This window comes from Lygodium microphyllum, chromosome 9, assembly GCF_053477565.2.
Source record: "Lygodium microphyllum isolate KBCC chromosome 9, Lygodium_microphyllum_v1.1.10, whole genome shotgun sequence".
NCBI lineage: Eukaryota > Viridiplantae > Streptophyta > Polypodiopsida > Schizaeales > Lygodiaceae > Lygodium > Lygodium microphyllum.
In genome coordinates this window covers 157470532-157542620 of record NC_141143.1, presented here as the reverse complement: position 1 = coordinate 157542620, position 72089 = coordinate 157470532, and the positions used below count along the sequence as shown (strand labels likewise).

Below are 72089 nucleotides of genomic sequence, written 5' to 3'. Positions count from 1 at the left end.
AAAGCAACTAACCAAAGCCCAAGTGCATTAAAAAATGTAGCTAAAATCCAAGTGCCAAACCATGTCATAACCATATGTGAGCTCATTAGTCAATGCTAGATATAACTGTAGACATGTAGCATACCCAAAATACCATGTAGGTATAATAGGCATTCAAAGCATGAAGTTCACCATTATATGCTTGCTGTCCAAACTATTATTATAGAAATGAATACTTCAATGACTAAGATAATCAAGCTCTAATTAGTCCAAAAGCCCTTCCAGAGCATCAATGCATCATTCGAGCATTGCAAATATTCCCCATAAGCATTACTAGAGCATAAACTAATCAACTACTTGTTGTCCAAACTAGAATTATCCAATTTTATATAAAATAGAATCAACTCTATGAGTACTTATATTTGTAGCTCTTGTCACATTCTTCATTTCTAGCTATAGAACACATGAACTGGATATCATATCCAAAATTTATAGCCAAAATATAAAAGTTTTGTCAAGCTATCATAGTTGTCCCCCATGACTTCTACAACAGGCTCTGTATCCACTCAAAAATGGATATAATGACTGTTTCTCAACTCAATAAGCACTCAAAAAGGCTTGTCTAAGCCTTGGGAAGCTCGTTGACAAGCCAAGAGCAAGTTGGAACAAGCTAGGAGAAGGAAAGACTCGATGCATACTTTGGGATGAAGAAACAATGGTGGCTACCTTCTTGAGCTAAAGCTTTGAATCCGGGTTAAAGCAAAGGATGAAGAAGATCCTCAGATGCCCACTCTGATACTGGTAGAAAGGTAGAGCCCAAGTGGAAGCACACAAGCAGGAGCAAGAGCAAAGCAAGAGCTATGGTAGATGGAGCAAGGAAGAGAAACACTATACATGAAAACTCTAACAATCACAATTTGTGATCGACCTTCCCTTATTCAATAGTAGTCACTAAAAGAATAATAAGGTGATAGTGATGGGCACCTACCACCTATAGTGTATAGGTGTGTGGTCACAATGTGTGAAGTAAATACAAGGTGATGCATGCACATGCACCTTTACCCCCAACAACCCACACTAAAGGTTCACATATGCCATTTTTCAATGTGCATCACTTGTAGAGATAGGTTGCTTGTTTGAATCTCTACCCATTTGATTGCACAAAGATAAAATATTTTCATTTCTGCTGTGCTGCAAGGCAATAATAAAGCTCATGCATTGAAAAGACATGTGGAATGTGTATTCCAAAAATGCCTATCCTCTTCCCACCTCTAGCAAGGCTGCCAATAGTTTTGTCTATCAATAGCTATTTGTAGACTACATTCTGCAAGTTTTCGTGAAATCAATGTCATTGGCAAAACTACACCTCTAATGTTGCACTTATATCGAGGAGATTGCTCTTATTTTTGTAACATGGATTGGCCAACATACATTATTTGTGCAGTGGAAGGATATTGTTGATTGTAGTGTACAAATAATGTAATCAAGCTTTAGAAAGATTGAGACAATGGCCTGTTTGAAGATGCATACAACTTGCAGTGTGTTCCAAGCATATCAACCCTATCATGTATTGTAGTGTTGTTTTAGATTTTGCTCTCAGGGGGTGCATACTAGTCTCTCTTGCTCGTAAATTATGCATGTGATTTCATACAACAATGATGTAGGTAGTGCATTTTAGTCCCAATGCAAATTAATGTTATGGAAATGCAAAGTGTAGTTGATATTGATTGCTAAACTTACATTGATGACATTGCTCATATTTGTGTAACACAATTCCACCTACATACATTATGAGTGTAGTGGAAAGATGTCAAGATTGAAGTGTACAAATATTGCAATCATAAATTTAGAGAGATTGAGAAAATTTTATGTTTGAAGATGCAATGATACTACTTGTAGTGTGATCCAAACACATCAGTCCTCTCATGTATTGCAATGTTGTTTCAATTTTTGGTGACTAGTTGCATGTTGGTCTGTGCTGCTCAAAAATCATGTGATCTCATATAGTAATGATGGTATGTTCTCTCCTTAGAAATTATGTGATCTCATATAGCATTGATGCAAGCAGTGCATTTTAGCTAGAATACAAATTAATGTTATGGAAATGCTATCATTTGTGCTAACATGTTTGATAGAGATATATCATTTGAGTATATGCTTGCATTTGCTCCTTTGATGTGCTTTTCCTATAGTGATGCAAAGATGCCCACCTACTGCTATTGAAATTAGTTGCTTTTGCAAATGATGTATTTGTCACACCTCGCTTCCATGGTACGATAGGCTCATGCCCATTTTGATTCAACCATTTTCGTGCATTCATGCCCAAGCATGCATGATCACCTAAAAAATCACTATGTTGGGAAGATGCAGATGGTTTCAAGCACAAACGAGCATTTCCTACAAATCATGATGAATACATATTGAACATGCCAATGCCTATACTAAACAGAAAGTGCCAAATGAAAAATTCCTATAGATGTAATAGCCCCATTGCTCTCATGTGTGTGTGTCCCCTCGCATCTCCCCCATATATTCGTCTCTTGGAACAAATAAGAGCACCCCCCGCCATGTGCAATCCCCCTCCCCCCTCTTTTTTTTTTGGAACTAAACAAAAAGTGTAAAAAGAAGAGATTGTGACAGTCACATCCCCCTCTCCCCACTTGACAATTCTACCCCCTAGATTTTTGGGGAAAAAATGTGAGAATAAACGTGATCTCTTCTCCTCTTTAACAAAACAAATATCCTAGAAATATCTTAGTTCTTTATACTCTCCCCCTCCCCTTTGACTGACATGTCAATCCCTTTCCCCAAATTTTTATTAATTAAAAAATTGGACATTCAAATGACTCTTTCCTCTCTCCCACGGATGTAAAATCCAGCAATTTCCCTTGTGCAAACACACTCTCATCCCCTTAAAAATATCAATATATTTGTCTACACATGGAATTTTTTGGTAAACACAAAAATTAGAAAATTTCTAATAAGATGACACATGAATCCCCCCCCCCCCCCTTTGCTCTTTCAACTATAGATAAGTTATAAATTGTGTCAAGGCTTCAATAGACTGTCTTTTCAATACCATATTAGATGTAATTAGCAAATTTTCACAATCATCTGTAATGCCCACTCCATCCCCTATTCCTTGAATCCAACCACTAAATGCATGATCCTTTAAACCACCATTTGCAAATATACACATATTCTCAAAAGAGTATTAACACCTTAATATAATACCATAAATGAGAGTAGCATAGAGTTGCATTAACAATATCCTCACGAGAGCCCTTAATCACAACTTGCAAAATCTGTCTAAAATTTCCTCCAAACAAAGCAACATTTCCACCAAATTGTTTATCACACCTTATAATATCCCTCAAATTCCTATCTATTACCTCAAATGCATATCAAAGCATCATAGGAGTATCATCCCACACAATTTGGCTTGATTGTCTCAATAAATGAGTGAGGTCGCTCTGAACAAGAATATTATAGGTGAATTGATTGTCTACTTCCAATGGGATTTTGAACCTAGTGGATTGATATGCAACTAAGCATTTCGATTATGAGGAGTTGGTAACTAGGAAAGCCAAACAATCTTCACCCATTTGATGTAGAAGGTCTTAGAGGTGTAATTAAGCCTTATTAGATGCCTCTTATTATAAAGCATAATGGGATACAATGGTAAAACCTACCCTTAAAGGCATTAGTTAGTTGTGTTGATTGATTATCCATTGCTCCAACCATATCTGCCAAGCCTCTAAAAACTATTGAATGTAGAAGTGATTAATTTTGATAGCACCAAGCCAATCTACATTGGTCTATGCTACAAGAAGCATCAATAATATATTGTTGCAATAGTCACCCACCACTGCAACATGCATGGTTCAATGTCTTCTTGCACTTGGAGATGAAAGACATAATATTGCATTTGAGTGATGCGATCCTTATTGAGTTATTCATGTTCATTGATTGGAACATTGACATTACTATAAGGAACTTTTGTATGCTAGCCATCTTGACCTTTGGGAAAAAGAAAGACATATAACATCAACATATAAGCTTTGTACAAGTTTGAAATAGCAATACAATGACCATTTCGAGTATAAACATAGATATCTTGATGATCATGAGTATTCTAATCACCTTGACTTGGCACGATAGTTGCCACCTGAGTTCCCATTTGGAGCCGAGTATTGTATGTTACTCTATTTAACACTAAAAATAGTCCTTCTCAATTCCATTTGAGGAGTGTGTTGCAATTGCCTACCCATAGTTCTAAAGCTTGTGCATAAACATTGTGGTGATGCATCATAGATTGAAGCTCTTGAATTGAGTTTGGTAAGAGATCAAGCAAATGTAAGTATTTCTTGACATTCAATATTAGGTAGTAGAGAACTAATACAATGATAAATCAAGCCATGTACTCTAAAAGTATAAGCATTATTAGCACCACATAAAGTTCATCAACATTTGCACCAAGTGACACAAATGCAATATCACTATCATAAGCTCGTATATTAATTCTAAACTATCTACTTTGAGGGTGCACACCATGCAATGATTAATGTGGATGTTGCAATGGTACTAACGTCACTTTCATGATTTGACAACAATATTTTCCAAGTAAAATTCAATGCTACATTTGCATTTCACATCTCCATTTCTTGGCCAAAAATCATCTACGAATCTCAAAAAGACTCCCAATGGAATGCATATCTAGATCTTGAAATAGCAATATTGTAGGTGCATGATGAATATCCATTGTGGGTAGACTATGTAGGATGGAGCAATATCCTCCATGTTGGGGATTAAAAATGGGAGAAAAATCCTCCTTCATTGGATTTTCTAGACTTCAATCATTTCGAGTATTGCCACCATCCCTTGACACTAAAGGTTCATGTAAAAGATCGATTGGCTAAATATTCTCACCATATGAGAAGATATATTTTGAATAGAAAAAGGCATCATATCAATCAACACATTATGTCTCATTTAGCGAGGCTTCTCTTCTTTGTCGAAAGTTAGATGATCAACTTCCAAGAGAGAATGCATATTTTTAATAACCAAAGGCATCATATTTAACAATTTGTTGTGTCTCATCAAAGAGATTTGTCTACTCTATGGTATATTGAGAAAATCATGCTTCAACCACTCGAGCCCAAAGTCTAGTAATTTGTCTTTGTTCATACCTAGTAGAGTTGAGGAGATGCCTATGAACACACAACACATTGTCTCTTCCAATTGTTTGATATGGTAATCCCATAATTATTGCAACATAAGAGAGCCTAGTATTAAGAGATAATTATGTGATTGAGAAAATTTTCATTAATGAGTTCAAGCAATCATAAATTTATGATTTTCCTTAAAGAGATAAGTAAATATAATCATCTTTGTAGACTATCTACAACTGTCATCTAGTGACTTCCATTGTGTGTGTGTGTGTGTGTGTGTGTGTGTGTGTGTGTGTGTGTGTGGAGAGAGAGAGACATTAGTCTTTATGAAGTGACACAAGGAAGATGGAAGTTTTTTTCCTAGGTATGCTCTAAAAAGTTAAAATGTTCTATGTGTGTTTGCATCTTTATTATTCCTAGGATTTTCTATTTGTGGAAAAATAAAAAGTATAACCTAATTTTCAAAAAATATGAGCTACCATGAATGTTCTAAAAAGCAAAAAAAAAGGATTATAAACATTGAAGACCAAGGGTAAAACATCACATTATGAGACATAGAAAAAAAGTTTAAATTACAATGCTTTTTGTCATATCAAAAGTGTTTTTTGTCAAAACAAAAGACATTGCTTGTTAGATGAAAGGAGATTAGTATAACACATTCAAATAGATTAGTCCAAATGCTCCAAGCTATAGCATATGGAAATCAACCATAGGTTTTGTCATTTTTTCTTTTTTGGGATCAATTGTGATCATTGAGACATTGATTCATTTCTTGCAATAAAGCATGAAATCTATCGACACTCCTTTTTAATGAGTGCATTCTTGTTGTAATACATAAACTTGCTCTTACATCTGCATGAATGGTAATCTACAACTTGTATTGCAAATCACAAGTTGTTGGCCATCTGCATGGCTTCAAAACACAATCCACATATCATTTACAAGCACATTGGTTAGCCTACTTATATTGCAAACCACTCTCAAAAGAGTCTTTACTTCAGCCCTCAATTCCATCGAGACTTGTTGAAGTACATTTTGTGTATGCTTTATTTCACGCACAACTTCATGCAATCCTTTGGTTTGTTCATTCAATTCTATTGAAAACATCCCAAGTGTACCATCAACTGTATCTTAGAAAACTCTTTCATCTTGCTTTCAAGGGATTTAAAATCTATGGAGCTTGGAGTTAGATTTGCTTTTCTTCTAGTTTTTATAATTCTTGCATGTTTTCAAATGAAGATTTCTTATATTGGTGCTTCTTTCATTTTTTGGACATTCACTTTCTTGGAGCCTATGTTTGAGCTGGCATAAAACGTAGAAAATTTTCAACTTAAACATATGCGGTGAACTATGATAGGAACATGGAGAGGAAGAGAAAATGATGCATTTCATACCCACATGACTAACACCAGTGCATTTGAAGTACCTGCTTTACGTCACTCCATTAATATATAAGCTTCTTTATTAAAAGAGAAATCTTCATTATTTACATAAAACAAAGAAGTGACAAATCTTTATCGAAGTTTAGTATAGGCCCTAATAATAGGTAATCTTCAAAAGGAGATTAGAAAATCCTTGAGTTATGTAACATGAAGGGCATAAGGTAATTGTAAGGTTATATAGGCTAAGACAATCCTATGATATACAGACCCAAAGGAGACTAGAAAATCAACTTCACATCTTGTCAATTCTAATGAACGATATAGAGTCCTACAAACCACTTGAGAAATAGCTACCTTGAATAACCTCTTAAACTACAATTGAAATAGCTACTCTAACAATTTGAACAAGTCTAAAAGGGAGTAAAACCCCAATGCAACAATTGAGTACTCCTCTTATGTGTTTTCCTTTCAATGAGGTGAAAAAGAATGGTTACAATTATAGGAATCTAGGGTGTAAGAGCCCAATGTTAAATTTATAGGAGCAAGAAAGATAGGGTTTTAGGCCAAAGTAGTCTTCTATCAAGCCTAATCTCTCTCTCTCTCTCTCTCTCTCTCTCTCTCTCTCTCTCTCTCTCTCTCTCTCTCTCTCTTCTCTCTCTCTCTCTCCTCTTCTCTCAATTACTAAATTATTGAAGTGTTATGGTTTGGGAGGTAAGCATTTAGGTATTTCAAGCAAAGTCCTATGTCTTTATGGGTGAGGGATTAGGGTTTAGGTAGTAAGAAGGGTTAACATTTTTAGATGGAGCCCTAGATATGAGCTGAGGGCTTAATATGGAAGAGAGCTCAAAACATATATGTGGTCCCTATCTTGTCCCTTGCAAGCATTATGCAGCCAAAATGAGCCTAGGGAGACACATTTGAATATGCTTACACTCATAGCAAATAATTCCCTAAAGCCCAATAGCAAGTAAGACCCTAAAAACCACTCAAAAATTATTATTTATGTAAAAAACATCCATGTGCCCACACATTCTCTCTCTCTCTCTCTCATGTGCCACTTTACATTTGATTATCTTTGTGCATTTTCAGCTTTATGGCATATGCACAAACCTTATATGAGTAATCATCAATGAATGTAACAAAGTACTTCGCACCTCCTAATTGACTAACAAGGTATAGGTCCACAAACATTAGAATAAACAAGAGCCAAATGCTCATCCATGCATAGGGTACCAAACTTCATATGTGTATTATGTATCTACCTACCATACAAACAATGATCACATGACACTTGTAGGCAAGGGATGGAAGATACTGTAAACAAGTAAGTATTTTCATTCCCTTTAAGGACATGTGCCTAAGGTGATGATGTCAAAGAGATACATGTGGAATTGCAGTCACAGACAAAACATGATCTATAGATCTATATACAACCAAGGGATATAAAGTGTAGACTTGGCACCATGTGCCAAAACAAGGTTCTCACTAGTGACCTTACAATAAGAATCCCCAAAGGAAACAAGCCTCATCATCCAACCAGTGTGCCAACAGAGATAAGACTCTTTGTGAGAGCCGTTGATACATGTCGAACATTATGTAAAGTAAACATACTACCTGAACCAAACTGCAATCGAATATCACCAATACCAACTATCTACAATGCCAAGTCATTACCCAAATGGACAAATCCAGTCATACTATGTGTTAATCCCAACACGAAGAAAGCAATGAAGAAAGCAAAAGGAAATAAAAAAGACATAAGGCAAAGGCAGAAAAAAGGTAGCCCGACTGAAGAAAGAATAGGAGAAAAGGCCAAAAGCGCAAGGGCAACCTTAAAAGTCCAAGGCAAATGCAAAAGGGAAAATATGCATTTTAAAATAAAAAGGCGCACCCTGAAATCTTGTAAAAGAGCGCCGGGCTCTCACCTGTGCAATTTGTAAATGTAGACGGCGATGGAAAGGAAGCTAGGAAGATAGAAGGACAATGGGAAAAAGGGCCTAGGCTATGGCCGGCCATGCAAAAAAGGGAAAAAGGGGATGACCGCCCAAAAGGGATTTAGGGTTTTGTATATAAAGTTGAAAAGTGAATGAGAAGTTCATTCTTGTGTGTGGCCAAAAGTAGCTCTCCTCTTCTTCTTCTTCTTCTTGTTCTTACTTGCTTGAGCTTGTGCTTGAGAGGGAGTGTGAGAGTGTGAGGGTGAGGGACCGGGGAGGAGAAGCTCTCCATCTTCTCCTCTCTTCTCCTCTTCTCTTCTCTTCTCTTGTCTTGCTCGCGGCAATGGAGCTTGGAGCGTGGAGCTTGGGGATGGAGCTTGCTTAAAGCTTGCACTTGGATCGTGGAGCTACCGGAGTGCACGAGAGAGGAGGTAACTCAATCGGCATGGAGGTAAGCTCACTACACCCGTAGATATGGATGGCGCGTCGGCTATGTGAGAGGTAGCCATTAGTGCTCGGCTTGGAACGCTTGAACAATAAGCGGTCCATGGGTCTTGGCGGTTGAGCGAAAGCTCCCACATTTTGGTTCCGTTGCCGGGACCAACGGATTCAAGCCTTGAGCGCTTGTGCACTTTGAATCGAGCATTGGGGTAGGGTTTTCTCCGAACCGGTGCTTGAGGTAGATAGGTAGGAAGCGAGGGAGTTTGAAGAGGTATTCGAACTCCTTAGCAAGTAGGTTTTTGGTTTTTTGGATTTGGAAAAGCATGTTGGAGTAGTGTAGGTGATTGCTTTGTGATTTGTATGCATTTAGGATAGGAAAAAACAAAGAAAAAGAAGCAAACAGTAGGGTTTTTTGTTGCTATATAACAGGCTAAAACAGGGAAATAGGGGCACAGATCCTTGGAGTGCCGTTTGATTCAAGCACCATAGTGATTCCAGGCATGTCTGGCATTTTCTTGTAGTGTTTTGTACCTATTTGGAAGGCACTGGATGATTCGATAGAGTAGACATTGACCTAGAGGCATCGCACACAACTCGCGGGCCGTCGTCCGCATCGTCGAACCAAGCCGTCCGAGTCCCAGAATCGGACCACTCCAAAAATCAGACCACCCTCCCGATCCGATTCCCAGAATCGGACCCACAATCGAACTAGTTCAGAATCGGACCAATTCGGAATCGGACCAATCCCAGAATCGGACCACTTCGAAAATCAGACCACTTTTTCGATCCGATTCCCAGAATCGAGCGTGACCAAAATCGGACCGTCCGACTACTAGAATCAGACCACCCTGTCTGATCCGATTCCCAGAATTGGACCACTTTTTCGATCCGGCTTCCAGAATCGGACGTGACTAAAATCAGACCACTGGGCCGATCGGACCAACCCAAAATCGGACGTCCGATTTTGATAATAGGACATCTGAGAATCGGACAAAAAAACTGTCAAAATCGGACAGGTATCTAGAACACAAATTTTGACGCATCTAAACCCCGAAATTGACCCCAAAGGCTACGTAGAGCTAAAGGCACATCACAGATCTGTCACTGGGCTGAAACTTAGAGCAAGTAGTTCAAAATTTGGCTACAAACGGTCCTCCAAATTGCGCATGGTGTTTACTGTAACGGCCCTGCAGGCCGGGGGGGACTGTCTTCCCTGGACCCCTGTAGAGGGGGCTCTGCCCCCTCCGCACCTCCCCCAAGTAGGTTGGAGGGAAAACGCGCGTCGTGACAAGTCCTCCAAATTAGACCCTAGTGTAGTAATGGCTCTACACGAGCATGGATCCTCACTTGTAAAAGAGCAACCAAAAGCCCATACCTGAACAAAGAGAAATAGAGACCCTAGAACCTTAACGGGCCAATCTAGCCATCCAAGGCAAAAAGGCCACACCACAAGAACACATGTACATTGTGTTCAAACTACGTCTAGTCGAAGCAGAATGCAACATCATCAAGCTATCAATAGTACCACTTGCTTATCTTAGGGTCAAACTCACCGCTAAAAGAGAGCATACTATCGATGCTCTGATTGATGAAGGAGCAGATTTTAACATCTTGACCTATGAATCATGGACCCTACTAGGCCAACCAGAGCTCACACCGACTAGTGCAACTCTTAGCCCTTATGGGGGACACCCACAAGCACTCATAGGGAAGTGCAAAATCCTTGCAACAATTGAAACGAAAGCTTGTCTATCGTATTTCATGTTTCTCCAAATAGTGCTAGCTGCGGGAAAGAAACCCTCCTAGGAAGACCCTTCAAAAGGGCGACCAAGTGTGAGGCCGACTATGTAGCACAGAGGATACACCTGACACTACCGGGTGTGAGGATAGTCACAACCTTTAGCAAGGGTGACCTCATCAAACCTCGAGGGAAAGGCACGCAAGGTGCTGACATAACAGTCAAGCTTGCTGACGAGAGAAAGGACTTGTTGGAAGAGTTAATACAAGCACAGGTCGAACAACGAGAACCAGTGAGTAAGGCCACGCCTGAAATAAGAAGGTCAAGAGACAATGCCAAGGATGGGCTTTGGACTTACAAATATCGTAGAAGACCCCAAAAGAAGCCCAAGCCTTATAGACGCAGGCATTGATGGAGGGTCAGCACAATGCTGCGATGGATATCCAAAGCGTTGCTACGTGCTCAAGGGTACTACGCAGGTAACCGGTGAATTTGGGTACCAAAATCCCCTGCTAAATCGCATCTATCAGCTGAAGGCCAGAGTGCATCAAAAGCAATGAAGCACATGAGGAAATCTAAGAGAAACTCTAGGTCTCGAGGCAAGAAACCAGACATGATTGTTCGAAAGAAAGAGCCTCAGCCTAGCATGCTAAATAGACAGATGTCATATGTAGCCATTGAGCATGCACAAAAATCATTAGTGCCCAAAGAGCCTTTGATTTCCCAAGCGGAGAACAAGCATCATAGGCACAACATTGCTCATGGCAAGGCTACTCGCTCAACAAAGCAAGTGGCACAATCGTCTAATAGCCTTGAGCAAATCATTCAGCTAGTGCCACATCCACCTATGAGTCCTAGATCTCCTACGCCCTCTTTTCCCCAACAGACACAGGAAGCACTATAGCAATTGTCAAGTGTGACTGCTCAATTCCAATCTCTATCTCCATCTAAGTTTCCAAATGTCCAAGAGGTGGGACATGACGCCATCTGTAGCTCTCGACCCAAGGATATGCCTGAGCAACCTAATGTGACTAGATCAACTCATGCTCGATCTACACAGATGAGTGCTCAAAGGGCAACAAAAGACACGACCACTTTCGATCGCCCTAGGGACTTGACATCGCAATCCACCAAGGGTAGCCAACCCACTAAACTCACTGCTACTACTTCCAATCAGGGATCGTAGCAGTCACAGCCCTTGGCCGTGACAATGCCCCTTGTAGAACGTGTCCTTAGCAGTTTACTTGTGGAGGAGGTTTCGCAACCAACTTCATTGGCAACTCCAACACTTCCAAAGCACCTAAAGCCTAGGCTAGAGGAGTTGAACAGAAAGGAAGAGCTAGACTCTCCAAAAAGGGAGGCAGTTGTATCCTCACAACCTAGCGAGGCTATTCAGCAGGCCACGGCTATGTCCCATAAGGACACACTAGAGAAAGAGAATGCTGAGGCCCAACCAAGCACACCAACGGTTGACCCAGTCCAGGGTCCTGAGTCGTTGAGAGATGCACCTTCACTGACCAAGAAAAAGAGGAGAAAACGGCGAAAACAACAGCAGCTACAGGTGGTTGTGAACCCCAAGGACATTGAGACGAAGAGTGCTAGAGAGTTGATGAATAAAGCATCGAGTCCATCCACCAATGAACCCATTATAATAGCGGTGAAACCTCAAACACATCCATGTGTTCTGATAAACCAAAGCAACAATTACCATCAACTGTTGCTTGCAACACTCAATCCACCGATAGAGAAACTCGCATTGATCAAACAAGAGTGGATACAACACTGTCACAACAGGATGCTAATACCACGCCGGTCACATCCAAGGAGAACCATGACACAACTACCATAAAGCCTTAGGAGAAACATAAAAACCTCGAAGGCATAAGCAATCCTGGCATTGATCAATCTTGCTCATCTAGGCCTAAGCCCCCAGCTATGCTAAAGCCTAAGGAAACCCTTAGAACTTTGCATGAAATAGCAACCGAGCAAGCCCTCATAGAACATAGAGATGTCGCAGAGTGCTTGACAGAGTGGGACACTAAACTGAAATTATTCGCACGTGTCTATGTTCATGCAGACATGGGCACATTCCCTAGGGAGCAGCTTGAGGAATATTTGCCTTATCCGCTATCGTGGGAAGAGCAAGAATATCTTGACGGACATTATGACAAGATCTTACATGAACGCATGCGACTCATCTCCGACGAGGAGGCTGACGAACTACGCTTAACCGTGACATTTAATGAAATGCTCTGCCAGCCAAATCTCTTAGAGATAGAGCAACTAAAGCGACAATCAGAAGGTAGAAGCCAATTTGAAAAACGTTGGTTTGAAAACCGCGCTACAATGGCTGAACTTGGAGCCCAAATCATGACAGTCTCAGAGGAGCGACTGGCCAAATGGCGGTCCCAAAGAGACCCGACCTATGTGGCACCAACTTCATTTCGAGTTCTAGCTACAGTTCGAGGTATGGACCTAGCTGGAACTAGCCTAGAGAGCCCTTTGATTGATAAAGTTCTCACTGAGGAGGAGTTACATGTTTCCGGTAGACTCGGACAAGGCACCATGCTACTTGATGTTGCCAAATATTTATTATTGCTAAGTAGGCTACCACAGAAGCTAGATATGTGTGCCACACTCGAGTACAATCCTGAGTTCTACAATTGGTTTTTATCCTCACGGAGTGACATGGTTTCATGAACATGTACATAAATAAACAATGTGTTTTGTGACTGTGTAAATAATACCAAAAGAAGCAAAGGTCAACACACCCCATGAGCAATGATGACCAAGTGCAGGTGATATGCATCAAGTCAAAACTAAGGGATTTAGGTTGGCGATGTCTTGTTTAGCTGGACATTTTCATTATGGTTGAAGCATGTGACTTGCATGTACTCTCACGCCTTTCCAAGTGAATGCAGAATGACATAGGTCAATGTCTAGAAGCGTTTAATATCCAAGTCACCACAATACCACCAACCCCACAAAGAACCATTATGGAGGAAGTGACAGGAATACCAAGAAACAAAAGCCATGATGAAAACACCACTGGATGAGAACCCAAGGACACCTCTGCAGAAAGCACATATTGCAACTGAGCATGGCCAAAGTATAATCATCGATTACCTCCCCCTTCTTGGCCAAACTCTATGTTCGGGCAGGAGCCACACTCTCAACAAGGGCGAACATCTCTTCATTATCCAGGATTCATTTCGCAAGATGCTCTGCCCTTGTCCATGCACAGCTCACTCCAAGTGCTACCTCAATTGTTCGATGTCTCACATGTTACAAAGAGGTTTGCAAAATCTCAAGTGTATCTCTTCATCTCAATAACAGTTCCTCTAGCATCAAGGCTGGTGACACAATCATATTTGTAATATCCATTTTTCATAGCCTTTGGATCCCAACATTTCTCTTCCAAATGAAAGGCTAACAGCCTCAACGTATGGCATTGATTGTATTCATTTTTTCCACCAAAAAAAGAAAAGAAAAGAAAAGAAAAAGAAAAAAAAAAGAGAAAAAAAAAAGAGGAAGAAAGAAAGAAAGAAAGAAAAAAAGCACACATGATCACAGCACTGCACCTAGGGATCCTCAAATTAGGTACGCCCAGTGACCTTGGTCGGCTGGCTCCGTCCCTAATCCCCTATCCCATTGTACATCCCCCACAATTGTTCAGGGCACATCAAGGGCAGGACATACCTAGGGAGCTCGCCTCGCCTATGGTTAGACCTGTCACCCTGAACCACTTGCACAATTCTTTTGCACTCCATCTCAATGCCATTACAATCAATAGTGGTAAGCAAGGCATGAAAGACAATGGAAAAGTACACCATACTTTTCAAACACTACAAGTAGCCACTAGTTACCGAAAGCTAAGACATCAAGGAGCTCAATTATGCTACATTGCCTTGACAAGACCATAATGATGTCTCTAGCAATCTTCAAGTGTACTCCCCCGTCTTCATCGACAAATTTTTCCATCAACTTAGCCCCTTGCTTCACTGGCCCATTGCTATACAAGGAAGCAGGCCGACAGTCTTCTAACTAAGTAATACCTAAATATGCATGAGCACTCACACAATATCTGCACCAAAGTATATACACGGTTTGGGTCCTCAAGTGCAGGACAATACTCTCAGCTTGCTTAGAGTTCGACCCATCTCCCAAACTAATCAAAATATGTCTTGTGCACGATAAGAAGACTAGCACTACCCCTTAGGGAGAGACCACATGAGAGGTTTTTCACTTGCAGGTATTGAAGACTCCAACAAAGGTGTCGTTCGCTCTTCATCAATACTCAACTCTGAGTTCCTATCCTTATCACCCTGTAAGCCTGCCAAGAATCATCATGTACGGAATCCCCAACAAACCACCACTTGTACTCCATCAGTGCAACCCCCCCAAAGAATAGCCCTGCCACCAACTCCCATTGCCCTACCACCTACCACTTAACCCACCAACGTGCCCCCAATGACCTTTCTCCCCACCACTACCAACACTTCACCATGGCAACCACAGATGTTCTTGCCACCCACGTCTTCGATGCAAGCTCCGCATGCTACCTTCGACAAAGAGTGCCATGGGATTGGCACTCGTCTAGGAGGGGGGTAATGTTAACCTCAACATGAAGAAAGCGACGAAGAAAGCAAAAGGAAATAAAAAAGACGCAGGGCAAAGGTGGAAAAAAAGGTAGCCCGACTGAAGAAAGAATAGGAGGAAATGCCAAAAGCGCAAGGGCAACCTTAAAAGTCCAAGGCAAATGCAAAAGGGAAAATGTGCATTTTAAAATAAAAAGGCGCACCCTGAAATCTTGTAAAAGAGCGCTGGGCTCTCACCCGTGCAATTTGTAAATGTAGACGGGTGATGGAAAGGAAGTTAGGAAGATAGAAGGACAATGGGAAAAAGGGCCTAGGCTATGGTCGGCCATGCAAAAAAGGGGAAAAGGGGATGACCGCCCAAAAGGGATTTAGGGTTTTGTATATAAAGTTGAAAAGTGAATGAGAAGCTCATTCTTGTGTGTGGCCAAAAGTAGCTCTCCTCTTCTTCTTCTTCTTCTTCTTCTTGCTTGCTTGAGCTTGTGCTTGAGAGAGGGAGTGTGAGAGTGTGAGGGAGTGAGTGTGTGAGGGTGAGGGACCGGGGAGGAGAAGCTCTCCATCTTCTCCTCTCTTCTTCTCTTCTCGTCTCTTCTCTTGTCTTGCTCACGGCAATGGAGCTTGGAGCGTGGAGCTTGGGGATGGAGCTTGCTTGAAGCTTGCACTTGGATCGTGGAGCTACCGGAGTGCGCGAGAGAGGAGGTAACTCAATCGGCATGGAGGTAAGCTCACTACACTCGTAGATATGGATGGCGCATCGGCTATGTGAGAGGTAGCAATTAGTGCTCGGCTTGGAACGCTTGAACAATAAGCGGTCCGTGGGTCTTGGCGGTTGAGCGAAAGCTCCCACACTATGATAGGAGTGGAACCACTCTATGAGGGGTCACATGAAAGGAAGCCCCTGAATCCATCAACCAGCACTGAGTAAAACCAGACAAGGCATCAAACAGTTGTGACTCATCCAAAGAAGAAGCTGCAAGTATGTAATCATCATCAAAGGTAGGTTGTTGCACTACATTGATCTCTTAGATCTTAACACTGAAATTAGCAGGGACAATGTTGCAATCATTAGACTTGTCTTGCCCTTTTCCTTGTGCTTGTCATTATGAATTTTATGGCATTGAGGCCTGATATGTCTTGCTTTCCCACAACAATGGTAGGTCTAATTGGACTTACGTCCATGGAACTTACTATGAGACTATCCATGGGACTTAGAATGAGGCTTCTACAAGTCTCTATCTTGATGGTCATTCTCGTTCTTACCATCATGGCAACCTCAAATAGTCAAAGCATGAGAAGTACGAGAAGCATTCACATTCTTCCAATTGATCTTCACTGTTTGGAGTGCACCCTCTACATTAGACAATTTCAGCCCATTCTTGGGCATATTTGCACATATAGTAGTACTGAATGTGTCCAAGACTTAGTTAGTGTGACCCACAAGAACAAAGGTGGAAGATTGTCCTTAAAGTCAATACCTTGTGATGATAGTTGGCCAATGATAGCATAAAACTTGCTAAAATGCTGAGAAACACTGGAGTCTTCCTTCATACAAAGGTCCATAAGTTGATTTAGCCAATACATCTGAGAAGCAGGGCTTTGCTTATCATAGAGATTATGGATTTTCTCCCAAAGATTCTATGCAGAGACTACCATCTGTGATAACATTATAATAAACCTACTTGTTGAGGGACAGAATAATCATGGACTTGCAAAGCTCATCTAAGTCATCCCATACATCCTAATCATGACCTTCAAGCTTAATGCTTTTACATTTGATTAGCCTAATCTGAGATTTTTGCACCAAAAATTGTGAAATTTGGGTCTTTCAACAACCATAATTGCTACCATCCAACTTTTTAATGTTGAAGATGGCAATATCATTTGAATAATCAGTCATACTACAAGAAAAAGAGGCATAGTACATACCAAACATGTATCCACAAATAGCCCCAAAACCACTACCAAAACAAGCTAAAAACAAGAGGTGCGAACCAAATAATGAGCTATCCAAAATAGCATCAAATGGAGGATACTGGTCTCATAAATAGTACAACAGTTTACAATTACATTGCGTTGAAAATGAGGTACAACATACTCAAGCTCATTGCAAATAAAATCCAAAGCTCAATGTAACATCCAAGTGTCAAGTAAGTGTCTCCCACTAGAACAAAAGTCAGATGTCAAATGAGCAAACAAAGCTCAAATCTTGATGTGAGTGGCATCCAAGCATCCAAGATACATCAAGTACATATTTGGGACTATAAGACCCAATAAAAGCTGCAAACCCATAAGGTCATGGACCTTTGAAGCATCCAATGAAGTAACTAAACAATAGATGTCAAATGTCGTAAGCTTAAATCAAAGTTCAAATGCATTCAATAGCATAACTAAGCATAGAGCTTCCATGTCATACACCAATGCATCCGATAGAATGCCCGAACAGCATGAAAGAGCATTAGGCATAGGCTATCCCTATTAAAAGCTTATTGTCCACCATTATATGTACAATAGTAAAATGACAGTCAAGGCTGAGCAAAAGTGAGCTCATTAGAAGCCCAAAAGCATTTGGGGAGCATGGCCAAGCATGTGGCATCAAGCATAGACATCAATGTATTATCCCAAGTAGCTAGGAAGCATCAACAAACAATAGGAATATGCTTTCACTGATAAAATAACCTTCAACCCTACTTATGACAACAATAGAAATGACAGTAAAATTGAGCCAAATATGGGCTCAAATCAGTCCAAAATCATTCCAATACATTGGCCAAACATTCCCCAAGTGTCTGACATCAAATGAGCATCCTAGGAGCATCACATAAGCCAAGAGAATGATATTTTCCAAATAAATATCATTCAATTGTGTTATGATAGCACTTATATCTATGAGAAAAATGAGCTAAAAGAGTGCTTAAATCAGTCCAGTAGCATCTCAAACCAATGACATATGATCCCCCAAGTATCCGACAACAAAACATAGGTATACATGCATCCCGAGAAGCATATATGAGCTCCAAACATTGAAGATATGGCTATCCCTATTTTATGATAGCATGTTGTCCTATTTGCACAGTTTAATAGCTGAAGCTCAATGACTCAAAACCAATGCTTAATGTTAATGGTCAATGCCACGAGGAGTGGTAAACAATGCCAAAGCCTTTGTCCGATGTTGGTGGTTGAGAAAACACAAGTGCTTGAAAGTGGCCACAAATGAAAAAAAACGTGTTTGTATTTTTAGCCTTAAATATTGAGTTGAAGATTCCCTGAAATAAACTCAATGTAGGCTCAAGATTGCCTTGAGATAGACCCAATAGGTCCCGAGAAGTCCTAGAGCAATGAGGGGTCAATATGAACCTCAAGAGGTGGAGCTATGGCTGCCACCAATAGTGAAACCTTGTTGTACTTAACTTGAATGCGAGATAAAGCAATGTCGGATTAAGCTCAAGCTCACTAAGAATGTGGCTCTAATACGAGTTGAAGGGAAAATCCCAAGTGGAAGCACGAGCAAACAGAAGAAAGAGATGTGTGAGCTATGGCGGATGGAGCAAGAGAGCAAGAGAGAGACACTCAATATGTGGGAACTCCAACAGTCACAATGTGTGATCAACCTTCCCTTTATTCAAATGTCACTGAAAGAATAAAGAATGAAGTGACAGTGATGGGTGCCCATCACCTGGAGTGTGCAAGTGCATGTAGTACCGTCAGCATAGTAATACACGGGAGGCTAGGCAGAGGTGCCTTTACCCCTAACACAAGGATGACAGCCTCTATCCCTTGCTTGTATCTAGGTCTATAGACTATGATTTGGCTGTGGGTTGACATACCACATGTATCTTTATGGCATCGTCACCTTGGGCACATGTCCTTGAAGGGAATGAAAATGCTTACTCGTTTATAGTATCTTTCGCCTCTTGATTACAAATGTTTTGATTCTTATGATACCATTGTCTTTATGGCAAGTAAACATGCAATTCTTGTAAGAAGTATGGCATTACTCACATGGATGAGCCTATGGCTCTTGTTCATTCTGATGTATGTGGCTCCGTGCCCTATCAATCACTAGGTGGTGTAAAGTATTTTGTGACTCTCATTGATAACTACTAGGCATATCCTATTAAAAAGAAATCGAAATTCTTATCTAGTTTTCAACATTGGCTTGCTCTCATTGAGAACCAGGCTAGGTATATATTGAAATACCTAAGGTCTGATAATGGGGGTGAATATATCTCTAAGACATTCAAACAATTTTGCGATGAGAGGGGTATTAAGCATTAATTGACTGTACCTTACACTCCATCCCAAAATAGTGCTACAAAGCGCATGAATAAGATGATTTAAGAGAGAGTCCTTAGTAAGTTTAACTAGGCTAGCTTACTGTAGTATCTTTGAATTGAGATAGTTACTACTTTTGCACTTTTGATTAATAGATCCCCATACATTGCTATTGGTCGTCAAGTTGTAGAGGAGGTATGGTTTGGAAAACCTCCGCTATATTCTCATTTGTGCATCTTTGGATGTGAGGCTTTTTGCCATGTTCCCAAGGACAAACACAATAATGCTAGATCCTAAGTCGGTAAAATGCATCTTTCTTAGTTATGGGAATGCATGTGAGATGGGCTACCACCTGTGGGATCCATATGCTCAAAAGGTCATTTGTAGACATGATGTTGTTTTCCATGAGGAGAAGATGCATAAGCATCATGAGCAAGTAGTTGAGGTCAGTAGGTTGATCTTTCAAAAAGAGCCTTCTATTACTATACAACTAGCTAGACAACCTGTGATTGATGTTCCAATGGCCCATGACCATGATGTTAGACATGATGTATAAGCCCCACAACTTGTTTTGCGATAGTCTACTAGAGATAGATGTCAGCATGATCAATGTTCTCCCTCCATCAACTATGTTATGGTGACAAATTTTGGTGAATCTTTTACTTATGAGAAGGCTATGCATAGAGCAGATGGTCACTCTTGGGAGAGAACCATGTAGTCAAAGTTTGATTCACTACAGAAAAAACCATATATGAAAGTTGGTTTCTTTGCCGAGTGAAAAATATACATTTCCATACAAGTGGTGTACAAGTTGAAGAGTGTCCTTGGAAGCCTCAAGCCAGCATATAAGGCTAGATTGGTTGTTAAGGTTTTTAAGTAGGAGCGTGGTGTTGACTTTGATAAAGTATTCTCTCTTGTAGTTAATTTGACTACCCTATGATTGATTTTAGCCTTGTTTACACAAATATATCTTGACCTTTATTAGATAGATGTTAAAATGATCTTTTTGCATGGGGACTTGCACGAGGATATCTATATGCAGCAGCCTAAGGGCTTTATGGAAAAAAGGGTCTCAAAGATACTTGAAAGACATTGTAGATATGTGCATTTGCTATGATAGCCAAGATACTACAATCATGGATTACATTAACTCCAACTATATAGAATATATAGATAGTAGAAAGTCCACCTCTAGGTATATCTTCACTTTTTCTAGAGGTGGTGTTTCTTGGATGTCCAAGGTGCAAAAATGCACAACCTTATCTACTACTAAGGTAGAGTATGTTGTAGGTACTAAGGCTGTAAATGGGCATTCGCCACTCTGTATTTACTTTACACATTGTGGCTACACACCTGTACATTGCAAGTGGCAAGTGTCCATCACAGCCACTTTGTTCTTTATTCTTTCAATGACTTGAATAAGGGAAGACCGGTCACACATAGCTATTATTGGAGTTTCCACATCTCTCTCTCTCTCCTGCTCCATCCTCCATAGCTCACATCTCTCTTGCTTACGCTTGCTCATACTTCCACTCGAGCTTTTTCCTTCAATTTTTGTGTTACATATAAGTATTTATGTACTAAAAAACATAGTCTAAATATGCTCCATTAATGTACCAAGATATTTAAGCTTTTTTCAGTATGATCCTAGGATGTATCTAAAAATAAATCAAGAATGTTGTTTAAATTCATCACATAAATATAACATATACACTTTTATATGAATATATAAGCAATATCCCTACATCCCTACAATGAATTAAAAAATATATATGTTTTGGTTAAGATAGATTCATTATTCCATATCAATTATTAATACATTAAAAGCTTTATTTCAATCTAAGAGAGAGACAAAGACAGAGAGAAAGAGAGAGAAATATAAAAGTATATATAAAAATCATATGTATATATACCACTAAATAATAGAGAGAGTAAGAGGTATCACATACCTAGGCACTTATAGTGTCAAAGTGTCAAAAATAAGATTACACATACCTCTACTTTTAAATAGTTGAAGGGGTGGTGATCTCTCCTTACAAAGTTTGAGACGACGGAGGGTGAAAAACCACATGGCACGGGGCTTGATGGCTATAGGTGTGGGCGGATTGAAAATGGAGCATGGTGGATAACATGTGGGCACCACAGAAGTTCAATTTTTGTTTTCTCATGTGATAACCCCTCCGTAGAAAATTTGAGGTGGGCAAGGGTGAAAAACCATAAAGCACAGGGTTCGATGGTTGCATGCACAAACGAATTGCAAAAAGAGCATGAGTGGACAACATCTAAGCATGTAGACTTGAAAGTGGGCACAAATGTGGCTCTAGGTGTGTCACGCAGTAATCTCTAAAAAACTTTCAAGGATTTTAGGGGTGCAAAACGTGGCCCCCTTGAAGCTTTTGAGGGAGTTGGCACGTCTCCTCCCATCTACCACATAAAAATTCTTTGTGTGTGTGTGTGGACACACATGAATGTTATAATTAATAATAACGTAATCTATCATTATACTTAAATGTAGATATTAATACATTTTATATTTTATATATTATATACATATTAAATTTAATTTAATACATACATAATACATTTATATATATTACATACAATAATACATTAAATAGTCTCTCTCTCTTCATGCATAGTGGGCACGTGGATTCAAGGTTGTCACATGTGGGTGGTCCCCACACGTGGGCTATCGTAGGATTGGATTAGCATGCTCTACAATTAAGGGGGGGGGGCCACTCTTGCATTGGGGAGGAGCGTGATGTGGTGCCCTCCTAAAACCTTTGCTTATGAATTATAGAGAAGAGATGTAATATTATGTCTATATAGAAAATTTCAAAGTCTTTGGTATAAACTGCCTTTAAACCCCAATAATCAAAACTTAATATCCTTTCTATATAATTTCGTTGAATTTGTTTGGAGAATCTATACCAAGGTATTATTTGTTGCTTAAAGCACGCATCACACTTGATATTGCCACCAATGTTTATATGTCATTATTTGTTGCTTAAAAGGCCTATGATACACAAAATTAACCAAGGTGTTTAGGTGTCATTTGAGAGTTGTACTAGGTTCCCAGAATGCTATGGTGTTATTATCTTTGTGATCCACTCTTGTGCATTATTAAAGTAAGTCTTTGAGCCGTTTTGTTAATGCGATGCCAATCGAGTTCCAAGACAAAGTGGATTTCGGCCGATTGCAATCACAAAAGCAAAGGTAGGTCATCCCTCCTGATGCTTGTCGAGGATAATATTTTGCCAAGGTTTTTTTTGGATTACGTTGCATCACCGAGAGGCATCTCAATGCGAGAGGATGATGCAGCGCATTGATCGCGCGCGCGTCATGTGGCTTCTACAACTGAAGCAGCAGCTGTTGAGAGGGGGGCAAACATGGCAGCAACGCGCAGGTGATGCGGGGGTGCCTCAGCAGCAGCAGCAGAAGAAGAAGAAGAAGACGCAGACGAAGAAGAAGCACGTCCAACACCAACACTGGCCTTTATCTTTTCCAGGGCAACAGAAACTGACTTCGTCTCCTCCCTTAATCGCTCCAACGTCTTCAACAAATGCTCTGATTTCTGCAACACACCCCATCAATATACATCACTACTATTGAATAAGCTTCTAGCACGAACAGGTTCTTTTTGTTAAGACCAAGATTTCTACCGTGCATATATCCGTATGGATTGGCAAAAAGAAAGAATAGGTTCTTATTGATAGCAATCATCCAAATATTGTAACCATGCAAAGAATTCTTGTATCGCTCATGCAAATCACAAAGCCACAACCAAAGCAGGAAACACAGGTCTCACAAATACAAGCTGTGACAAAATACCGATACTAACCCAAAGATTCAACACTACACGCTCCTTTTCATGGAAATCATGATAGTAAGGACATTCTAACTTACTTCCTTCTGACTCTGTAGAACATTCTCCTCCATTGATGTATCTTTCATCAAGTTTGCTCCTTTTGTCGTAGTGGTGCAGTAATTCGTTGTCTTTCTTTCTTGTTTTGAACCGAGATTGCCAACCCCAGCAGCTTGCTTACAGTATATGAATTGGCTGCCTCGGGAGAAATTTTTGACTCCGAAGTTGCAGATCCCCTGTGCTGCCATCTCACTACTGGGTTCGGAGCTTTTGGACAAAACTTTTGGTCCTGACCTTTCAGGTCTCCAATCTGCAAAACTGTTCTGCATCAGAAAGGCCCTGTGTAGTACAAATTGAAGGGAAGATTGAGAATGACCTATGATACACAAAACAAATGCAATTTCCAAATGCCCCCATTTACAGCAGAGAGTGACGATTTCATGCCTGCCACTTCATCAAGTCTTTGATGGCAATCAGATAGTCCAGCCAGAAAAGCATTGATGACCATTTTCTCTTCATCCTTGTAGATAGTACTGCTTATGGACTGGTGTTTGGAACTATTTTTCAGATTACAGTTGTTCGTGTTCCTTCGACCATCCTGTATTCTCTCTCTTTTCAACATCTCCTTGCACTCATTTGGGCTTGAGCAATGGTTTTCCCCAGTACTATTTTGGCACTGCTCCATGCAACTAGTGTTCTTACAGGATTGGCGGACTCCCTTCCCTTCACCAACATTGGAACCAGTTGGTACTACACCCTCAGTGTTGTTATGCAATCGCATCTCCGTAAGCAAATGTCCTAGTAACTCATCATGACTTTGGGAGACTTTAGGTGCCTCTCGTGCTCTGAACTTTTCAACCAAAGTGTCTGGGACGTCAGGGGACTTTGTTTCCTTTGTTGTCCAAGAACTGCGTGGATAAGTCTTGCACGAAATGCTATCTGTAGAGTCATGCTTAGCATTATTATGTTTATGAGAATGTTCAGTTGATTCTGATATACGACTACCCACTTCTATGCATTGCTGAAGTCGTTCACACTTTTGTCCCTTGTTAGATACACGTCTACCTACATTCGAATCTGTTCGATGCTTTCCTCTTGCTGCCACTTCCTCATTCCACCTTGTTCTCCTCTCTCTCAGGATGTGTGCCAGCGAGTCCACTTTTGATTGCACCCTTTCACGAAAAAGCCTAAGCTTTTCATGTTCTATTTTCCATTCTGCAGTTTGAAAGTCCATGTTGAAGGACCAGTTCTGAAAGCATGTTTGATCCTGTCCTTTCAAACACTCTCTGTAGTGTTTTTTCAGATTCTGATTCTCCGATTGAACTTTGGATACAGATGAGCACTCTTTGCAACGGCTCTTTAACCTTTCTAGATCAATCAACGCTCGTTTCCTTTTGTCTGAAAGGTGAGCATAGGCCTGTGCAAAATCAACTATTATGCACACAGAATTATCAGGTCAAATTGTTAACATCACATAGACCTAGCTAGACGAGACTCTACATGTAGAAAGGAAAAAGTTGTCAAAGCCCTTTCTTCCTAGAAAACTTTCCCTCTATTGGTTAGATCAATCAACACTCGTTTCCTTTTGTCTGAAAGGTGAGCACAGGCCTGTGCAAAATCAACTATTATGCACAAAGAATTATCAGGTCCAATTGTTAACATCACATAGACCTAGCTAGACCAGACTCTACATGTATAAAGGAAATAGAAAGGAAAAAGTTGTCCAGGCCCTTTCTTCCTAGAAAACTTTCCCTCTATTGGTCAAAACAAACACTACATGAACAGAAGAAGTAAAGGACTAGTACATGGTTGCTCTACATGGTAAAAAGGATATATAGAGAGTCTGAGGAGCTTTTTTTTTAAAAAAAATGGGTTTTTTTCCCCGTGGGTGGTTTTTCATGCTCTACCAGAAATGGACCAGGTATGTGGACACCAAGAAAGGCCCTATGACAGTCAATCACTGCATGCAAGAGGGAATCCAAATATGCCCACTAAGCTTAGCCATAAAGGTCCACATTGGAGTAACAGTCGTAGGTTGTGTCAATAAGCTGTTATGTGGAAGGCTGAAAAGGCACTCTGCCTATGTCGAAATAATGCTCCCCCAATTGACAAGTTTGGGAGAGCACCAAACCTTGTCGCATGGGAATGCATCCTGTTCCCATGCATCAGGAACGAGTTCCTGAAGGCTCAAACTGTCATCAAAGCAAAGTTTGCAATCTCTCTTTTACCTAGGCTGAAAATCTGAAGAATGCCAACAAGGGATGCAAATGCTCAGATCACCACAGTGGCAAGACTTCAACAAGTTCAATATGATTGGGAAATGATTGGAAGTATAAGGGTGCGCTACCTTTGCAATTTGCCCAGTCATTAACATAAACTTATCACCTTGTGATTGAAATAACGAATATATGAGACTATCTTCTCTCTAAAGCACCAGAGGTCCTGAATAGATGAAACTGAAATAGAAGCTTCTCTTAATCACTAAATTCGTTGTATCTTTCCATTTTGAGGAGTTTCAACAACATTGAAGTCACCTGCAAGCACCCACTAAGGAAGACCATCATGAAAAGTGAACCAAAAAGAAGAGTTTGGTATGCACAAATCAACAATACAAATAAGCTGTCCTAACATTCAAATGATGCATTGAGTTCATCTAAGTACTATCAGCATATAAAAAGGGATAAAAATGCTCAAATACCAAAGTGGGACCCCTAAAACCATTGCATGCATGTCCAGTTTCCAACTTTAAAGGAAATGCACAGCAGCTAGCTGTTCTATTCTCTTCCAAAACTGGTGTACACCCACATGCAGCTTTTACAACAGTAGGCAACCCTAACCAGCTCCACACTGAAAATTTTGACACTTGTTGGCCCCAAACCTTGGCACCCATTGCAATATTTCTCTTGATTACTAGAGAGCTCTCAATATGGAGTACAAAAGCTGAGGCTCAGCTTATTTTGTGTTGCAGGCTCATACTTGCTAATGACTATCGGCTTAATGCCATTTTTGGCAAACACAATTCGTGCATCTGATAAATCACTTTGTAAACCCTAACTAATACACAACAGCGACTCAGTCCCTACTTGGTCCCAAATCCATATCTGTACTCTTTCAAATCAGTCTGGCTTTTGTTCCCTTGCCAACTATTCCCCTCCCAAACAATAGCCTTTTGTGTGGAAAATTTGATATGATTGCTCTCTATCCAGCATTACCATGCACTCTGAAGGAAATATACAATGGGAAACTGTTTTATTCTCTTCCAAAACTGATGTACACCCACGTGTAGGGTCCTTCACAGCAGTATGTGACCGTGATCAGTTCTGCTCATCCAAAACGTAAAATCCCACTCTGCCAGCATTTACATAAAAATTTTGGGTTGCCCAACTGTAAAATTTATTTTTCATCTAATGATTTAGCCACTCTTTTGGCTAGTACATTGAAAGTTTCACTTCCAACCTTTGGCAATGAATAATTTCAAGGCCCAACCCATGTCTTGCACTGCTCATTGGATGTCCCTCATTCCCAGAGCCGAGAGTGAATTCCCATGCTTCTGACATACCCCTCTCTTGAAACAATGCAAACAACCTTGATTGTGTTCACATAGGATCAAAAAGGATACATAAAACCAAATATATTATGACAAAAATAAACCTAGTAATAGCTATCTTCACTTTCTTGTAGGCTTCATCAATAGTCTCCACTCTTAGCATACTTGTCGGCCACAAATATCTTAGCTTTGGTATGCAAAATGCATGGGACCTTTCCTCTCCCCTTCCACTATATCTCAAATTGAACCTTGCCAATAGAAGTATGCACGGTAAGGGGCATATTGTCCCCACTTTGCTTAATGGTTTGACACACGTCATTTCGAAAGATACAAAACAATGAAATTAGCCTCTTCCAACAACCCATATTTATGGATGAAAATAAAAAATTAGTGTATATTCTCAAGCATTCCTCTCCAAAATAGACTCACCATTGCATAAATTACTATCAGATGTTAGACTAAGGCATGCGATGATGCTTAAAGATGTTTTGCACGAACAATCTAGCCATGCCATTTGCCTTTATCCTCTCCCTCACTGGAATGGACTGGACTTGTTAGCTGAATCTGTATATCACAATCCACGTGACATCATTCTCTCTGGGTGTCCGAGGAAGATCAAAGATAAGATCCATAGCCATACTCTCCTATGGTCTACCCGGAATAGGCAAAGGGTGTAACAAACCCAATGCATTATAACACTCAAAATTGACCTTTTAACATACAACGCATGTCCTACAAAAGCATCCATATCTTGTCTCAAAGCTAACCAATAAAAGACAGCATCTATTGCCTCCATTGTAGCATCATTGCTTCTATGCCCTGTATATGTGTTGGTAGGCACATCTTGCCATGTCTCCCTGAATTTCCATCACTCGGTATGTGAGTCTCAATCTGAGTCAGACCAAAACGTTCAGAGCTTTGGTAATGCCACAACGGTCATGTATGTCTGTCAATTGTTTCCATGCTTGCTCAGCAGAATTCATCCAAGACATTCGAGGTGGCAGCAGCACATTGGTCACCTTGATTTGGTCATTCTTTTGTTTTTCTAGGCCTGCCCAATGTTTATTGTTGACATGATGTATTTCATGTAGCAATTTAGCAATTCTTATGGACAATCGGTTGTTTTATGCAGGTCCAACCTGGATTAAATCCAGGTCGACCTATGTTTAATGCAAGTCCAACGTCCAGTTTGCTGGTTGTACCCTATTAATGCTGCTCCATCAGTCCCGATTATCGTTCGATCATTGTGATCATCTTCTCTGATCTTTTTTTTCTCTCTCCTCTGTCCTCATTGTTAGCATTCTCCTTCTCTTGCTGCTTGTCTAACATCCTCACTCTCCCACCCTTCCGGTACTCGTGCAGAGGCCAATCTCGTCACATCAGCCTTGTAATCAGTCCCAGTTTTCTCTAAATCCAACATTATTCAGGTTTTGTTTTATCTTCTTAGGGCCAATCTTGTCACATCAATCCTATATTTGGTCCTAGTATATTCCATCGTTAGATTCTCTCTCTCTCTCTCTCTCTCTCTCGTGGCATGAGAGACTCGCCCTTGGCACATTAGCAGAGTGGCCCAAGTCCACATTATTCAGATTTATTCACCCCTCCAAAGCTTTTTCTTCTTTATAGCAGATCCATTCTTCTCCAAGTCACCATTTGCACACTACCATAGCATCGAAGAAATTGCCCACAAAGGACCTATGTAATCAAAAGATTCATTCAATTGGAAGTTATCGGAGCATTTGTAAGCCTATACGACATGAGTAAGAGCCCATACAAGTTAAATCAGACTTGAAACTTATCTTGTGCACATCCTCTAGTCTAATGCATATCTAATGATTCCTACTCTTTAAATCTATCTGCTAATACTTGCAGATCCCTCTAACCAATCCAAGATGTAATCAATCTGTCATGAGGACATGTATTTTTAAAACCTCACTTAACATGTGGATTAATTTTTCATCACATGATTAAGTAAATGTTGCACATGCGAGGTGCAACTGGGGTTAAAGTAAATTTATGAGCCCGGGACCCGAAGAAATCACGAGATGTTAAAGGCAAAAGTTGCTATAAGTTATACCGCCCAGGTACTTGGTGGTATCTGGTGCCAATTGTTGGCCTAGGTCATCCATTTGGCCATAAGTGTCAGTTGGTGATACTAGAGAAGTGGCGTTTAATGGTGCCTAACGCCAAATTGATGGTCAAAGATGGCGCAGAGACACTCGGGAATGGAAGTTGCCTAGCCAACAGATTATTTTTCAGGGCACCGAAATAATTATTAGATTAATTTTCAGTATTTAAAGACTGAAAATTAATATTTAATAATGAAAAATGCTGAAAATACCATTTGGGAAGGTTGCCACTGGTCAAAAATGCCCATGCAAGACTGAAAAACGTCTTTAGAGGCTGGAGAGAGGTATTTTTATAAATTCAGCCTGCAAGAGAGAGGGAGGGGACGTTGCTGGTTGGATTTGCAGCCATTGGAGGACCTTCTGAGGCAGACAGGGGCAAAAGAAGACCAATCAACAGCAAGTGATAGCATCTACAGGCTGTTGAGACAAGGCAGTAGCAGTAAATGATTGATTTTCTTCAGTTCTTTGCATCTACATGTTGTGGTGGTAGGGCAACAGTTGCGTTTGACTAATTTTCAGTCATTCTTCGCGACAAAAATTTGAATTTTCTCTCTCTACAGCTTTTCCTCTCATCTCCCAGCCATTTCATAGCCTTGCTCCGAAGATCTCAGCATTAGGACCCTTGGAGGCTAAGAAATTGCAAATTTCTCTGCTGTAAACCCTAATGTATAGTAGAAATTAGGGTTTAGCATCCGCCTTGGGAAGCGTACCAGAAATTGGAAGCCCCAAGGCCTGGATTTAACAAGGCTGAAGGTGAATTTCAGCTAAATTCATGTGGAGGACTAGCCAGCCATTAAATTTGGGGCATTTCCATCCTCTATGAAGTGGGCGGAGGCCAATTAAGTGCTCGAATCAAGGGGCAAATCAGATTGAAGACTTGCTGGTCACTTTGAACAACAAGGGGAGTTTAGATTGCGAAGGGGATCGGGAGAATCCCATTGTAAATCAACTTCTTTTTCAATAAATCTAAAGAAATACCGAAAGGGGCACCAATTTTGGGGCCAATCGGGTGTGCATCGTCCAAGATTAGTAGGTAAATTTGTATTTTCAGATTTGCATTAATTGTTTGCTGCTGTAATTGAGTTGTAATCAGGGATTTACCACCCATCCACGGAAGGAAGGCTGGTTCCACAATACTTGATATGGAGAATCAATTCTTGATGGTTTTCTTCTTCAACGTGTGGTCTATGCACATCTGCCATGAACCATCCTTTCTAAACCAAAAGCAAAGTCAACAAAATAGGGATCAGCTATGTTGAATCAGACCCTTATCTAGCAAAGCCTTCACCTAACTCATAATCTTTTTTTGTTTGCCTACACTAACTTTGTGGGGTGGTCTATTCAGTGGAGTATGGCACTAAATCAATGGTGTGATCCTCGAGCGTTTTCGAAGGAAGCTACTTAAAAATACAATCCTTAAACTCAAGAAATATGCCCACTCTTTATCCAGCCTAGACAAATTAGACCCAGGATCATCTTCATATAGTCTTTTGCAAAATATAGTATGGAAATTGTGATTTTCCATTTATGGATGATCATAGTGCCTCTCACCTTTCACCAAATTAGCACACCCATAACTCTTGGGTCGACTGTGGTGGGCATCCCTCTCACTATCCCCAGCTTCACATCTCACATGACTACTCATACGCAAGGGTTTCCATCCTCAGCTTATGGTGCGTCTTCACACTCTCCTTGGGTTACACCTACACAGGGATTCCCATCTTCTACTCCCCGTGTTCCCATCCCACCTCCTTGGGTTTCTCATGTGGCTACCATGCCCATGCCTAGTCAACCCATCCCTACCTATGGATCCACCTTGCACACTACCCGCATGCCTGGTGGGCACTTTGGGGCCCTTTCCTAAGTGTATTCCACTCCCCCATCCTACCCCCAGTACAATTTTTTATACTACCCATCTTCGAGCACTATTACTCTTGTTGCAACGGCCAAGAATGCCTTCATGGATAAGACATGTTTTAACGGGTCAAATTTCACTACTTGATCTAACTTCATGCAACAATTGCTTGAGTCTGAGGATGGTCTTTGGGACCTCGTCATTGGTCTAGAGACTATGCTAGACCCTTGACTAGCTCACCCTGATTACATCTGTCAATGGAGAGCCCGCAATGCCACAGCCAACGTTAAGCTGATGCAGGGATTGCTTCCTGAGTTTCACTCTCAGTTGCAACACTTCCCGCTCGCGTCAAAGCATTGGAGTCACCTTCTCGACCGCTATGCGGCTCGTGATCGTACTTGGCACATCAATCTCGACTTTAAGCTTCAAGAGTGCTCTATTAAGGAAGGGGATGATCTGAAAGTCAAGCTAGCTGAATATAGGCGGTTACTTGCCGAGTTCGCTACTACTAGCTCTCCAAAGTCAGATGACGATCAGATTACATTCTTTTTGAATAAGTTGCCCAAAAAATACTTTAATTTCATTCAACACATCATCTCCCAACCTCGATTGCCAACCTTCTACGAGTTTGAGTGCCAGTTCTTGCATTACGCAAGGCTGCATGATCAAGTCCACAAGAAATCCTCATCACAGCCTTATTCAGAGCAGAGGGGGCTGGTTGCCTCTTCTTCGGAAGGGAAAACCACCAGTGGCAAGAACTCGCAAGATGCGAAGGCAAGCCAATCAAAGGGTGACTCCTCTTCCTCAAATGAAACCAAAGAATCTAGACCTATCTAGCAGCAACTCCCTAAGAAAAATCAGTTTTGCACATACTGCCAGAGAGCAGGCCATGTGGACGAGAAGTGTCGCTTCAAGGCCTAAGGTCTTCCACCTAAAAAGCCTTTGCAGATTGTTGCGACTGCACAGTCCAATGGGACTACGCCCTCCGCTCCTGCTTCATTTGCTCCTTCAGCACCCGCCGTTGCTGCTGGACATATGGCTCAAGTACAACCTCAGCAGTCTATCTCTTTCACTACCCCTCAGGGACACTGGCTGATTGGTCTACAAGTTCCGATCCCGTTGCACTTCATGCATCTATCTCACCTTTCTCCCCACCTCGTCAGGCGTTCCCTTAGCAGAGCCCTGCTACTAGACGTATGCGATGGTAGCCACGTTCTAGACTAGTATGTCTCTAGGTCCTTTCGGATACCCTAGGTCAGCCTAGCATTCATTTTTTGCACTCTTAGAGTTGGGCCCATAGGATTCATTGTCCTTAGATTTTCCATTCTTTTGACTTCCGCTGCATTTACTTACACCCATACACGTTTATTGCATTTATTTTGAGTTAGATTTTCTTTCTGTTATGTTTTGCTTTGGAGTATCTCACCACTCACCTTTGTATTTGCAAATTCTCATCTCTTTTGCAGGGTTTTGTCTTTTAGTGTAGGGCTACTAACTTGCACATTGCTTTGGTTCTACCTGGGCTAGAGACGTGGGGATGTGCACCATTCCTTTCATGGTTTCATCATCCTAGGAGTGCTTGCTCTTCTTCCACCATGGCGGTTTCCCTTCCCGAGGCAGATCGTGCAACATCTCTTGATGCTATCATGGCGGTGACTTCTACCTTGCTCTTCTAGTGGGGTACTTCATCCACTTCCTCTTCTTTCATTCCTTATGGTTCTCGGCACCATCCAAAGACCGACATCAGACTCCTCTTCCCTCTTCGGCATCTACATCCAAGTTGAGAGGGGGTTCCTACCCTTCTTGGTATTCTACAGGCTTTAGCACTTTGTCTTCGACATCGGCTTTTCCCCCCTGTTGTACCTTAGCCTTTGCATTGCATAATTTCATCATCTTTGTACTAGAGCGCTTGGACAAGTGAACAATTTTTCCATGAGCGACACTGTCCAAGTGGCACTTGCTACATGAGCATTCTTCAACATGTAGCATACTTTGCATCTCATTGTGCAGAGCACTACTTGAGCGGATCCTAAGCTGTTTCCACCGATGGCTGTTGTTACCTTACCACCACCCTCCATCACATAGATACCTCATCACCTATTTCTCCTCGTCATCAACACCCTGAGTGGATGGGTTAGCTTGTACTGTTTTTTGATGTGTTGGGTGTACCCTCTCTACTCCCGTCTTCTAGGTCACTTTTACTCAATCAGCCACATCCCATAAAATTTACCTCACTTATTCAAAAGAAAAAAAAATAGTTCCATGTAGTTCCATCTCCCTTTGTAGGGCTTGGTAGGCCATTGGGCAGCCGACGTGCACCCTTTGTCCGATGCCCTGTCCTCTCTGGGGTGACTACTTGGATTCCCTTGGTAAGATAACCCTCGCCTCTATAGTCTTGGTAGGCCACTGGGCAACCGATGTGCATCCTTTGTCCGATGCCCTGCCTGCTTTGGGGTGGGATGTCTTGGGGTAAATAAACATCACAGTGGTTGGCCTAACCTTTCGGCTCAGTTTTGGGCTTGAGGGGGTTGTTGGCTAAAACATGCATTACTTGTGGAAACCCTAAAACGGGGAGCGGTTCGAGAGAGTTCAATGGAAACCCTTATTTTTGGGGCGCCCTTCCACATCTATAAATAGACACGCTGCCCCCATTCAGCCTCATTCCGTCTGTGCAGGTTTCTCACTTCACGTGCAAATTTCAGCCATCAACCTCCTCCCACGTGGCTATCCAGCCCTCGAGATTGCTGCCACTCCATCTACGTTTGCTCCTGCTATTGGCGCCTTCATCCATGCTGACGTTAGCTACTGGCGACATCATCATTTGCTACAATCTGATCATCAGTCATTGCCAGCCACATCACACACTGTTTCAGCAGCCTGCTGTTTACAACGGACTATGCACAGTTTCCAGCCTCTGATCAGTGGTACATTGCTGCATTTACCAGGTTCCAACCTCCAAACTGCTGCCTTTCGATGACCAGCCTGCTTCCATTCACTATTCAGCACTCCTACACTCCGATTGGTGATCACAGACTTGGGATCCATCTCCGTGGACGTCACACTCTGACATTGCTCTGCCCTTGAGCACACTGTACACTCTTACATTCATTTACCGCAATCATTCACTTCAGAGTTGTGTTCTCTCTCTCTCTTCTTCTGTTTGTGTTTGAGTTTTGAGTTTTGCGTTTAAGGTTTGAGTTTTACCCTTTGTGTCTGTGCCTGTGTCTGTCTCTTTGTGTTTCTGTAGTGGTTGTACACTTTGTGTGTCCTCAGTGCAAACCCTAGCAATTTTTTTCACACAAACATGGTAAACACTAGAGGCTGTCGTAGAAAAGGCTAAGTATGGATACCAAGATGTGGTGGACATCCAGAGGCTATAGCAGGGGCCTCACAAAGTGTACAGAGGCTGTAGTACAAGGTTTACATGAGGAGTTTACAAGCTTATATCAAAAGCATTAGGGCTAGGCAATACAAGGCTAAAAAGTCTATCAGAATAGAAGAACTGATGAGGCTTGTCCTTCTTATGGTAGTCTTCTTCTTTTCTTCTTCTTTTGCTCCACGGTCTTCTTCTTCTTTAACAGCAACTAGAAAGGCCTTTTGGGACCTCTTCCAGGCATGATAGAATTTCTCCATGTGCCCAACCCTTTTGCAAAAGTCACATACCAGTTGATCTTTCTTGCCCTTGTACCTGATACCTACATATAACATTTGTTCATCTTTAGAGGTGCTTGGTTTTTCTTTGGATTTTACCTTCTTTTCTTCTTCTAGCAGGGAGGCCTTAATGTCAACCAGTTTAGGACTAGGCATATTGATCAATGTAGTTGACACATTATTATAGTCAAGAGGCAGGCTTTTTAACAACACGCCAATAGAAATATCTTCATCCATCTTGAGATCAATTCCTGCAAGCTAAGTTAAGAGACTTTCCATGTAGTTTAAGTGAGTTGCAAGAGATGTGTTTGATTTCATATCTAGCCTAAAAAATTCAATCAATAATCCATACTTAGATGACTTTGATTGTGCACCAAACAAAGTATCTAATCTCTTCCATGTATCATTAGAGGTTTCACAGGTATCCACATGGTGGATATAGCTGTCATCCAATTCCAGCTTAATGATGGCATGTGCTTTGTCATCATTCTTTGCCAAGTAACTGCAAGGTCCGCATCTCAAGGCTTCTTCTCCTTGCCATTGGTTATGGTCCAAAGACCCTTCTTCATCAAGATGAGCTTGATACGGGTTTGCCAGGTATGGAACCCGATCCCTTTGAATCAAACAGTTGGAGAGTCTTTATCCATGCTGGAGCAGCAAATCATCACTAAAACTCTTAGATTTGAGCAGCAAAAGATTTAATTGTGTCAAGAGACACAAGGAATGTAGTATCAAATAACACTTGACAAGTATCAATAGATACTATGCTTCCAAGCACAAGTTTGATGCTTGGATTTTTCCCCTCGTTGATTTGATGGGAAATGCTTGCTGGAAACTTCAATTTTTAGTGGATCAAAGTGGCAAAGGTTTGGTTTAAGTGGCAAGAGAGAGAAAATAAAGGAAAAAAATGAGCTTGACGATAAGTGGCTATGGCTTCCAGTTACGGTTTCAGGAAGCAACCTGATATTTTGGCTGTAGCAGCTCACCCAGTGGACCATTTGAGTTGAAATTTTGTTAGGAGAGATAGCCCGTATAATAAACTTCAAAAGCCCTATGGTAGCCCTTGACATTGTGAGGTATGATAATGGCGCCATCAATTGAACAGCAACAGGCTGGCTATGGCTTCCTGCAGTACCATCTCTGAGTAATCTTCTAATATCTCTCTGTTGGAGTGGAATTTTCTCAAGACCTCTTAGCTGAAGTAAGTCAGCTATATGACCAACAAATGCCCTATAAAAACTCGTGGAATAATCCTCACAATAGGCAGAGAGAACAGGTGAAATTTACAGCAACGAAATTTGCACCAGATCTATGGTTTTCAACAATGTCGAGGTGTGTGTTGCACAATGTCAAGCAATTTTGGGTTGGAAAGATACATCTTGACCTAAGGAACAACTCTTGAGAAGAAAGCTCGAAGAGATATGGCTTGGTTGAAGAGATATGGCTGCTCCAACAGAGATAGGTAGGTGCTGTCTTTGGCAGCCAAGAGAGATAGAGTGAAGATGGAGGTGGAAGATGAAGGGTTTATGTCAAGCTGAGCTAACCAAAGATTGAGAGAAGCTGAAGGAGTGATTTTTACAGCTACGCCATGCCCGACTGGGCTCTGATACCATTTGAGAATCTCAGATCTAGAGCATGGCTATGGAGGTTGAAAGAGAGAGTGAGCTCATGAGGTAACAGACATCAAGACCAAATGTCACATAAGTGAATTAAGTTTCAAGATGGAAGCTTGGACTCATAAACACAATCTTGTGTGTTGACAATGACACAGACACTTTGCTGGAAGTACAAAAGTACTATGACATTGCATTCAAAATGAGAGCAAGTACAATGCTTTATAGGAATAAACTAGGCTGCACTTTCCACCACTATGCATATGGGATTCTGCATCCTGAGCCCACACTGCTCCATACAAAGAGGCTAAGCCAGGTGTGATTGCCAATATCTCAACACCAATGTACTTGCTAACTCTCGAGAGAGAAAATTTGCATAGGTTCATGGATCAAAAACATCAAACCTATGTGATCTTTAATGATTTCCAATGCACAACATAATGGATCTCCATTTGGCCAATTGCCAACTAGATTGGGCACAACTCCCATAATGGGCTTAGGCTTCTTCCCTTTTTACTCCCCTCTTTCATCAAATTACCTTTGGACTTGCATGGTGTGTCCTTTCTCTTCAATGAAAGCACTTTTAATTTCCACCAAAGCTTTCCTTTCTTTAAGTGTTTTCCAATTAGCACTTGGCCTTCTACACCCCTTTCTTACAACAAATGCAACTTTTCAAGGCTTCTCTAACTTTCCTACTTTCTATGCAAAGACATGATTACTACCTTTGTAACCACTTGTCTTACCTTTCAACAATGCATCGATTGTAGTCATTGACTTAGCAATTTTAGTTACACTTGTCTCTATGCAATAGTCACAAATCTCCTTGGGTTACCCATAGCCACGCTTCTCAATTTTCTCTACCATGGCATAACACAAAATAGAGCAAATTGGTAGCAAAGCCTCTCAAAACATTTGTCGTACTCTTCAAGATTTTCACATTGTGTTGTATCCAACTTATCATCACATACACTGGGAAAGTGTTTGTGAGCCATGCAAATGACAAAACCTGCTTAAACTGTACCCAAGTCGATAGTGCTTTGCCTTGCAACAAAATTGCTATCCACCATTGCAAGGCATCACCCTTCAAAAAGGTAGTTTCCTTGTGTAGCTTGGAATCCTTAGTGATGAATCAAATAAAAACATGGCTGCAAAAATGGTTCTCTAGGTGCTACCATGCTAGCATTCACAAAAAACATAGCAAGTTTCCTAAATTGGTCCTAGTATCTAGCGAGGGGCCAATGACCCAAGGGGTCCCAAATGCGAGGCTGTCTCAAAATCTCCCCATCAAGATGGGGGAGCTTGGAAGAGGGCTAAGCCAATGCTCTTCCAAGTTATGATGATGGCTAATCCTCAAAACCGAAGGTAAAACAATTGGCTCTTGTGTGCTCTTTCAAGTTGTGATGATGGTTAATCCTCATGTTACTCTATTGAGGACCAAGAGAAAGCCTAATGGAAGGTCATATACCATATGGGCATGGTGCCTTCCTCCAAGAGCTCATAAACTACAGTGATCAAAGAGACACTGCTTTTACTTCCACAATTTGTTAGAATAGGGATTCATTGGTGAAGCCTCTTTTTTTTTTGTGGGAGTCGTTTGGCTACCAATTTCCTCACCTTCAAAAAGCGACTTTACACATTCTTACTCAGGTTTGCAACAAAATCTCTAATCTCTTAATTATAAATTGATTTTAGTTGCAAGTTTGATTTTTTAAGTTTAAACCTATTTTCTATTCCTATGTGCTTTAGGATTGCTCACTGGATGCATGTGAGAGAAATTAGACCGCCTATTCCCTCGTGCACAAAGCATGCAACAATTAGATTACATTGTCGCTCCAATTTATGCATGCTACGTAAAATGCATGAGATGTCTATAGTAGGACAGGTATACCCACATCTATATACTTGTTGCTATGTTAGTTTACTCATAAAATTAAATTATGTAATATATTTAGAGATGTTTCATTTATCTAGTCTAACTCTAAGTTGTTCTTTAAATATATAGGTTACTATAGATGCGCTCAAGCTCTCCGCAAGCACACTTAAAAATGTGACTCGTGAGAGGGACTTGGAGGAGCAAATATTCAAATATATTTATTTGGAGCTCAAGGAGATAGACCAATAGGTCTCCGTACTTGTGCATGTTAGTATGTCATTGTTCACCTCGCGTTGCTAGTGGTGGAGCTTTTACTTCGACATCAATAAGGGCTAACCATGGTGATCATGAGGCCCTTAGGTGCTACAAGAGGCATGGGAGTGGCTCAAGAGGCACTCCTAGTGCAGCACATGAGAATATATCTATCATTGCCTCCTGTGTAGAGCATAGAGAGCCCAAGTGTGATGAGGAGGGCAATGTACTTAGTGAAGGTAATTTTGTTGAGGAGCATGATGACTCCTCGAGTGCCGGCAAGGATGCTTCTAGCTCTAATGTTGAGAGTGATATGAGTATTTAGACTCTAGAGCCAATGTCATATGAGATTAATCATCTTTGTAACGTCATACATGATCCATTTTTGTATACCTTTTTTGTATGAGATTGCCATTTGGCTCATAATAAAGATGTCAGTTTACTGTTTCATACTATACTCTTGAGTCTTGAAAGTGAGTCGTATTTCAACTCTCTTTTGCACTTAGTTTTGAGTAAAGTCTCTAAATGTATGTTTTAAGTCTAAACATTAAGTATAGACTTTAAATTATATGTAAAAAAGAATTTTATTGGACATAGGTCCAAGATTTATTGGTCCAATTAGTACCGTACTAGTATCGGGTGGTACTAATCAGATGCCATCAGGCGTGACAACCCTTATCCCCATATAGCAGCTAATTAGTAACATAGACTAGCAGTCCTCCTTTTTTTTTTTTGTTTAAAGTGTAATCTGCAAATTTGTGCTGTATTTTGTTGCTACTCACTTTATAGTACTACAGGGCTTATAAGTTGACTATAATACATGTTCCACAAATTAATACCTATTTGTGGAAAAGTTCACATGATTTGCAAACAGGATCCCCATGATGAAGTAAACAGTCTAAGTAACCCTGTGAGAAATGCTTTTTGCTCCTGACTTAAAGATGATGGCTATAATATACATTGAACAGGGAATGGCAAGTACAGTAATGAACTTGACCTGATTGGTTTCACCATGCTGCAACCTTTGCTGCTCATTTGAAAAAAGGAACTTCTTCCTAAATCAATAAAATTAACAACTAGACTTTTTTTAATAATTGTTATCATGTGCTGACAGGTTTTGATTCTCATATCCATTAAAGCAGAATTTTGGGTGTGATAAAACTTAAAGCGGACTGCTACAGACCATAGTTCTCTGAAAAAAGTTCCCTATAATAATTAAAGGAAAGGAGTAGAATGAACAAAAAAACCTAAGAAAACATGTGTACTGTGGCTTGGCAGGCTTCACATGTCTGAACTAATTACAGACCTTAGACACACAGCAAAGAGAAGATCACACAATCAATAGACATCCACCATAGCTGGAAAGATCCACCAGGGGCAGAATGACTTCAGTGTAAATATAGGCAGCCCTACTGTGACCAAAGTGTCCTATCTAGCTATCTATAAACCAAGTCTTAAAAAGCACATAGTTGCATAAGTATGAAATTGAAGATTTCTTAATGTAATACCTCAGAAACAAGTTTAAATGCCTCTTCAGCTCGAGTAGATTTATTCTTGTCTGGATGAAGTAGCAATGCTGAAAAACACATTATGGCCAAACAATTAAATGTGTAAAGGCACATACTCATTTTTCTATTGAAACCATTTCAAATAAAGGTCCACAAAATGGCAAGGCTTCTTAGTACCCAGTTGGCGATATCTTTTCTTTATAGAAGCAAGGTCAGCTTTCTCGCTTATCTGCCAATAATGAAGCATAAAGAAGTGGCAAGATTAACATTTGAAAGGTCTATGGTCAGTACTTGGTGAGAGCAGTGACAATCACTAGGTGTATATATCACTAGGTGACAATCACTAGGTGTATGTATCTTCAACTTTGAAACAGAAAGATATGGATGTTGTGCACATTCGTTTGTACTTTCACATAACCTCAATCAAAACAATAAGAGACTTAAGAATAGACCAGTTTTAATGTATGAATTTGTTCATTTATTCATCCATGACAAGGCATCCCATAGATCCGTTACTTGTTGCCTCAAATGAGTTCAGCATGTTCTCTAGCAATGGCCACCTCATATGGATAAGCAGCAAGCTATTACTAGGTCATCAAGAGATGCACCGTTAAAAGTATTTGACACTCACATGGTAGGCATTACACATTTTCTAGTGCTATAAACATCAATGATCAATTATGATATTAATAACCTCAAAAGGTCTGTAGTGTCTAATTGGGAAAGCTGTCTTTCTTTATCTAAATGCTGAATCTGGAGTCTAGTCTTTTTGAACTTTAGGAATACTTAATCACAATTGTTGCTGTTCACATGTAGCATCTATGCTTATCCAAATGTTTCTTCTGCTCTCCTATGTTGTAATGATAGCTTGCTTGACCTTATCAAAAGCGAGATGTGATCTCTACAACAAACTTATCATCAGCAGTAAAGATTCCATCTAAAACATGTAGACAAGGATCATTTTACCATACATTCCTTGCAAATGAATGCAAGGTTAATGTAGGTGAACTCAACCAAGGCATATACTTTTCCCAGGATGATTCTTAATTTGCAACATAGCATTTCAGCATATGAAGAATATGGAATTAATAATCTCACCCTGTCATCATTTTGAGGATGATTAGTATGAAAAAAGTTCAGTTTTTCATCCATTTTGTCCATTAAATCTCTCTAGATCGTGTTGGGACCATGCTCATTGACAATAACCATATGTAAAACATGGTGTTTGGATATACGTGTAACGTACATTTGTCCTTTGCAGTCAGTCTTGATGGTTTTCTTTACTGGAACAGAGTGAGTCATTTTGCTACACCTGTCCATAACAGTGCCATCCTTTCCCCATTGAGATTTGGGCAAATCCATAATCAGATCCCTGGTTATCTCTTGCCATGATGCTGACCATACACTTCATGGCTACAAAGGTTCCAACACCTTATGCTAATCATACTTGCTTCCTGACAAGACAAACATTTTTCAACATCACACATTAAATCGGCCAATAGAGATACCTCTCATATGACTCTAGATTCATTGTGCTACAACAACCAGCGTATGGTACACAGTACTTCCTCCATACCCTTTTCCCTGAGATCTCCTTTTTTTAAATCCTCAGAATATAGTGTGGCCAAATGTTGACTCAAAACAAAACCAAATAAGTGGGAGTGCTCAATAGTCTAGCTGAAGTTAAATGCAAACCAAATCATATGAAAGCCTCTCAGGCGGGGATTGGGGGAAAGAAGCCAAGGTGGGGCTGTAACCCCAGGTATGAAGGAACTACTACCAAAGCTCATGTTGATCCTGAGAATCCCCCCAAGCTGCTCCCTTCGGCCTTGGGGGAGTGGATATTGGATAACCAAGTCTCCATATACGATGCTCCCAATAAGCTCCCTTACCTCTAATTGCAACACCAAGGACTCTAGTACTTGCTGACTGGGCAAGGCATCCAATCCCACCACCACACACAAGCCAGCCTCCATGATGAAGATCATGTCATGCATCTCTGCCATAGAGTAGATGGCTCTCTGGCTGACTGACTGAATGAAACCATCCCAATAGCACCAAAAAATAGCTAGCAGAAAAAGATTTTGTCTATCACGGACAAAATATCAACCTTGATCTTTTTCTCTGGGTTGTAACTTGTGGAGAATATACACTGAGAGAACGTCAGAGCCATCTTGGATTAAAAAGGGGCTAGGGCTGTATGAGGTCAAGAAACTTCAGCAATGCTCCACATTAAGGACACAGATACACTATTCCCATCCTAGTAGTGCTGGAGAACATGGATAAGGCCGGTCATCTCCCAAATCCGGAATCCAACCAGTGATGTCAACTGATGGTGAATGCTGACTACATGGCAACAATATGTCCAGATGTTTGTAGCAATAAGGATGACAATGAGATCCAACAGCATAGAGTACTTGCAGCATGTAGTGTGGTTCCTGTCAAGATGGAGGAGAGAGTTTGTGTGAACATAAATCAGGTACATCCTCAAGCCACCATGCTCCATGTGATGGTCAGACATAAACTGTGGTCACCTGCAAAACAAATTTTCGGATCATTTTCATTTTGTTCTGCCTTGGGTGCTTTGCTGGCTCGAGTTGGCCACTCTTAGATGTGTTCTTTTGTGGAAAACCCTTGAGACACCTTGCCTATAGTTTGGTGTCCTTCTTGGGTATGTCAGCTATAGTGAGAAAATATCAGACAGCATCAAACTTGGGTTACTGTCAGTAACCATTGCTTGTGCCACTACACTGCAATTGTACCTCTATCAAGTGGCATCACCAAGACAAATGTTGGATATAGCATGAGGGAACCAACCATCATCAGTCGAACTGTTCATGCCGAGATGTTTGAAATATAATAATAATTAATCGAAAAACTCTTACCAGTTGTGAATCTCAGGAAACCAACTATCATCAATCTTAACTGTTTGTGCTGAAACCGACCAATATCAGTCTTAACTGTTCATGCGGAGATGTTTGAAATATAATCAGTAACTAAACCAAAAATACTACGATTTCTGAATCTCCGAGCTTTTGGACTGAGAAATTCTAAATCACCAATAAGAGTAAGATAGCAATATGGATCAATGTGTACCTTCAAGATCTTGTACCATTGAGGTTGTGAGGAACAAGCACAACGGTTGTGTGTTGCTGCTGCACAACAGACTTCTGCGACAGCCACAAGTTCGGGAAGGCCCCTCGCATTGGGGAAGAGCCTCTCAACGCTCTCGAGCAGAGATAAGGCCTCCTCGTAATTGCCTGCATCCACGTGACTGCATGCCCGTCTCATAACCCTTGTAACTTCCACTTCCACTTCCACCTCCACCTCCTCTTCCTCTGCACGTCCCCGTACCTTCGTATCGCTTGCCTCCACAAACAGGCCATGCTTCCGTTTTCCCATCTCTCTCTCTCTCTCTCTCTAGCCAAAGGCAAAGCAAGTTGTCATTAGTTGGAACAGCGAATACGGCGAACTCTGAGTTCGCATTGCGCACACGGAATCAGAGTCATTCATTCAGTCAGTGAGTCAGTCGGTTAAGAAACGGCCCCCTCCAAAAGTTGACCAGTTACTACGTTATCACATGGAAGTGGTGAATCTAACGTAGTGCTACGTAGGGATCATCTATACTATCTTGCCTATACTACTTCTGTACACAGGACTACTATATATATATATATATATATATATATATATATATATATATCTCAAACCTCACCTCATATCTCTCTCTCTTTCTCTCTCAAACCTCACCTCATTATTATTTTTTCTTGAATTACCTTCCCTCTCATGCATGAAGTGGGCGTTAAGGTCACCCACAAATGGCATAGATTCTTCTCTCTCCCCACAATGCATTTGTTGTGAGCATTAAGTACCCTCTTCCAAATCCCAAAACCCCTCCTCCCCTTCTCCAGTGGTGCATGGAATGGGCAATGTTCAAGCAAAACATTTTTTATAAGCAATACAAAAACCTTTAGACGTGTGTAAATGTAGGTTTTTCTCAATATTTATAATTCACAAATTTATTATTTAAAAGTTTAAGGTATTTTACATTCAAATTCATAATCTAACTATCAACAACCTTGTACCAAATAATCTTGCATTCTAAAAAATTTAATTTGCAAGATAGAGCTTATCACAAAATGAAGTGATTTTGTATCATAGTTGGCATTCTCAATGACAAATAGAGATCCAAGATAATAGAGAGAGAGCGAATGGATCAGACAAGGTAGCTCGCTCTGTTCATACTACACAAAGAAGCTACTACCTTGAAGCAATATCGAGGGCATGCTAGAAGTTTAAGTATTGTCTTTTGACATTGGATGAGTCACATGATCCCCATGTAATTAATTTTCTTATACAAAGTAAAATATGTAAATGTCCCAAAATTCCATGTTAGGAGTCAGCTTCAAGCAAAAAAGCATCACCTACACATAAAAAAGAGAGGTTATGTGAGCTTCAAAACACCTTTTTAATATATCTCAAACGTGTATAAAGAGAATGGCAAGACTCAACTCCTTAAGTAGGAGATGAAGAAGCCAATCTATGAGCAAGTCCACACCTATAAAACACATAATTTGAAAGCTCAAACATAAGTAATAGTTACATAAATATACTTTAAAATAACATGAATGTAAATATAACAAAATATAGAGCATTAAAAACCTTACAAATTAAGGTTGAGGAGCACTATAAATATGCCTTGATGTTTTGCAATTTTTCCATGCTTCAATTGCTCTAGTAAAGTTCATTTCTGGTAGAGTACCGCCCTCAATAGAAATCATCATTAAAACTTCCATATGTGTTGTATCTCGCTAATTTCTATTACATGTCTTGATTAGGTTTTGAATGGAAAAGCCTCTTTCATAAATGGTAGTGCTTGAATTCTGCAATAATGCAATTTGACTAAGCTTTAATAAGTTTTGACACTTCCAGCATAGCACTAGATTGAAGCTAATTCGAGTCCATCTTTTAAAGCTAGATTTTTCCAATCTAAGGAACCTTGAACTTCGAAAATCTAAAATTGATGCCAGGAGGCATATTACACGGTGGATTCTGTGCCACTGTGGATTCCGTGCCACGGTGGATTCCGTGAGGTTTTACGGTGGATTCCATAAGATTTTATTACCAGGGCTCATACACAAAGTGGATTCTTTGTGCAAGAAGTCGATGAGGAGGACGCCTATCCTTTTCGGGCGTTTTGTTAGTTTTATGTGTACATGGGTGATTCCATAGCGGGTGATTCCGCAAAATACATATTTAATTAATCAACGTTTATGAGTTTAGAGTGCGCACTCGTGATAAATTAAGGTTAGGATTGATTTCTAACCAATTTATTTATGTAGCTGAAGACTGCTAGGTATTCACTCTTGTCGGTTTAATTGTATTATTTTACTAACGATTGTGAATGCTTCAGTTGATGTGTAGAGATAGCAGCGGTGGCAATGGAAAGCATTGGAGGATAGCGTGTATTCAAATTTATCGTCAATATTTTGATGGGCGCGTGTCTTAGGCATGGCATCTATATTTTGTCGCGCTTATTTATCAAAGCGCTTGATATTTATTTATTATTTTTGTATGCTCATAGGCGCACGATTTAGATATTTGTATTAGACATTGTATTTGGGTACACCTGACTTCTTGGACGCCCATTAGCTTTAATTCTATTTAGCACAAAAGCAAACTCAAAAGTTAAAGCGTGCTATTTTGTAATTTGGGCTATTATTTGAGCTTGAAGAGATTAATATCTAAAATACATGCTTTGTGGAGCGCTCACACAAGGCGTGGGGGGAGATTGCACCCAATTGGTCTCTTGTTCATGTCGTACAAGCTTTCTACATTGATTTGGGTGCAAAAAGTAGAGTTCTTTTGTTCTTGGGGACCTTTTGACGCTCACTACGTGCGCTTACGGCATCCGATCTGTGCACCAGTGGTATTAGAGCGAAGCTGAGATCGAGAGCTTCCAATCGCTTACCATCTTGCGCGAAGGCAAAGCTCCTGGAACGATCGAGCTCTATAGTCAGTTTCATCGCAAACGATCAATACCAATGTGTTCCTGGCGGTCAAGAACCCCCTTCTGCACTCTCTGATCGCAAAGGACCAGCCTGTGGAGGCAGAGGACCACTTGGACATCTTCTTCTTCAAGTCGTCTATCAACAGATTAGAAAACTCCTCTTCCATAGCTAAAAAGCTTAAAAGCTTTATGTCAAAGGTTACTAAGCTTAATAGTAAGCTTTAAGAAAGCTTAACCCCACGAAAATTCACGTCTGCGGCGTCAGTATCTTTTTGCCGCCGTCAAATCCATCGAGAACGTCCTTCTGTCCACGAAAATCAGCTTTGTTATTTAAGCTCCTAAGCTACTAAATTACTCCACGTCTTCCAAGTTATACAAATTCTGTAAGTTACAGAGGTCATAAAAGACTTACTTCAACCACTCCCATAAAGGCTGTTCATACGCAGAAGCACAGAATCAAGGTATTGCTCTCTAGTAGACTCTGTTCACACCTGCAGACTTGCTGAACCAGTTTCAGCAAACGCAGAAAGTCATGCGCAGGTCATACGAAGATTATACGCAGTTTCTACGAAGACAACGAATACCGCAATCGCAAAAGAGAAATATTATAAAAGCCAAACAAAAATTTACAAGCCTTGTATACCCATCTTTGAGCTACGCTCATCCCGCTAATCAAATTTCGAGAGTGTGAGGTCTTTTGGATTTTACAGGATGACGGAACAAAACATAGACGATTTTATAGCTGAAGATGATTTACCCGAACCAACGATGGAACAAAAGTTGGATTTGATTATGATGCAGCTTGATGAAGAACGAAGAGCCAAACAAGCTTTGCAAGTTCAATTGGCCAATTTGCAATGATCTACCACTGACAAAGATGGACCGCGACCCGAAGATCTTATACGACGTACCATCGATGCGACACTTGAAGCCCAATCCATCCGCAAAGAAACAAAGCTAAGTAAAAGAAACTTCAAATTTCGTACTTTCAATGGATCACGAGATGGAAAGATTGTACTTGCATTTATCAGTCAATTTGATGATTACTTCCATGAAGAAACATATGCTGAGAAATACAAAATTAAATGTGTCACTAATCATTTAGTTGATCAAGCATCTTCATAGTGGACTGTGGTTCGCAAGAGCATTGATTGTCCCACTACATGGGAGAGTTTCCAAAAGAAGTTTTTGCAGAAATTCCTTCCTCCTCAGTTCCATGAAAAAGCCATAAAGTAATGGAATCTTCTACAGCAAAGAGATCGCAAACCTATTTCCCATATACACTAAATGTTTTTGGAATGCCCTACTGCAACTACGCATGCTCGAAGATGTACCTGAAGCGACTCACAAACGCAAGTTTATGTCTGGCTTACTTGGACATTACTATGCTGAAGTCAATATGTTCAAGCCAACAACCCTTGAAGATGCAATTTCCTTGGCTCATGACACCGAAGACAAGATTCGCGGAAGAGACAAGCGACCACAACAATTTCAAACTAATGGTAACTATGGTTCCAAACAATTCAATTCAAAATTTCGAAGATTCAATCAAAGTCGTTTTCTTCCATCTTCATTTCGTAAGTCTTGGACACGACCACCTACTTTGCCATCAAATACAAATCCAAACCCTAAGCCATCCTCACAGCCAAATCCCAACATTCCTAAACTTCCTGCCCTTACCAATAATGTATCTAAAGCCAAACCTATAGTTTGTTACAAATGCCATCAACTTGGACATCTAGCATCCAATTGTCAATCGAAAAAGCTACATGTCCATATCAATTATCTTGGAGCAATGGAAGATGAAGAATGTGAGGAAATGTCTGACTTTACTGAAGATGATGACGACATTGGTACTATTTCAGATACTTTGCCAGGTATACCAACTCCACATTCTTTGTTGACAATGAAATGTTTTGTGCATGGTAAAGAAAATACTATTTTACATGATGATGGTACCACACATGATTTTATTTCTGCAAAGTTAGTGAAAGAATTGAAATTACAAACTGTTTCTACAAATTATCGCATTAAAGCTGCATTCCTAGGTACGAGATATAATGGAACAAAAGAGGTGCATAATTTAGAAATTAAAATTGGTGAATATACTGAACGAATAAATTTTCTAGTTGTACCTTTGTAGTCTAGTGATATTATCTTAGGAATGCCTTGCCGTTCATCAGTATAATCCTGACATAGATTATTCTATGCATTCAATAAAATTTATTTTCAAGGAAAACCAATCATATTGCATGGTATGCACGCTTCTAATAAATTTCCACTGCTTACTCATACTCAGGCTAAACGTGCATTATGTAAAAGTAGCAAATCTTATTTAATATGGGTAAATGAACTTCAAGCTTAAGAAAAACAAATGCATCCTAGGCATACACAATTTCTTGCTCAATTTCAAGATTGTTTTGCCGCTGATTTACCACCTGGACTACCACCTTCATGACCTGAAGATCACAAAATAGATTTAATTCCTAGAACACAACCACCATGTAAAGCACCATATAGGCATAACCAAATTGAACAGAAAGAAATTCAAAATCAAATAGAAGAATTGCTTAACAGAGGATTAATTAGACCTAGTAGTTCGCCATTTGTTGGTGCACCTGTTTTATTAGTAAAGAAGAATAATAATACTTATCGTATGTGCATTGATTATCGTGCCCTGAATAACATTACAGTTAAGAATCGATATCCAATTCCTAGGGTAGATGATCTTATGGATAAACTACAAGGATCTACCATATTCAGTAAGATAGATCTTAAATCTAGTTACCATCAAGTAAGATTGGATAAATCTGATATATTCAAAACTGCATTTAGAACACAATTTGGACATTATGAGTTTCTAGTGATACCTTTCGGTCTAACTCATGCACCAGCTACATTTAGTCGCATGATGAATCGCATATTCTTGAAATATCAGCATTGTGTTATAGTATTATTTGATGATATATTGGTGTACATTAAAAATGAGAATGAGCGTTATGAACATCTATCTTTAGTTTTCAAGTTGTTAAAAGACAATCAATTGTATGCTAATCCAAAAAAGAGTGAATTCTTTCAAAAGGAAATTGAATATCTAGGACATATTGTTTCATCAGAAGGTATTAAGGTTGACCCTAAAAAGATAGAAGCAATTTTAAATTGGCCCATATCCAAAAATGTGCATGAGTACGTTCTTTTCTAGGTCTTGCTAGTTTTTACAAAAAGTTTGTGCGAAATTTTCCATTACTTGCCTTACATTTGACTAAACTTTTAAAGAAAGGTATTGTTTATAATTGGACTGACAATCAACAAAAATCTTTTGATTTATTGAAGCATACTTTAACCCATGCTCCTGTATTACAACTACCTGATTTCAATAGACCATTCTTTTTAGTAGTTATTGACGCTAGTGGATCTGGAATAAGATCCGTCCTTATACAAGATAATCATCCCATACCTACTTTAGCTGTAAACTGAAACCATCTGAACTTAAATATTCTACCTGTGATAAAGAATTGCTAGCTGTAGTACAAGCCTTACGTCAATGGAAACATTACTTAATGGGTTCTGAATTTATGATCAAAACTGACCAACAAAGCATTAGACATCTCCTTAGTCAACCCCAAATATCTGACTAACATATTAAATGGGCAGCTTTCATTCAAAGTTTTCATCCCCTAATATAATATCAACCACGAAAAGAGAATGTTGTAGCTGACGCTTTAAGTAGAAGACCGACAATTCATAATATTTCTGTGATATCATTTGATTCCCTTATCCCTATGAAAGATACTTATCATCAGGATATTACTTTTCAAGCTGATTGGAATAAATTAGTTGCAAATAATTGGATTCCTATTGATTCACTATCTTACAATAACGGATTCATGTTTTATGAAAAGAGATTATGTGTGATAGTTCCATTTCGATCATTTGTTTTGAATGAGATTCATTATCCTCCATATCAAGGTCATAGAGGTATTATATCTACTTTGCGTACATTGACTGAAGATTTTTATTGGCCACGTATGGATACTGATGTATCTAACTTTGTATCTGAATGTTTAGTTTGTCAATGAGTTAAAAGACACCATGGTAAACAGTATGGTTTACTAATGCCATTATCTATTCCATCACGACCATGGGAACAAATTTCAATGGATTTTATTGCTGGTTTACCTAACATTGAAGCTAACCATGATATGATTTGGACTGTTGTAGACAGGTTTAGCAAACAAGCATATTTCATTCCATGCAAGAAAACTCTAACTGCATCTCAAGCTGCTCAATTGTTTTTGAAAACTGTTTTCACTATTCATGGTTTACCAAAAGTTATTATTTTTTATCGTGATTCTAGATTCTGTAATAATTTTTGGATTATTTTGTTTGCTAACTTAGGAACAAAGATTAATTTTTCATCTACATTTCATCCTGAAACAAACGGTCAAACAGAAGCTACTAACATTACTATTTTAGATCTTTTGCATGCTTACACCATTTCAAAACCACACACATGGGATACACATCTACATTTACTTTAGTTTGCATATAACAATACACCACACACATATACAAAGAAAGCACTATTTGAAGTTGTTTATGGATATAGATTGCCTACACCTGTTGCATCATTATCAAACAAAATTCAGACTGCTGTGATGATATTGCTAACATGCATGCCACTATTTTTTATGAAGTTAAAGATATGATTGCCAAAGCCCAGCAATCATATACAAAACAAGCCAATAAGAAAAGACAGGCTATGAATTTCAAAGTTGATGACTATGTTTGGTTACACATAGAAAAACGTAGATTACAAAGTGTAGATAAACACCCAGTTGTGAAATTAGCACCTAGATTCTATGGACCATTCAAGATTATACACAAAATCAATGACAATGCATTTAAACTAGAACTACCACAACATTGAAAAATCCACAACACCTTCCATATCAGTTTATTACGACCCTTTAGATGCCAATTACCTGTACACCCTGTCTATGAAAACCCTCCTTTGTTAGATGATGAGACTGAAATCCTTGAGCCTGAAACTATTATAGATACTGACTTTATGACTACTAGAACTGGCCGTAGATATTCTAGATATTTGGTCAAGTTTAAAAACCATCCTGTTGAAGAGGCCCAATGGATGCACGCTAGAGACTTAAATGCTTTCCCCACTCTGTTAGCTCCACATTGAGCTAATAGCAATTGAGGACAATTGCTATCCCACCCCGGGGGTATGATGCTAGGAGGCATATTACACGGTAGATTCCGTGCCACAGTGGATTTTGTGAGGTTTTACGGTGGATTCCGTAAGATTTTATTACCAGGGCTCATACACAAAGTGGATTCTTTGTGCGAGAAGTCGATGAGGAGGACGCCTATCCTTTTCGGGCGTTTTGTTAGTTTTATGTGTACATGGGTGATTCCATAGCGGGTGATTCCGCAAAATACATATTTAATTAATCAACGTTTATGAGTTTAGAGTGCGCACTCGTGATAAATTAAGGTTAGGATTGATTTCTAACCAATTTATTTATGTAGCTGAAGACTGCTAGGTATTCACTCTTGTCGGTTTAATTGTATTATTTTACTAACGATTGTGAATGCTTCAGTTGATGTGTAGAGATAGCAGCGGTGGCAATGGAAAGCATTGGAGGATAGCGTGTATTCAAATTTATCGTCAATATTTTGATGGGCGCGTGTCTTAGGCATGGCATCTATATTTTGTCGCGCTTATTTATCAAAGCGCTTGATATTTATTTATTATTTTTGTATGCTCATAGGCGCACGATTTAGATATTTGTATTAGACATTGTATTTGGGTACACCTGACTTCTTGGACGCCCATTAGCTTTAATTCTATTTAGCACAAAAGCAAACTCAAAAGTTAAAGCGTGCTATTTTGTAATTTGGGCTATTATTTGAGCTTGAAGATGATTAATATCTAAAATACATGCTTTGTGGAGCGCTCACACAAGGCATGGGGGGAGATTGCACCCAATTGGTCTCTTGTTCATGTCATACAAGCTTTCTACATTGATTTGGGTGCAAAAAGTAGAGTTCTTTTGTTCTTGGGGACCTTCTAACCCTCACTACGCGTGCTTACAGCATCCGATCTGTGCACCAAAAATTCCCTCCTCAAGCTCATACCATCAATCACGCCTTCGTATACATGACTATCAATTGTTTTAGGAGATGCATAAAAGTCAATCAAGGCATTCACTTCTTCAATCCCATATATCTTAAAAAGTTGTCCAATGGGGAAGGAAGAGGGACATAATATGTTTAAGTTCTTCAAGATAGAGTTGTCTTCAAACCTCTCTCTCAAAGCACTCTCAACATTTGAGAGCAATACTCTTTTTGTGTTGTGAATTAATGAAGACGTGAAACAAAGCCTGTGCTAAAAGGGTAATTAATGAAGCTATTTTTATGTATTCAACGGCGTGGTAGTATACTCTGTTTAGATAACTAAAGAAAACATTGTTTAAAGGGAAGCACGCGAGCGTCCTTTCTCGAAAAAGGGCATTTGATGGCAAGGTGGACTCGATGAGTCGTGTGCTTTCCTGATAGGGAAAAATAGGATAAGAGCCGACACGATAACTTACCCTAGGATCAAAGTCTTAGAACCCGGGCTGATCATTATCTTAGGGAAAAGGTGTAACGACTGTGCTAGAACGTGTTAGGGTTCCACGAATTCGAGCCCGTTACTAGAAAAAAGTATTGCATTCCATGAACCAAGGGTAATGCCCCCTCTCTGTTCAAACGAGAAGCCTCTTGAAGGACACCTCTGAACGTGAGCTAGCTAGAGATAGGAGACTATTAGGTTAGCAAGAAACACTCAAGTCGATCCTCGTGGGATGAGGTAGGACGTTCCTATGCGAGGTGGACCTCGGGTCGCCTAGACTGATCAAAGTCCAAGCATTCTAGTGGAGTGTGGACGGCCGTAGCTAGGAAAGACCCCAGATAACCACCAAGTAAGAGCAATATGCAAATCAGTCCCTATCGCACATCTTTGTAGCTTCACACCACGAAAACAATCACCTTTTATAGATGACCTCAAAGATGCGAAGTGACTAGTCTTAAAGCCATAATCAAGAATAATAGGATATCCTTTGCTATCATGATTCCAAGCATTAATGTCCACAAATGGGTCAACAATAAACTCTAACTCAATGGCCCCAATAGCAGCATTAATAATAATAGGAATAGTTGTGGCATCCACAAAATCACTCTGAAATGTATAGCTCAAATATGATACATGTTCCAACAAATTAGCAAGAAAATGCACGATGTAAACAAACTCAAAGCATGATACATGCTCATAAAGAGATGGATTTTGAACACACAGAAATTCCAAAACTGGCTCAAAAACCTCGCAAATGGTTTGTGGAACTTTGTGTAGACTTAGCCATTTGATCTTATGGATTTTCTTTACATGAAGTGTAAAACAAGCAAACTCTTGCTCAGATTTTTCTAATATTTTTATACATGAAGGACTTTGTTTTATGAAGGTACCAATTTCATCAAGAATCATATCTACTTTGTGTGCATAATCACTTCCCCTCATTGCATCATCTGCACAAAGATGCACTCAATGTGCAACACAACGGATTGCAATAAGAAACGGACTACCTTTCTTTAACATAGTAGCAAAGCCATTTTCTTTTCCTACCATTACTGATGCACCATCTGATCCAAAACTAACCATCTTTGACACATCAACTCCATGTTTTACAAAAAAATTTGAAAGCAATGCATACAATCCTTTTGCTGACTTGTCATATGCTTCTAACAAACCAAGAAAAGAAACATGTGGCTCATGTCTTCACATGTAGCTAACATACATAATCATATGCAAAGTAGCTGAGACATCCATAGACTCATCTACATATAGCCCAAAGAAAGAAGATTGCTTTACCTTGTCAATAATATCATTTTTCATGGAATCAACAATAAAAGACACAAATATGGTTGCAGCCTTGTCATTGTTATACATGTATTCTGGAACATTTTTAGCACCACAACAACGCAATAGTTCCAATTGTGGAGCAAATTTCAAAAAAGACATATTATGCTTTGCAATGAAATAAGCTACTCTAAACAAACATAGCACACTATCATCTGCATTATCTTCCTGTCTCTATAACCCATTTTCGAATGCATTTTGATTGTATCCTTGCATATAAGCTACAAACTTATGTGCCTTGGAGTCTGTATGTTGCTTTATCGCACTAATTTGAATATTAATGGACCCGGTAGTGCCATACTCACTGTTGGGGTAAAAGGCCTCTGGGCCTACCCATGTATACTGTGATTACCCATTCTTTATTCATATATAATATGATAGTGCAATAAGGCTGTCAGTTCAGTTGGACAGCACCTACATTGTGTGTGCTCTTCTCTCCCGCATCTTCCTCTTCTCCTTCTCCACTGCCATTGCATCCCCTTCAACTGGTATCAAAGCGGGTCTTCAAGAGCTCATCCCGGCCTTCCACATGAGGTATGAGATCTTCATTCTCACTCAGTTTTCAGCTCAGCAGGGTTTTCACAGGTTGTGGGCAGCCATAGCTCACACCTGTTGGAGCTTCCTTCATCTGGATCTTGCTTCCAGCCTATCAAGGCTTGCTAAGGCTTGGTGTAGGCCTTCTTTGGCCCCCATTTGTGCCCCCTTTGGGCCCCACTGTTGACACATGGGATAGCAGACCCCCCCAGCTAGCTCACGTTTTTTTTTTTGCACCTATTTCAAAATCTGGCCCAAAAATCACTCTTTTTGTTATATCTCGGGCATTCGGAACCCGATTCAGGCAAGGTAAGAGTCTAAGTTGGGGTTTTGGCACGCTCCGGACACGATGATTATGTCAAATTTTCCAAATTCTGATGATAGAATATTCTGCAACAGATTTCAGGTCTGAGACAGCATGTATTTGTATGCATATGGCTTATGTGATGCTTCTACTAATGTCTATTGATACCGGATCACTTGTGGATGTTATGCCTCTTGTGTGAGACGCATTTGGAGCTGATTTAGCTCAACCATTAACTGTTTTAAACAATCCCAGATCTGTCCAAAACAGGGCAGCAGCCTGTTACTTCAATTTTATGCTTACAAGTCTTGGCATTTGATGCCCGATTATGCCCGGTTGGTGCCTGAACATACGGGAATGTATACCTATGGTTTGCCTATGGATTTGAGCTTGGATTGAGCACTGATTTGATCAGCTTACAGAGGTTATATGCTATTGGAAACTTTAGGGCTGAAGCTATTTATGCTACAGTTGGGTTATACCTATTGGTTACGGGGTGCTCCTGGCTACTCGGTATGATGTCATGATGTATTTGGTCTATACCACATGTCTTGTTTATGCTCCAGAATGCTTTTGAGCTGAGATTAGAGCTCGATTTGGGTTTGACTATCACTTCTTTGCAGCTGGCATTTCATCAATGACATGGTTTATGCCTAGGCTACCCAGTACGGATTATGATGTCTTGGTGAATGCTTTATGCTTTGGCTGTGGATGGCAGTTGTTTGAGCTCGTCTCGATATTCATTTGAGTATTCCCTTGAGCAGTTGGACATTGACTTGGATTTTCCCGTTACGACTTGGCTTTTTTCGTTACAACTTTGGATGCTATATGGGATTTGATGCTCCGATTATGGATCTTGGCTATTACTTGGATGCACTTATAGGTATTGAGCAGCGAACTGCTCCCTTGTTTTGGCAGTTGCCTATTGAGTTGTGATTGCTCATTTGCATTTGATATGTGGGATAATTACTGATCAATGGACTTGGATACTGCTTGGGATTTACAGTTATGACTTTCTTGCTCCTCTGTTGTCTAGCTTCTATGCTAGTTGGGCTCCTGTTGGCCATTCATGTTAGAGAGCAGATGCTATGTATGCTTACCCGTATGTGCACATGGTCTACTATTGTATACCTTATAGAGCCACTTATTTGGATGTTGTTGTATAGATATTTGGGCTTCACTTGGAGCTTGACTCTTGCAGAATGCTTTGTCACTTGTTGGTCTTTACTTGACTTGGATATTCCTTTGTGGCATGATGTACTGCAGAGCTATGCGTATGCATATGGTTATGGGCTGATTTCATGGCTGAATATCATATGCTCTTATGACAGATGTCTTATGCTTTACTATACTATGGTTGGTTATATCATGCAGTTGGTTATGAATCTTCTTCATGTGGGAGCTTTTGCATCCTTGATTGATGCCTTTATGTCCTCCCATCCATTGAGGTTTCATGAGCATTTGCAGCATGCTTCTACCACTGATGTACTAGCAGATGATTGTCTTTATGAGCAGGTTCCCTATGTTGGGATAGCCCTCGACTGCTTGAGCTCCGTGGATGCTATGGATAGCCCTATTCATGATGGCCTGGATTCCTTGTCATCTTCTACAGGTTCTTCTACTTTAGATGTTGTTTTCTTCCATTGTGGGAAGCTTGGGCATGTTCAAAGAAAATCCTTTAGACGGATTAGAGAGTAGCAAAGACAGAGACGGACTCGACATGAGCAGAGAGTCAGCGATGCAACACGTATTACCACTATTTCTAGTGGTGAGGTACATGCAGTTACCCATGATGATGCAGTTGAGCATGTCCTCCTGTCATCTAGTTTCCCTACAACTTACTTGCTCAATGATCAGGCCCATGCCTTTGATTGGCTTTTCGACTCTATGGCATCTTTTCATGTTACCCCTCATAGAACATGGTTCTCTTCTTATAGGGAGGTTGATGGATGCATTGATCTGGGCCTTGAGCATACTTATGCTATTGTTGGTACAGGGAACATACACCTAGCTTTGCCTAATGGGACTTCTCTTATGCTCAGGGATGTTCTACATGTTCCCATGCTTAGTAAAAGCTTGATTTCTGTTAGTCAGTTGTATGATGCAAGTTACTTTGTTTCTCTTCAGGATAGGTCATGGAAGATTTGTCATGGTTGCTTGGTTTTGGCCAGAGGTTCTCGAGTTGGTTCTCATTACCCAATGCATGTCTCTCATGTGGGAGATTCTATGGTTGCAGTTATCCGGATACCACATGCATTGTTATAGCATTATCGCCTAGGCCATATGCACCACAGAGAGATGGAGATCTTGTCTCGTTCAGACTCATTGTTGCCTCCTATGTCACTTACAGATCTTGATGCTTGCCCTGATTGTACTCTTGGTCCTTGCAGAGCCCCCTTGGCTTATGGCGATCGTATGAGGCATGCTCCTCTAGATCTTGTCGATTGTGTAGTATATGTACCTATGCCTTCCCAGTCACTTGGTGGAGTGTCGTACTTTGTGACCTTTGTTGATCATGCTACCCATCGTGTTTGGGCTTTTCCCTTGGTGCAGATTGAGGATGCTATAGTTATGCTTGATAGGTTTATGGATTCTGTTGGTAGTAGGCCTAGGTGCTTGCAGATGGATTATGAGAGTCATGCTCTCTCTCCTAGCTTTCGGACCTCTTGTCACCAGTATGGCATTGATTTCTTGTGCCCACAGTATTATGGGATTGCTCATGGCATGTGTCTGACCTTACAGGCAAAGGTTGCTTCTATGCTTACAACAGCTGGGTTGTCTTATGGCTTTTGGACTGAGGCCGTTATGACATTAGTCTATTTGGTTAACAAGATGTCATGCTTGACCTTGGATGGTATTACACCCCATGAGGCATGGAGTGGCATGTAGCCCTCCTATGATTACTTGAGGATGTTTGGCTGCCAAGCATCTGTATATATGCCACATAAGCCTATGTCACGTAGATGTATCCTCCTTGGTTATGGAGATGGTGACTTTAAGGCATGTAGATTATGGGATTTGGATGCCCAGCAAGTCATACGCAGCTGTCATGCTGTCTTCTATGAGATGCAGACACCTCTTAGGCCTCTTGATGAGCGTTCAATACGCTTTATGGCTGATTTTATAGCAGCTACAGTGCCATCACAACAAGCTGTTTATGCTGAAAATGAGGCACTTATTGGCCCAGATGACGTAGCTATGCATAGCAGTCAGGGTCAGGATGTTGATGGTCAGTTGCTAGACCCCTTGCAGGCTCATGAGAGCCGTTTTCTTATAGTTTTGCAGGCTAGACAGCCAGCCATATGTCAGTCTTCCACTTCGCTGAGGCCACATGTAGTCTTGAGACCCCGTTGTCCGGGATGTTGGCTCTCTTTTAGTGATTGACTCTAGAGAGTTTGACTGCTCTCCGCTGTCTTATATGTGCCACGCTAATGCTACGCGCGACTCTGATGCTTTACAGCCGTGCACTGATGAGTTGTGCTTGCTTCATGAGAAGCATTCTTGGATTGCTCTGTTGTATGGAGCTACGGGATCGCTTATCTCCTGGATGTCATGGACTTGGAGATGCTTGACTCTTCTTCTGCAGAGGTTCTCGACACTTCTTGCACAACTCGCTTTCTGATTGGGCGTTGGGTGAGATGTTATGATTCCTCACCTTGTCTTTTTTTTTATTTTCTTTGTTTTCACTCCCTCGCCACATTGGCCTTTTAGAGAGAGGTTGTTGGGGTAAAAGGCCTCTGGGCCTACCCATGTATATTGTGACCGCCCATTCTTTATTCATATATAATATGATAGTGCAATAAGGCTGTCAGTTTAGTTGGACAACACCTACATTGTGTGTGCTCTTCTCTCCCGCATCTTCGTCTTCTCCTTCTCCACTGCCATTGCATCCCCTTCACTCACTTTTAGACTTCTTATGATTTTTGCATATGTTACAAAACACTCTTCCTAGTGATTTATCAAAACATGCCCACTCAAAGAGAACTACCCAAGATTCATTCCATGTACATCTTGCCTTTTTAATACGAAATGCCTCTTCCTCACCCACATTTTCTACAAACATGCATCTACCTCCAAGGTACTACCATTGCTTTCAACATTTGAGTGCTTAGATTTTTCTACTTTCATTGATGTAAAGCTAGGTATAGTTAAGAGTGATGTTTGCCTTCGCTTGTTTTTTTGCTAAGTATATTTCATTTTCTGCAATTAAACAAAAGAAATTTAAGATTGCTATTATTTTTATTTCAAAAGTTTACCCCATCAATATTAAGGCCTACTCATAAGATCATTGGAGACCATTACAAAAGTCCATGCTCTCTTGTAGAATTTGGTTCGATTCGTGAGAATCAATGGTAAAATTCGTCATGAGGCATACAGAAATACCACATGATAGTGCATATTGCAACTATGCAACTTGCCATTTGGTGCTCCCACACTGGCACAAGTTCACTAGCCACATCTTCTTTCTTCCAAAGTTCATGTGGAAGATGTGGTGGTCCCACCTGTCTACCAGTAGTATCTTCCCCTGCCACAAGTCTCGAAGCAACATCTTCTTCCCCTTGCCACATGTGATTGAATTGTCCTGCTTGCATGCACATACATATAATGCACACCAAACAAAGAGAGAGAGAGAGAGAGAGAGAGAGAGAGAGAGAGAGAGAGAGAGAGAGAGAGAGAGAGAGAGAGAGAGAGAGAGAGAGAGAGAGAGAGAGAGAGAGAGAGAGAGAGAGAGAGAGAGAGAGAGAGAGAGAGAGAGAGAGAGAGAGAGAGAGAGAGAGAGCATTGGGTAGAAGAAGAAGACAACCTTAATGCTCATAGTAAAGGCACCATGGGGATAGAAGAATATATGCCTAACAAAAAACTATGTGGTCTCCTTAATGTGACCCATGGTGGTTGACCTTGATTACCCATTTCTAGTGTTCACGAAAAATCGAGGTTTAATGTAAAATGAATTGCAAATTTATAAAAATCACCATTAAAAATATAGACAAAAGGTTTAGTGAATTTCATAAAAAAGAGGACAAAAATTACTTGCATGTAAAATACTATTTTAAATAATAAATAAATGAAAATTTTTATTGACTATAAATTTTTTGACCTTACATTATATTAGTAAAAATTATTTAAATGATATGCATTATAATTATAATTTTTATTTACTATTATTTTATTTGATATATAATTTTAACTTATTAAAGACTCTTAACTCATGATTCATGAGTTATGAGGCATAACTCATGAGTCTTGTGAGTGGCAGTCATCAAGACTCAAGAGTTAGGACTCGAAGTATGAGAATATTTAGTGTGCATTGTGCAAATCGTGTAAAATTTAATTATTTAATGTTATTAATGAGTGACGAGTCCAAAATTTTATTAATTATCAGTTAATCTAAGTGGAAGAAGGTTTGTATAGTAGCTTAGACCCCCCTTGTAGATTGCAATTTTGGCAAGTTGTTTTTTTTGTCAAAATGTATGATAACTTTAACCAAATTATCACCAAGAAGCTTGATAAGAACAATGGTCCTACATGGAAGTTTAAGATAATAAATTTTCAATCTTTGGAATTACATTGAAGGAGACATGGCAGTAGCATCCGAAGTTCCTACACGAAATGCTACTGTTGCAGAATAGGTAAAGGCTAGGCAAGCTTGGGAGAAGACATAGAGTAAAGTCTTGTATTGGCTATCTATCGATCAGTGTCATAGATAGCATGATGAGATATTTGTAGAAATCTAATATTCCAAGAATCTAGCGATTCTATTTGAAGTAATTACAAAGGCCAAAAAATTGCAACGTGAAAAGAAAAACATGTCCATTAATGATTATACCTCGAAGATTAAGAGTATTGTAGAAACTCTTTGATCTATTAGTGTAGTAATTGATTACGTCTTGAAGATTAAGAGTATTGTAGAAACTCTTTAATCTATTAGTGTGGTAGTTGATTATGATGATATTGTACAGGCATGCTTAGATGGACTTGGAGATGAATACAAGAGCTTTAGGTCATCTATGAATATGAGGCATGATATCCCTTATTTTACAAACTTGATTTCTATCCTAATACTTGAGGAGAAGAACCTTGGCTTGGATTCCTCCTCTTCTCAAATCAAGAGCAAGTCTAAATAGATGTTTTACTCCACTAGTAGAGATAGAGGTTGTGGTGGGAGAGGCCAAGGTGGTGGTTATGGTCAAAGTTATGATGTATAGTAAAATAGATGATAGTCTCGAAAAAGGGAAAGTCAAGAGGCCAAGTTGCAAATTCTAATAGGCAACCGAATTCTAGTGTGTGTGATCACTGTTTGGAAGAAGATAGTGAGCTATGATTGTATCTCTCCCCTTGTAGTTTTAAATTTCTTTTAGGATTATCAAGATTATTTGTTGGTACTTGTAATGTTTCAAATAACATTATCTTTATATTTTTTAAGAGAGTAATGATGTCTAGAGCCTCTGGATCTCAAAGAGGAATTGGCTCAAATGTCGTTGATATGGGGAGTCCATGACTAGTCTAAGGTACACATGCCCTTTGAATAGTGTAGTGTACCTTGACAGGAATGTGCTTTAGGCTTTGCATCTACATGTGTAGTGCTCCTCACTCTCCACCTCCACATGGCACAGACTGCAAACCCCCTTAACTCTATAAATGATAGATTACCCTCCTCACTCGATCTCCAATTGGTGAGCAAAGACCTTGAACTAGACAATGGCATTGGGGTAATGGCCAAGTGGTTAGCCACCCATCTCACTCACTAACCCTATCAATACATATTCACACCATATATCAAAGAAATAAAGTGCTACTCACAATAGAGCTATTGAGGCACCACATGAGTAGCATCATGTGTGTGTGTGTGTGTGTGTGTGTGTGTGTGTGTGTGTGTGTGTGTGTGTGTGTGTGTGTGTGTGTGTGTGTGTGTGTGTGTGTGTGTGTGTGTGTGTGCGTGCGTGCGTGCGTGCGTGCGTGCGTGCGTGCGTGCGTGCGTGCGTGCGCGCGCGCGTGTGCATGTGCATGTGCGCATGCGTGTGGGTGTGAGTGTGCACGTGCATGCATTCTTTACTCTTTATGAAGCTCCATCAACTAGTATTAGAGCTAATGGGAGTATCAAACCATCACCACTAGCAGAAATCTTTACGGTCTCCATTTTAGACAAGATTCAGCATGCGCAAAGAGGTCGATAAATACTCAAGATTACTAAAAGGGCTTGATCTACTCTATTTTTTAATTTAAGGTTTATCTTGCCTTTTTTTCACTTATTAAGTGTTATACATGCTTTTTTACAATTCTACGCTCTTCAAAACTTGTGAATTAAGACATAAGTTACAGTATACACTATATAGATGTTGTACACATATTATCTAGTAAAGGTAACACGTTACAAGCTATTGGGTATAAGCTATATCATATTGTAGATCATTTTAAAGACATTATAAATTGCAAAATTCACAATTTTGGAGTTTACTATTAGTAAGCTATTGTTATATGCAACAATTATTCCTTAGAGTAGAGATTTAATGTATGCACTATTGCAATGTACAGCCTATACACTATTAGTTGTGAGATGCACTCTTTCATATGCGCTTATGAAGAATGAGCAATCTTATTACGATAGTGATATCAATGAAATCGATCTATGGTAAATTTTTTGAACAACTAGATACTATTAAGTTGTTATGTCCGTGGGGACTTACTGATGTAGTAATACAATGTATTCATTCTAAGTAACAGTGATTTTCATACTTTTGGATAGTATTATATGACATATTTCTCATAATAGTTCATTTGTCTTATTCCTAGTTTTGGTTATGCTAAGCAATTATACAAAAACTGTGCCAATACTTTGTGCAATTTCTTAAGATTTTTTTGTTACCCCTACTTGACAATTAGTTACTATTTGTGAAAATGGTCTCATGATCTACTATGGACAAGGAACTCTATAACATTAAGACATTTGATGATATAAAGTTTAGCTTGTAGAAAGGGAAAATTTAGGATGTCCTATTATAAAAGAAGCTACTGAAGTTGATAAGACCTGTCGATGTAAACCTTATCAATATGTTTGAAGAGGATTGGAAGTTGTACCACCTCAATGAATTCAACATAGTATTCAAGCAAATGCAAGCATAGAAACTAACGTTTGAAAATGAGCTTAAGCTAATCGGGTGAGGGCAAAAAGCAAGCTTTTTGAGCAAGATTTTCTAGGCAACCTTCATTTTTTATTCCACATAGTCCACTTATTCCACCCCTAGATACCTTCACCTCCACCTCCACCTCCACCTCCATTATGGCTACCTCCACTACCACCTCCACTACCACCACGGCTATCTCCACCACCACCATTACTGCTACCATTGCTGCCACTCCTGCCACCACCATGGCTACCTCTACCACCACCGCTACCACCACCATCGTTGCCAAGCCCTAGCCAACGGTAAAGGAAATATTCCATAGCCAACTAGTGGAGGTGCACATAGAAGGTTAACACACACAAGTACATATGGAAGGTCATCCATCATGACCCCCTTCACATGCTATAAAAGCTAAACCCCTTCACAGCTATCAATCGTATATCTTTCACCTAGTAAGAGTTGTTCCAGCTAGCCTTAAGCTCTTCACCTATCTTCTATCTAGATCTCCATCTAAGCTTCATAGTGGAAGTGCAAGGGTGGACTGAGCCATCTTTGCATCAGTTGTTTGGAGCTAAAGAATTTACTTAATTTTCTCTTATCTATTGTGTAATCCCTATCTCTTTCTCAGATTCTGTTCGTTGCGCTGTGTAATTTTTACATGGTATCAGATCCCAAGGGGCTCTAGGGATTAAGAATGTGCAAGAGGCAAAGGCTTCAATAGCAAAGAGGAACAATGTCATCTTCCAGAAGTGGTTCTAGCGTATCAGGAAAAGCGGTGCAAGAGGTGGTGCTCCTGTACCGGCTATTCAAACACTCAAGATTCGTCCAACAACCTTCAGCAAAGGCAAGTTAGATGGCACAAACTACACCTTGTGGGAGTTCAAAATTACAACTATCCTTGATTCTTATGAGCTTTTGGAGATTGTATTGGGGACTGACATAATATCTGCACCGAAATATATACATAGTTTGGGTCCTCAAGTGCAAGACAATACTCTCAACTTGCTTAGAGTTCGACTTGTCTGCCAAACTAATTAAACTCTGTCTTGTGTACAATAAAGACGACTCGCACTACCCCTAGGGAGAAACCACCTATGAGAGGTCTTCAATTGCAGGTATTGAAGACTCCAACGAGGGTGTCGTTCTCTCTTCATCAACACTCAACTCTGAATTCATATCCTTATCACCCTATAAGCCTGCCATTGTACTCCATCAGTGCAACCCCCCCAAAGAACAACCCTAGCACCAACTCCCATTGCCCTACCACCTACCACTTAACCCACCAACGTGCCCTCGATGACCTTCCTCCCCACCACTACCAACACTCCGCCATGGCAACCACAGAGGCCCATGCCACACACGTCTTTGGTGCATGCTACTGCCTGCTATCTACAATGGTGAGTGCCATGGGACTGGCACTCGTCTAGGAGGGGGGTAATGTTAACCCCAACACGAAGAAAGCAAAATGAAATAAAAACGACACAGGGCAAAGGCGGAAAAAAGGTAGCCCGACTGAAGAAAGAAGAGGAGAAAATGCCAAAAGCGCAAGGGCAACCTTAGAAAATCCAAGGCAAATGCAAAAGGGGAAAGGTGCATTTTAAAATACAAAGACGTGCCCTGAAATCTTGTAAAAAAGTGCCAGGCGGTGGAAATTTCGAAAAGCTAAAACAGAAGACAAAGACAAAGGCCAAGGCAAAGAGAAACGGAAGACAAAGGTGCACAAGGAAAAGCACAAGTCAAAACTTTTGTAAAAGAGCGCAAGCGCATCATGGTTTAATTCAAGGAGCGCCCGGCTCTCACCCATGCAATTTGTAAATATAGACAGAAGAACAAGGGGAAAAAGGGCCTAGGCTACGGTCGGCCATGTAAAAAATGGGAAAAGGGGATGACTGCCCAAAAGGGATTGAGGGTTTTGTATATAAAGTTGAAAAGTGAATGAGAAGCTCATTCTTGTGTGTGGCCAAAAGTAGCTCTCCTCTTCTTCTTCTTCTTCTTCTTCTTGCTTGCTTGAGCTTGTGCTTGAGAGAGGAAGTGTGAGAGTGCGAGGGAGTGAGTGTGTGAGGGCGAGGGATCAAGAGGGTGAAGCTCTCCATCTTCTCCTCTCTCCTCTCTCCTTCTCTTCTCTTTTTTTCTCTTATTCGCGATGATGGAGCTTGGAGTGTGGAGCTTGAGGATGGAGCTTTCTTGAAGCTTGCACTTGGATCGTGGAGCAACCGGAGTGCGCAGGAGAGGAGGTAACTCGAATGGCATGGAGATAAGCTCACTACACCCCCCGTAGATATGGATGGCGCATCGACTATGTGAGAGGTAGCCATTAGTGCTCAGCTTGGAACGCTTGAAACAATAAGCGGTCTGTGGGTCTTGGTGGTTGAGCAAAAGCTCCCACATTTTGGTTCCGTTGCCGGGACCAACGGATTCAAGCCTTGAGCACTTGCGCGCTTCGAATCGAGCATCGAAGTAAGGGCTTTTCCCGAACCAGTGCTTGAGATAGGTAGGAAGTGAGGGGGTTGAAGATGGTATTCGATCTCCTTGGTAGGTAGGTTTTTTGCTTTTTTGAGATTTCTATTGTGAGATGGAGTAGTGTAGGTATTTACTTTGTGAATTGGATGCATTAGAGTAGGAGAAAACAAAGAAAATAAGCATTAGGGTTTACTGTTGCAAACCAGGGTAAAACAGGGCAAAAATCGTGCAAAAAATGGTAAAAAGCTTGCTTGTGATGCCTAAGATCGGCAAGTGAGTGATTAGGGGCATCAACATCATACCCGAGAAGGGGCATAAGAGCCAAGAGGCCAAGGGAAAGCTCATTTGTGACCATTTTAGTGAGAGTGAGAGAGAGAGCCATCGCACGATTCGCTCCGATCTTGCCATCGACGAGCCTACTGCTCTATTCAGGTATATGAATCCCTTCCCCTATACCCCTAGATAGGATTTGGAGGTTTGTGCTTGCTAGGATTGGGTAAATTGCATGAATTGAGCAAGATCGACATCTCGTTGTTGTCATCGTGCCGCATTCGGCCCATTCGAGCAGCAACTTCTGGGTCGAGTCCCAGAATTGGCCCTCGGCCCTCTTTCGCTCGGCCCACTCGACCCGAAACCCTAATCGGCCCTCGGCCCAGACCTACTCGGCCCGTCCAAGTCGACCATTCGGGCCATCAACCAATTCGGCCCTCAACCATGTGTCATATTCGGCCTTCGGCCCAAGTGGCTCAGCTCGTCCGAGTGACCTCGTCCAAATCGACCACTCGGCCCGTCCGAGTCTACCCTGTCCAAGTCACGAATTTGGCCCTTGGCCCATGCGCCTCGGCTCGTCCAAGTGACCCACTCGGACCCTGCAATTCGGACCAACTGTCCCGAGTGTAAATTTTTATCAACTTCTCAAAAATTCGACCTGACCCGACTGGAGCTCAACAGCTCAAACTGTTGAAAGTCCTTTTGACGCTCAGAACTTGATTCTAGCACATGGAATAGACGAAATCGTAGGGAGCAGTCACTTAGCAGCTTGAAGTAGGCAGCAGCGAGACCCAGAGACCTAGATGCAAAATGCTAAGCAGCTAAAATCTGATTGGCAAAAAACAAATGAGGCAACATATTAGAAAAACCCTGAACCCCGAAATTGACCCCAAAGGCTACGTAGAGCTAAAGGCACATCACAGACCCATCACTAGGCTGAAACTTAGAACATTAGTTCAAAATTTGGCTAAACGGTCCTCCAAATTGCACATGGTGTTTACCATAACCCCCTCGGACCCCCGTAGAGGGGGCTCTGCCCCCTCCACACCTCCCCCAATTAGGTTGGAGAGAAAACGTGCGCTGTGATACGTCCCCCAAATTAGACCTTAGTGTAGTAATGGCTCTACACGAACGTGGATCCTCATTGACAAAAGAGCAACCAAAAGCCCATACCCGAACCGAGAGAAACAGAGACCCTAGAACCTCAATGGGCCAATCTAGTGAACAAGGGCAAGGAGGCCACATTGCAAAAACACATACATGTTGCATTTGGACTACATCTAGTCAAAGCGGAAGGCAATAACATCAGGCTACGATAGCGAGAATGACTATATCCTCACTTGGCAATAGGGAACCCATCCGGTGATGCAGTGGCCACCTACAAGCAATGGCCAGTTTACCAAATGGATATTAAGTCAACGTTCCTAAATGGTGACCTCAAGGAGGAGGTGTACGTGGCTTAGGCACTAGGGTTTAAGGCCCCCCATTCTGAGAACAAAGTGTGTAAGCTAAAGAAGGCATTGTATGGGCTGAAACAAGCCCCCAGAGCATGGTACCAACGAATAGATAACTTCTTTTTAAACTTAAACTTCAAAAGATGTGCCTCAGATGCTAACTTGTATGTTTATAGGGATGGTGAAAAGTCTGTAGTGATTGTCCTATATGTGGATGACCTTTTTATTACACGTGACTATAAAGATATGATCAACCAAACTCGAAAGGCTTTGAGTTTTGAGTTTGAAATGACAGACTTAGGCTTGCTGCACTATTGTTTGGGGATTGAAGTCTAGAAAATCTTCATCTCTCAGAAGAAGTATGCATAGTAGATCCTGAAGGCACTTGGCATGACCGAGTGCAAGGAGATAGCTACACCTATGGAGGTGAATGCAAATTTATCCATTGAGGATACATCAGCACTAGCAGACATTAGGAGGTACAAGAGGTTGGTCGATCTACTTGTGTAACACCAGACCAGATATTACTTTTGTTGTTGGTATTTTGAGCAGGTTCTCAAACAAACCTCATGACAGTCATTGGAAAGCTGGGATGCAGGTGCTCAGATACTTGAAGGAAAATCTTGACTATGGTATCACATACAGTTCCGGAACTTCTCTTGTGGGGAATTGTGACTCAGATTGGGTAGGAGACAGTGATTCCAAGAAATCAGTTTCTAGTTATTGTTTCTCTTTGGGTTCGAGAATTTTCTCTTGGATTAGTAAGAAGCAGCCAACAGTGGCATTGTCTTCTACTGAAGCTGAGTATAAGGTAGCTTGTTTTGCTACATGTGAAGTAGTATGGTTGAGAAGGATCCTATGGCATATGGGAGTGCAAGATGAAGAACCAACTATCCTAAGATGTGATAATCAGAGTTGCATCTCCATTGCCAAAAATCCAGTGTTTCATGCGCGAACCAAATATATAGAGATCCAGTATCACTATGTGTGATTTGATCGAGGATGGGATAGTGAAACTCGTCTATTGTCCAACAGAGGAGAATGGAGCGGATATCTTCACCAAAGCACTTACGAAGGATCTGCTTCAAGTTCATCTTCAAAGACTCGGCATTGGGCCGAGGAGATAGTTCAGGTGGACATTGAGGGGGATGTTAGATATGCTCAATGCCCCAGCCTCATAAGGTGCTACCAATGATCCATGGTGCTCAAAGTTGTAAGGCCCCCATTATGAGAAGAAGCCATATGTGAGCTCGGATATTGGTTGAGTCCTAACTTGTATGTCACATGAGGTCTATGTGATCAGATGTCAAAAAGGCGACTGTTGTGGGTTTAATCTTTGGGTTAGACGGAGTAGTTAAGCTGGTAGCAACTTAAGGCACATTGCGGGGTAAGGGAGTTATCAGGGGCCCTAGCCAATGGTAAAGAAAATATTCCCTAGCCAACTAGTGGAGGTACACATGGAAGGTCAACAGACACATGTGCATATGGAAGGTCATCCATCATGACCCCCTTCACAGACTATAAAATTAAACCCCTTCACAGCTATCAATCATATATCTTTCACCCAGTAAGAGTTGTTCCAGCTAGCCTTAAGCTCTTCACCTATCTTCTGTCTAGATCACCATCTAAGCTTCACAGTGAAAGTGCACGGGTGGATAGAGCCATCTTTGTATCAGTTGTTTGGAGCTAAAGAATTTACTTATTCTCCTCTTATCTGTTGTGTACTCTCTATCTCTTTCTCAAATTATGTTCGTTGCGCCATGTAATTTTTACAAATGATTCTCTCTCTCTAGCACATAATGTGGGTACATTCATGAGATCACCCCAGAATGATACACCACATCTCACCTCTCTCTCTCTCTCTTTCTCTCTCTCTCTCTCTCTCTCTCTCTTTCTCTCTCTAAAATTTCTCCATCTCTTTACTCTCTCTCACTTTCTCTCTATACATGCAATTTCTCCCTCTCACTCTATATTTTCTTTCTCTTTGTGTTGTGTAAACACCTATACATACATACATACATATATATTTATATTTATATTTATATTATATCTCATTCACTCACTCACTCTCTATGTTTGTCTCCCTCTCTCTCTCTCTCTCACTTTCTCTCTCACATGCATGTGATCAGTCCACATTGTATAATAATGCCTCACATCAGATTGTGCCATGTGTTGTAACAAACACTTCCCTTAACTCTCTCTCTCTCTCTCTCTCTCTCTCTCTCTCTCTCTCTCTCTCTCTCTCTCTCTCTCTCTCTCTCTCTCTCTCTCTCTCTCTCTCTCTCTCTCTCTCTCTCTCTCTCTCTCTCATAATGTGAATGCTCATGCAGCCACTTTGTATTTTTTGAAATTTAATTGCCATGGATTGATAGCTCCCTCCCCCCAACGAATTTGATATAAGACAATTCATACAAGCAATCCAAATGTACATTTATATTGCATTAACTTTGGCAATAATACTTTTGTTTGAGAAACTAAGAGAGACAAGGTCACCAAAAGCTTGTCAAAATTTTGACATAAGCTAACTAATTGAGTTGTATAACAGTATTTTCTCGACAAAATAAAATGCAGTTGTGCTAAGAGGTAGTGTTGCTGTTGCATTGCTAGTCAGAGTATAGGTGGTGTTGGAAAAGTCATGCTTCTAAATATAATGTGCAAGTTTTCTTCAGTGAGTATGGGTTGGTGTGTAAAGATATTTACATTTGCATCCATTTCAAACACTCAGAGGTACACATAGTATAGGTGCTTGCATGCCAATTACACTTTTCCTTCTACGATATGGTCTATGAAATCTCGGCAATTACATGTTGGATTCTTTGCAATGTGCACATTATAACACTCCTACAAGACACTTGAGCTAGGTGTCTCTAGTTTGAAAAGCTCATACTTTAAGGACTTCACCACTCTATGGCCCTTCATAGTTGCATCTAGAGCCGATTCTGAGTCTATCCTTTTCCCTGCAACCTATGAAATGCCTCTTCGATATCTACATGAGCCCTCATTAGCATCCACCTCTTGTGCCACCTTTTGTAAAACAAACCCACCACTCTCCAACATGTGGATTTCTTCCACTTTCAAATTTGTGCCTCATGCCACTAGCCATACTTGTGAAACTTTGGGTGGTGCGTGATGAATGGAAGAACAAATGTTCCATCTAAAGTCCACAATATCATTACAAAACCACATGAACTGGCGCCACATTCCATGTTGATTGCAAGCTTCTCCTCTTGAGCTGGATCACTCCATGATGCACCAAAATGAAGGTGCATGCACTCCATGCATCGTGTTTTTGATTGTTTTTTTGCATTTTCCCTGTCTAGCTCCCAAGCATCCTTGACATTGCACACGACTGCGAGTTGGAATCCTTCTTATAGCCCAAATGGTGTCATAAAGGACTTCCCTTGATTGGTTGGAAGGCAAAGAGTTCTCAAAGTTTAGTTTTCTTGTGCCCTTTCTTCTAGGTATGTTTTCAGTCACATACTCACGCTTCTAAGAGGCATTTGCTTCCTCTGACCCCACTTTTCCACCATCAACCTTATGTTTTCTCACTACATTCACATTTTCCCCTCAAAAATCAGGATGTTGATGCAATTCAATTCCTCTTGCCACCTCCTCAACCATCCTTGCTATTGCTCGAGGTGTGGGGATAATTTCTTGTTGTAGTCGACTCAAAAGCTTCTCTACACTAGGTCTTGGACCATGGAACTTTTCACCAATGAATGCATGCTGTTTTGGGCTCTGTAATAGAGCATTGGCCAAATCACTAACATTGGCATCGTACAAGCTGATAGATCCTTTAAATCCCTCCCATGCCAACTAGCTTGTATGCATTGGCTTTGCTAGGTTTGTGGATGTCATCCACCACCTAGACAAATACTAGCACGAGAGGGTATGGAGCATGAGAAAAAAATTGAGCCACACATCACATCCTGCTATTACAAATTTAGTCTTACCCTAGCAATGTGTCACCTTGAACATGGATATCTGATATGGCACCAACTAAGCCGATAATCCATTACAGGTATATTGCAATGCACAACTTTCCTTGAGGCCCACCAAGCTCGAATGAATCAATATTGCACTGTTGCATCATCTTCCATGGCTGCACACCTCCACATGCAACACAAATGCTTATGCTTATCTTGGAAACTCTTGTGCCCATACTATGATATGTGTATTTGGAGACTTTGTTTCCAATTAAATAAGGATGTACCTCCAGTTTGGCGCCTACCTCATTTGCCATGAATCTTCAAAAATCAACACTTGGGTGGCCACGATTCTCCATCACTTCATTCATATTTGTCCAAAAAAGTGTCTGTGCATTTGTGTCCTCTTTCTTTATCTCACATATTGCTAGAGTCATCAACTCTTGTACATTACAGAAACATAATACAGGAATGGAAGAGTAAGGAGAACTATGTTCATTAAGTTTGTGTTGTGATGGTAGAATTGTGTGAGAGAAACTACCTTGGGTCATACACATGTACTGCCATGGTAGTCCAATCATTAATGAAATGCATGTGGTTGAAGCATATCCAACTATTGTAGGTCCCAATGCCATTCCTTCACATATGATTCACTAAGTCAACCCCTGAGGCTCGTCCAATCATTGACATTATCTTCATTGTGAATGGAATAATATGTTACTTATTCCTCTGAATGAGTGGTTGGAGTTCATCGAGCATCATCAAGAGTTCAGTTTTGTAAGACATGGGAACACCTTGCTCAGATCTAGAGCACTCACCATTCACCTTCTAGCCATAGTCATTTGCAAGTGTCAAGGTCCAATTGCACTAAAGTATTTTACCATTTCCTCTATGGTCTTTCATACCTCTTTGACATTAGTTCTGCACGTGCCTCTTTGCATCTCATGGTTATGTGTGCCTCAATGGATGAACATCTCGACATTGTGCTCACTAATATCATATAATACACTACACACTCTCACACTTGGTGAGCAAGATGGGGGGGTTCTTACCATAGAAGCATCCAAGGCTTCCGAGACAATCAATAGCAAGCTGACATTCCGATAGCCACAATGTTGGTATTAAGTTTTCTTGCATGGCATGTCATGGGACTTGATAAGTATGATTTACTTGTAACAGGGTACCAGAACTAGGTCATGCTACTCCACAATCATTTTAATGATAGTGGAGC

At 40.5% G+C, this 72089-nt stretch overlaps 1 protein-coding gene across 1 annotated transcript; it reads right to left on the bottom strand.

Annotated features, from left to right (window-relative positions):
- Positions 1-22473: 22473 nt before the first annotated feature.
- LOC148031778 (uncharacterized) lies at positions 22474-43424 on the bottom strand. Its single transcript, XM_087685441.1, has 6 exons — positions 42902-43424; positions 39983-40034; positions 39806-39873; positions 23822-24794; positions 23419-23687; positions 22474-23086 (listed from the first exon to the last, which is right to left on the bottom strand). The coding sequence occupies exons 1-6, from the start codon at positions 43205-43207 to the stop codon at positions 22853-22855; spliced, it is 1902 nt and encodes a 633-aa protein (XP_087541567.1). The 5' UTR covers positions 43208-43424; the 3' UTR covers positions 22474-22852.
- Between the last annotated feature and the right edge of the window lie 28665 nt (positions 43425-72089).

Coding starts and splice junctions, on each gene's coding strand:
- LOC148031778 (XM_087685441.1), bottom strand. CDS start 43,207: ATGGGAAAACGGAAGCATGGCCTGTTTGTGGAGGCAAGCGATACGAAG. Junction 40,035..42,901: donor AATGGTACAAGATCTTGAAG/GTACACATTGAT, acceptor CATTATTGGCAG/ATAAGCGAGAAAGCTGACCT. Junction 39,874..39,982: donor GAAAAGATATCGCCAACTGG/GTACTAAGAAGC, acceptor TGTGTTTTTCAG/CATTGCTACTTCATCCAGAC.